The sequence below is a fragment of the Pan troglodytes genome, chromosome 1 (assembly GCF_028858775.2).
Source record: "Pan troglodytes isolate AG18354 chromosome 1, NHGRI_mPanTro3-v2.0_pri, whole genome shotgun sequence".
Taxonomy (NCBI): domain Eukaryota; kingdom Metazoa; phylum Chordata; class Mammalia; order Primates; family Hominidae; genus Pan; species Pan troglodytes.
Window position 1 is genome coordinate 151,471,087 of NC_072398.2, and position 72,089 is coordinate 151,543,175.

General features: G+C 36.2%; 1 pseudogene; it reads right to left on the minus strand.

Annotated features, from left to right (window-relative positions):
* Positions 1-33,992: 33,992 nt before the first annotated feature.
* On the minus strand, positions 33,993-35,122 carry LOC469229 (alcohol dehydrogenase class-3-like; annotated as a pseudogene).
* Positions 35,123-72,089: the final 36,967 nt, after the last annotated feature.

Below are 72,089 nucleotides of genomic sequence, written 5' to 3' on the forward strand. Positions count from 1 at the left end.
CGAACATTTATTGATTGTCAATTATGTACCAAACACAATGCAATAATTACATAAAATATAATACAAAAAATATGCCTTAGAGTTTTGATCACTTTCACCTTTGTTATAATTTTTGGAGTCAGATATGTCCATCTAAATTACTATGTGCTTTTGCGTATTTTATTTATATTACATTATTCTTCTCTATTAGCAAAATTAGGTATACATAAAATAGAAACTCCTTAAAGACAGAGTTCCTTGACTACTTCATGAATATTCCTTGAAGATCCTATAAAGTATAATATGTTGCAATAAAGTATATATTTACTTAATGAAATAATGGAATAAGCTAGAAAGAAAATAAAATTATAACTTTGAGTATTTTTAAAACTTTTTATTTTATAGGGAAGAGAAGTTGATATTGTAGCTTTCTGAAGCAGAGTTTGAATCATTGTACTATATTTTATAATATCACACAGATCAACATCCTTGCCTGCATCTCTCAATATATGTATCAGTTGCTTAAAGAGAAACTAACAGTAGCCTTGGACAATAGCAGTCTAAGAGATGATTAAGAATGGGAAAAATACATAAATATCTTTGTTGTTGTGGATTACCAAATACAATGTCATTCACTGAAATTAAGCCAAATTACTTTTTCTGAAAGGAAAATATACACATTTTATTTCAGGTCAATTAAAAAGGTATTATACCTAAGAAAGTAGAGCATTGCTACAGCCTTTTATGTTACCTTGGAAAAAGGTTATTTCAACACTATCATTAATTTATTAGTACAAAACTGGCTAATTTCCCCAAGGTTCTTAAAATTTGAGAGTATATCTTTGAGGCTTCAGAAATGCAATTATTGGAAAATGAAGAAAAAGCTTAAATTGGAAATAATGTAATAATCTTTGTTTGACTTCTAATATCACAATCAGTCCAAAGAGAGTAGTTTTACCACGTATAGAGTGTAAAGTGAAAATGCACTTCTCTCTCTGATTGGTGTTTTAATATGTTTGTGAGCCTGTATGTGTATATTTTCATTTCTTAAAAACAACACAAAGATATTTATGACATAGATTAGTCATAATTCAATAAAAAGAAGTAATTAGAACCGAAAATCTCCAAATAATTGATAAATCATACCAGGTTTTTAGGAAGTATACAAAGGCCAGGTACAATTTCAGACAAATTCTATATTTCTACCCATAGCTTTGGCCCAAAACCCCACATAATCTCCAAACCCGATATACTGGGCTAGATTATAAGGAAGCTTCGATGACTCTTTAGCCTTGGAAAGGCTATGACTCAGTAACCGTGTAAGATGCCTCAGAGAAACAGTGAATTTCTAAGAGCAAGTCCAGGCAGATGTTATAGCTGAGATTTTGTGTTCTTCTCAAGAGCCTCAGTGGAAGGGGAGGATTTGGAGATTGGGGAATAAGCAGTCTGGATGGAGAATTAGCTGACTGTGCAAATTCCAAATGCCCCTTTTCTGGCAGAATGACTGGAAATTGTGAGCCCAACACTTTAATACATTTTGTCTTATACAACATCTCTCCTTAACTCACATGCTTAGCAACCTGGTTGCTTTTGTTGGTTTATAAAACCTCATAAAAGTCCATCTACAAGTGAAATATCTAAAATATAAGTTCCTAAGCATTATTCACTTATTTCAGGATTAGTCCTCTTTGGAGGCTTGAGAATAAATATTTTGTGCTGTAATGTTGACAGTGTACCTCTGATAAACTATATCTCAATGAAAAGCAAGGACCAAGTGAAAGAAAATGACTTAGGTGTACTTAGATATATTTGAAAATTTTATTATTTTATTTCCTTATTATGAATATAGAATTGAACTATTGTATTATGTTATCTGTATCTCATTGTACAAAATGTAATTATTTATTATTGCTTTACTAGGAAGCTTTGAGAAACTTTCTGGGCTCATTCTCTTCACACTTAAGATGTGATATTCTTGACATTATAGAAGATATCATCATATAACTTTCATTTAATTGCATTTATATTCAGCAAAGTTAATCTAATTCAAATGTCTGTATTTATAACTTGAATATATAAATTTATTTTCAATAAAAAAGGAAATCAAGTTTTGTATCATAAACCAAAACATTTACTTTGAGAAATTATGGGAGATTTTATAAGGAAAGACATTTTATTGTTAATATTTCTTAGCTAAGGAAAAATATAGCTATGCTCTTTTACCGTTCATTTTAGATATTCAATTTTCTTGAATTTGGCATCTGCAAAAATGACCTGAACTATAAGAGGTTATACACAATAAAATTACCAAAATGTTTGGAAATTAAGGACTTCAAAATCAAGCTAATGTCTTCTGCTCAGTGTTCCTACAAATGTTTGAGCTACAACATTAAAGAATACTAAGCATCATACATATTCTTCTGTAAATCTAGATTAAGATGACTCTCTTAAAGTTATACTTTTCTATTGATGCATTGTAGTTATATTACATTTGAAAATAAACATCTAAAATTCCACAAAAGGAAAAACAGATTCATAGCTAAATTACCCATTTTAAGTGAAAAATGGTTCAGCTAAACAATAAACCTGACTAATATCAGGCTTTATTGCAATTTAGAGCCAATTGACAAAATCATTATCAATGAATGGCTGTTTTACAGAATGCCTTTTACCCTCCAAAAATTGTTATGCTTTCCCCAAAACATTTTTCACATGCTGAACTCAATATATCACTTATTTTCCCTCTCAGTATTGTAAATGATATGCACGAACTTCCTATTCCTCAATCCCATATTATTTTCTTTGTATGATCTCCATTTTCAAGTCTATTTCCAGGAAACTCATCTAGACAGTTTTAAATTCCATAATAAATAAATGTTTGATTTGGTCTCATTTACTATGAGCAAACAAATTATAGTAGTTCTCTAACTGTTGGTAGTTGACCTCAAAACAGTAATTATTATCTATTGAAGCTTTTCTGAATAGACAATGAAAAACAAACTCTCTGAATCATTCATTCATACTCATTTTGATACACCTTGCTAAATGAATCTAAAAGTGAATAAATGCATAAGACTTTCAAATTTTTAACCTACTTTATTATATTCAGCATTTGCTCATTTACTCATAATGAGCACTATAGTCTTGATAAATCCAAGAAAAAGAAAACTCTTCTTGTTCTCATAAAGTTCACATCTATTTGTAAATTGCATTTAACTATAGGCCCTATAAAACAAAACAAAAATATTTTCAAATTTACTCTCTGAATACTGAACATAATGAAATAAATGCCTAGGAGTATTCATTATTTTTCCTTTTTGTATAAAACAATTCTCTCTTCAAAAATCTTATTGTATATCTGCTGTGCTAAATTCTTTCACTATGAAAGAAAAAAAATCCTGCATCTAAGTGATTAAAGTCTAAGGTGCACATGCAAATATATTATTACCACCTATCAACCTTTTAATTCTTTCTTTCATCAAATGCTTATAGAAGTCTTTCTGTAAGCCAGTCTCTATGCCAGAAACCTGGAATATAATAGTGTGAAAATTATGGTCCTGCCTTCAAAGATTTGGATAATTTTGGGAGAAGACATCAGGTAATAAATATAATACAAATAAACATCAGTTTTTAAACTGTCGTAAGTATTATGAGGAAAAAACAAGTAGTATATATGAATAGGACATGACCTAGTTTGGGCTGAAAAAGAAGTGACGTTATCCACACACAAGTGACTTCAATTGACAGCTGTTTTCCCAAGTTGTAAAACAAGTTAGGAGAAGGAAGAAAAGATGAAAAACAGCTTTGATGGAGACTTGGCTAAAACTATATTCTTGATAATGCCGATAAGTGAAAATAAATAATTTATGGGGGAAAATCTATATATGTAACCTTTACTCACTTTACCCAGCGAGTTTCACTTTAAAGTCTTCTGGTATTTTAAGTGAGCTGGTCTTTATTTTCACTTAACACACACTCACTTAGAAGATTGAATATTGAGTGACCATTTTAATAATCAGTTTAGATAAAGGAAATCAATTAGCAAAATGTTTCTAGAATTTCTTTGACAGTCTCCTAAATGTTAGACAAACTTATCCAAATGCATATTCCAAATAAAAAAAATAAACTGTACATCCTTCATGAAGGGTTATAAACTATTCACAAAAGTGTTACTAAATTTTTGCAGATTGCCCATAAATTTATTATTTAAAACTCATGGTTACATTTTACAAATTAAATGTGAAAACAGAACCACAAAAGAAAAGGAAGACAGAACAAGAAAATCACTATGCAGAAAGACCTAAATTCTCATACTCCATTCACAGAGAATGTGCTCTCACGGAGAACATTGAATATGATTGAACAGCGATTCATGTAAAAAGTGGCAATAGCTGTATTAGTCGGGATTCTTCAGAGAGACAGCTTTGGGCTTACTACAAAGCGGCAAAAATTTTGCGAATGGGTTACTAGGGGGTAATTTTAAGTAGTATTATTTCCATTTCCACCCTTTATTCCTGACCTCAAAAATCTTGGCTATGGGAGAAATAGCACTGTATATTGGATGCTGATTCAGAGCATATTTAGCCTAGGAAAACCTTTCCCAGCCCTGAAAAGTATTGCCACCTAGGTGGTGCTGTAACTGAGCTCTCAAAAGGCCATTCCACTGCTCTGTCAAACCAGCTGTTCAGTATGGTGGAAAATATGATTAAGACCCATGTGCATGGGCTTATTGCCCCATGCTTTTGCTGTGAGTTATGTTCCCTGATCAGAAGCAATGCTGTGTGGAATACCATAAAGGTGAATAAGGCATTCTGTAAGTCCATGAATGGTAGTTTTGGCAGAAGCATTGTATGCAAGGAAGGCAAACTGTATTTAAATAGAGTAAGGATCTGTTTCCATAAGAACAAAGCGCTGCCCCTTCCCTGATGGAGGTGGACCAATAGGATCAACTTGCCTCTAGGTAATAGGCTGAACACCCAAATAAATGATGCCATGTTGGAAAAATTGTTGATCTCTGCTACTAGTAGATTAAACACTCAGCAGGAACCACAGTCAGGTCTGCCTTGGTGAGTAGAAATCCATGTTGCTGAGCCATGCATGACCTCTGTCTCTCCATCTCTGACACCATGGCCACTTCTTTCATTAGCCCATTCGATGATGACAGTGGTGTCTCAGGAAAGAGGCTGACTGGTAACCACTGGACAGGTCATCCTATCCACCTGATTTGTAAAACTCTTCTCTGCTGAGGTCACTCTTTACTGAACATTCACATGGCACACATATATTTATATTTTCTGCCCACAGAGGTCTATCCTGATACTCCCTCAAATTTCCTTGTCATGAATTTTTCAGTCATGTTTCTTCCAAGCTCCTAACCATCCAGCCAAGCCATTGGCCACAGCTAATAAATTGGTATATTATTACACATCTGGACATTTCTTCTTCCAGAAAAGTTAACAACTAGGTGTACTGCTCAATGTTCTGCCCACTGGGAATATTTCCCTTCACCACTGTTCTTCAGGGATGCCCCAGAATAAGGCTATTATGCTGCCGCTTTCCACTTTTGAGTAATGCCTGCATATCACGCGCGAGCATCTATAAACCAAGCCCCAGTCTCCTCTTCCTTTGTTGACTGATGGTAGGGAACTCCCCCATGAGACCACAAGGGCAGGTTGAGAGACAGAAGGAAGTGAAGCAGGAGTGGGTACCATGGACAGTTGGGCCACTTTTGCATATAACTTACTTGTTTCTTCAGGGCCTTCTTAGGATCAATCACATATATACCATTTCTATTTGATGAAGTGCTGCTTAGCTCGTCCAATTTTATGGCTTGGTGCATCAGATAACTCTCAGTGAATGACGAGCAGCTCAGGTTGCATGGTAACCTGATAGCCTGTAGTTAAGTATTCAGTCTCTACTAAGTCTCAGCAGGCCAAGAGCTGTTTATCAAAAGGAGAGAAGTTGTCTATTTATCTTCAGAGAATGGCAGAGCTTTGCTCCGAAATCTTGAGGAACTGTGCTGTGAGTCACCTATACTGGCCTATCAAATGCTCCAAACAGCATCTTTATCTACCACTGACACTTCAAGTACTATTGGATCTGCTGGATCATATGTTCTAGTAGCAGAGGAGCTTGCTCAGCAGCCTGGATCTGTTGCAGACCTTTCTCCTTTTCTGAGCACCAGTCAAAACTGTCAACTCTCCGAGTCCCTCAGTAAATTTGATAAATGAATTCAATAAAGTTTCAGGATACCAAATAAATGCACAAAAATCAATTCTACAGATCATTTTTACCATTTGAAATTCCTTTAAAGCATAAATTTTGATTTAGATTTAAATTCTATCTCTCATTTAAGAAGTAACACACCCAAATGAGAATTATATTGCCTCCAAAATCCAAGGTCACTAGGCATGGTGCCCTTTTGGTTGTAGAAGTGGCAGATGTAACAACTTATCCTCCACCTTAGAAGAAAAATCTCAACATATCCCCACCAACGGACCACTAGAAATTTTAACGAGATAATAGATTCCAGAATTTGTCATATTGATTTCCTATTCTTTGGCATGTTAATGCCTTACCAGTAAGTCTGAAGTTGTTGTTATTTCTTGCTCCCTGGGTCCAATTAGCATAATATCATCAATGTAATTGATAATGTAGAATCTAGTGGAAGCGAAGGGTGATCAAAAGCACTACAAACTAAATTATGTATAGGGTTAGAGACTTGATATACCCCTGAGCTACGACATGGAAGGTGCATTGCTGGCCTTGCCCACTGAAAGCAAACTGCTTCTAATGGTCTTTATTGGCAAGGATGGAGAAAAAAGGCATGTACCAGATAAATAGCTGCATACTAGGTACAGGGGAATGTGTTAATTTGCTCAAGCAGTAAAACCACATCTGGTACAGCAGCTGCAGTTGGAGTCACCACGTGGTTAAGCTTATGATAATCCATTGTCATTATCCAAGATCCATCTGTGGTCTGCACAAGCCAAATAGGAGAGTTGAATCGAGATGTGGTGGGAATCACCACCTCTGCATCCTACAAGTCTTTAATGCGGCACTAGTTGCTGTAGTCTTTCCAGGAATATTATATTGCTTTTGGCTTACTATTTTCCTAGGTACAGGAAATTCTAGTGGCTTCCACTTGGTCTTTCCCATCATAATACCCCTCACTGTATGGGTCAGGAAACCAATGTGGGAATTCTGCCAGCTACTGAGTATGTCTAGTCCAATCATGCACCCTGGAACTGGGGAAATAGTCACAGGATGGGTTCAGGGACACATTGAATCTGCTGTGAGGTGAACCAGAACCGAGATTCCAATGGTCACCTGACTTTCATAAGCCCCTACTCTAACCTATGGGTCACAGTGACATTTTGCGTCTCCTAGAATTAGTGTCAGTTCAGAGCCAGTGTCCAGCAGTCTCTAAAAGTCCTGATTATTTCCTTTCCTCCATGCACAGTTACTCTGGTAAAAGACTGTAGGTCACTTTGGGGAAGGCTGGAAAAAGGATTAGTCGAATACATCTTTGATAGTGTACCAGAGTCCTTCCCCCAAGGGACGTGGCTGATCCCTTAATTTAAGGTGTTCTGGGTTGATAAACAAGCTCAAGTATAGGAATTGACTTAGGAAGGGTGACTCTCTCTTCTTTTCATTCAAGTTAGAGTTTCCTTCACTTGACCTAGAACTTTTCTGCTTATAAAGATTAAAGAAGATTTCAGTAGGCTTCTCATTTATCTCACTTCTAGGAACACTGGAAGATTTGGTCCCTCCTCCTAATTAACTATATGACTCTAAGTTATATGACTCCCCCTAAGAATTCACTTTCAAATATAGAAAGAGGAAAAAATAATATCTAGCTTTTATTTGTATCTTCTAGACGAAATAAAACAATAGATAGGTCTATAAGCATAATACTCATAGTAATGAATGCTAAATATACAGAATTATTTTCATGGCAATAACTTGATAGTATTAGGAATATTCAGAAGTAGAATATATGTTCAAAATAAATCAGAAGATTTGGTTCTTTTAAGTTATATTGCATTCTATCTTATGTGGTTTTTTGTAGATTTTAGTTCCCCTGCTCACATTTAAAGAACTATTATCTAATATATGTAGCAGTAAAATAAAAGTTTAATATGTACTTGTCTAAATTATTTTAACAGAAATCTATTACAATTTGTAGAAATTTAATTTTGACTCATTGTGTTTATTATCAGGAAAACATTTCTTTTCTTACTTTGCTTACACAGTTTTATTTATTTATATATTTTTATTTTTTTTTGATACAGAGTATTGCTCTTTCACCCAGGCTGGAGTGCAGTGCCACAATCACCGCTCGCTGCAACCTTGCCTCTCAGGCTCAAGCTGTCCTCCCACCTCAGCCTCCCAAGTAACAGCACCACAGGCACTCCATCACGACGGGATAATTTATGTATTTTTTGTAGAAACGGGGTCTCACATTGTTGCCCAGGTTGGTCTCGATCTCCTAGGCTGAAGCGATCTTCTGCCTCAGACTCCCAAATTGTTGGGATTATAGTCATAAGCCACTGCACCCAGCCTACTTATACAATTGTATACAGAAAACATTACATCATTTTTAAAAGATCGTGTCATTTTATGAAGAGAGCAGAATGACTTTATTTTACAGAATAGTTTATCATCAATGGCAAGAACTTATCAGAATTATTAGTCAGAATTTCCCAGAGAAACGGAATCACTAGAACCAATAGGATATATATATATACATATAGTGAGATTTATTTTAGAGAATTTATTCACACAATTGTGGGGACTGGCAAGTCCAAAATCTGCAGTAACCCTGGAGAGGCAGGGAAGAGCTGATGCTGCAGCTGAGATTGAAGGCTGGCTAGAGGCAGAATTGCTTTTTCCTTGAGATACTCTCTTTCTCTTAAAGCCATCAATTAATTTCATAAAGCCCATCCACATTACTGAAGTTATTCTGCTTTGCTCAAAAATCTGCTAATTTAAATGTTAATCACATCTGAAAAACACCTCCACAGTAACATATAGAACAGTATTTTGCCACCTGAGTACCATAGTCTAACCACATTGACTTATAAAATTTACCACCATAAGCACAATGATAACATATGATTCTGTGTGCGTAAGGCAAGCCCATTCTCTAGTAATAAATTTATTTTCAACAAATTACAGTGCATCTAAGACCTCATATTTGAAGACCAGATTGAGCATACTCTGATTACTTAAGCTCAAGAGTTCAAAAATTGTTTACACTTTAAGAATTGAAAGTAGCAAAATTTTTTTTAACCAACTGAATATGGGCCATTATCTAGAACTCATGAATGTGTTGCATAAAATAATTTTATACCCAAATATATTTTTACAGTTTTAGAGTGGAAAAAAAGGAATTTTCTGTTGTGTTGAAAAATCTAATGATTCTCTTCAATGAGTGCTAAAAATACAAGATAATATACAACTACAGAAGCTAAACTTTCTCATTTATCCTGTCACTGTTCCTGACATGACACCTCTTACGAGAAATTTGACATACAGTGCCTTTGATTTATTTGTTTATATACTAGTCTCTTCTGATAAAATATTAGTTTTTGGAGACCAGGGATGATATCTTACCTTTCTTTATATCCCTGGCACATATCAGTGTGTTCAGGGTGAGACTTTAACAAATGTTTATAAAACTGAATTATACTTTGAAGCTTGAACAATGTTTTCACAAACAGTTAATATTTATTTGCTTCAACCATATTGCATTAGTTGTTATTGTTGTCATTAACAAATAAACACAATTGTGGTGGTAAAAACCACACAAGTTTATTATCTCAGCTTTGCGAGGTGTCATCAGGCTGTCTTCCTTTCTGGAAGTTCTACGGGAGAATCTGTTGTCTTGCTCATTCAGTCGCTGGCAGAATTCAGTTCCTTTTGGTTCTAGAACCGAGCTCCCCATTTTCTTACTGGCTGTCAGCTGAGAGCTATTCTCAGCTTCTAAGGACTATCTGAGTTGCTTAGCAAGTTGTTCCTCTTCTTTGTCTCTAAAGCAAGTAATGGTGTGTTGAGCCTCTTTCATGCTTTCATCTTCTGTCACTGGATCTCTCAGAACTTTCTACCTTCCTCTTTAACTTTAAGAATGCCATGTGATAACATTTTACCCACACAGATAATCCAGGATAGCCTTCCTATTTTAAGGTCTGAAGTCTTAACTCCATCTACAAAGTTCCTTTTGCATGTAAGATAACATAGGCACATGTTTCAGAGATTACAGTGTGAGCATCTCTATGTCATTATCCAGTCTGCCGTATAAAGTATCATCATAATTATCTTTATTTTATAGGTGCAGAAACTGAGGGAAGGAGGTGACATGGCATGCCACAGTCCATACATGTTAATCAGACAGCTTTACCCCAATCAAACTTTCATTAATGTTAAATCTTTCCATTATACCAAAATGTCATTTTATCAATGGTATGGTTGGAATATTTGTCTCCTCCAAAATTCTGGTTGAAATGTAATTGCCATTGTAACAGTATTAACTGGTGGGACCCGTAATAGATGATTAGGACATAAGGGCTCCACCTTCATGGTTTGAATTGGTGCCACATAAAAGGGCAAGTTTGGTCCTCTCTCACCCTCTCTTGCCCTTTTGTCTTCTGCTGGGAGACTGTATAGCAAGAAGGCCCTCACCAGAAGATGGTCCCTTAATCTTATACTTGCCAACCTCCAGAACCTTGAGAAAAAACTTTACATTATTTATAAATTTCCCAGTCTTGGGCATTCTGTTAATAGAGGCACAAAATGGACTAAGACAATCCCCTAATGTAATAGGAGATTCTCTGGATGTAGCATTGAAATTAGAGTCATCAAGTAAAAAGAAATGAACAAAGCCTACAGCAGCTTTTGAGATGTGGGTTAAAAATTGTCTGTATTTTATAATAATAAGTAAATAAATGTATACACACAAGGTATATATACATTCAAAATGAAGATAAATAATAACTGGAAATAAAAGCAAAGGAGGAAGGAGTACGTATACTAATGAGCCCTAGTCTTTGTTTATTTTCTTCTTCGTGGTTGAGAACAAGCCTTAAGAGCTAAAGCAAGATTGATTTAGAAAAGGAACTATTTGCAGAGTATAAACAGGAATAAAAATTCCTATCCAATGGGCTAACAATATAAGAGTAGGTAGAAAAATAAGCACTGCAGCTTATGGAACATACAGCAGATTTGTATAGATTGACAATTGCTACTGTATGTTTTCAATGGTCATTTTATAGAACTATCTACTCATGATGAGACTTGGCATAGCTACACACCTTAATAAATTTATATCAGACCCTAAGCTATGCTTTTTAAGAGAGAGACAAGTTCTTGACATTCTCTAAGGCTTCTGGATTACATTTTAGGTATAAAAATATAAAATTTAATATTTGTGTTTTGCAGTTAGTATGTAGTGTGCTGCGGTTGCCATTAAAAAAAAAGAAAAATAACATACGCACACTCACAATGTCCTGTCCAATAACATACTTTAGGAACTACACAAAACAAAAACTCATGAATTATTCATTTTAAATGTGGACATTTCAGGGTCTAGCTATAGCACAAATCCAAAATAATCACAAAAAGCAACATAAAAAAATCATATTTCTCTAAGTGAAAAGAAAATGTACCCTGAATTGAATGAAACTCATTGAAAACTATAATGATTAAAGGCTGCAAATGCTAATTTCATACTAAATAAAACTGTAAATATATTTTAATGATAAAGCACAAGTATCAGCCAATTCACTTTTACTACAAGTAAATGTATTGCAAAACCACTAAGAAAATTCCAAATTTTTATTGTTTTGATTTTCCATTTCTCTCTTAGATTAAAAAACAAAATTAATAGAAATGTAAATTTAAAACTATATACTCAACACTTGATTTTATATATATTAATGAGAGTCAAAGCATCAGCACTGAAAAATAAGAGATAATCCCTCAAACATTTTCATTTGTTATTAGAATGTGGTCATATGTACAATTGTGTAAACACTCAGGTTCCATCCGTGTGATAAGTCAACTAAACAGTGAACAATTTAGTTAGCTAATGCTTGCTTTTTTACATGATGTCAGGCATATGATTTTGTGTGTGTGTATAAAGGTAACCATTCTATTGCTTAATTAATTTAAGCCACTAAGTATTTTCATATATTCTAGACAAAGTCTCATCCATATGGGATGCTATATATTCCCGTATGCAGCTGCTCTGTTACTAGCCCCTGAAGCCATCAGAATCTGTCTTATATGACCATATAGCACAATGAAGGGGAAAAGTCTAGAAATATGCATGGAACAAATCTTTTCTCACCGAAGCAGATATGTGTTCATATCTTCATAGGCAAATCCAAAATAAGCAAAACTATTAACTGTGGTTGTAAATATTTTGTTGGTGGTGGCCGTTATAATAATTTTCGTTTAATTCGAGAGCTGTAATATGAACAACCATAGGAGGTAACATGGATAAGAGGAGTACAAAGTTTTTGGAATTTGGATATCTGGGCTTCTTACCATCTAAAGATAGCCTTTCATGCTATTGGACAAATCACTTAACCTCTTTAGATCTTGGACTCCTCATCCTTAAAAGGAGTCCTAAGTAAATCTATTATCTCAAATAAATTGACTCTGGCAGACGGTGTGTATACTTTCAGATAACGTCAGCTCTGTCTGGTTTCTTTGCCATAGCCAGCCTAAACTATGCTACGAATAGCAGTTCCAACCATATGGAAGCTAGGAAATAAACCTGCTTTTCATACATGATTTAAATCAGAGTATTCTTTTTAACTTTGATGTGCATAAGCATCACTAGAGGCTGTCTTTAAAGATGGCAACTTCCATGCCACAACTCAGTGACTCTGATGCAGTAGATATGTGGCAAAAGCCCTGCTTGTTATAACCATCCAAAAAGATTCTGATGCAGGTGATTCTCAGACTATGTTTTGAGATACACTTCTTCACACCTAATATAAACTGCATAGTGAGCATGGTTTGCATAGTGAGTCATTAAACTTTTTCTTTCGATTAAGGCTATAATTCTAACTGAGTTACTCATGTAGTCCTAATTGTTTAGCAGGTGGTTCAGTCTTGTTTCCCTAGAAGGGAATATTAAAAGTAGAATTCATGTACAAGGGCTCTGATGATAAACCAGTATGGGAGGGGGAAAGGCCAAAAAACCAAGGAAGGTACAATTGCAGGTGCAGAGAGCTCTCGGGTGTAAATTACATTGTAGTTTGTCCCGTGTCAAGGTAAAGGCAGTTGAACCTTTAAAACATGGCATTAGTCCATCACTACCTATTGCATGTCCTGTGAAAACCTAAACTCCCAGGCACTTTCCCCTCTGGGACAAGTGACTCCAGCACCACAAGGATGCTGAAGATGACTATAGATTCCAGCCCCTAGAAGAGAAGCATGCAGAGCTGGGAGTGGAATTTCCAGGAGTGTCTAATCAGGTAGGAATCCAACAGTTTCCACTTCAGCTGAATACTTAATATTCAGTTATGTCCTTGTTAACTTTGCTTAAATACTAAAGATTTGCAAGCTGCTTCCCAATTGGTCTGAGAACCTTGAAAATAGAAATTGAACAGTCAATTCACTTGGACGTTTTTCTGTTTATTGTTCTGCTTTGTCTTTCCTACTTCTGACCTGCATGTGCTATCTCCGAACTGCATCACAGTGGATCATCTACTTGCTGCCACAAAATATTCAAAGCTCAGAATCTAACGTTGCTTCCTGTCTTTAGTGAATCTTCATGGATACTGAACTCCAGTCCTCTGGCCACTGACTGCTGAGCACACTCTATCTTGCTGAACATTCCATTTGACATTTTTGTCTCAATCATTCTTAGACTGCCCTAGGACAACCGCCTGTTCAAATAAATCCAGTCGGTTCAATTCAAATTAGTGAAAACTGACTGAAGTCCCTGGACTAGCTAAACATTAAGAGAAATAATTTTTGTAACTACAAAATGATTAAAAAAATGTAAGCCTGCATTGCCAAGTCAATCCTAAGACAAAAGAACAAAGCTGGAGGTATCACGCTACCTGACTTCAAACAATGCTACAAGTCTACAGTAACCAAAACAGCATGGTACTGGTACCAAAACAGAGATATAGACCAATGGAACAGAACAGAGCCCTCAGAAATAATGCCACATATCTACAAACATCTGATCTTTGACAAAGCTGACAAAAACAAGAAATGGGGAAATGATTCCCTATTTTATAAATGGTGCTGGGAAAACTGGATAGCCATATGTAGAAAGCTGAAACTGGATCCCTTCCTTACACCTTATACAAAAATTAATTCAAGATGGATTAAAGACTTAAATGTTAGACCTAAAACCATAAAAACCCTAGAAGAAAACCTAGACAATACCATTCAGGACATAGGCATGGGCAAGGACTTCATGTCTAAAAGACCAAAAGCAATGGCAACAAAAGCCAAAATTGACAAATGGGATCTAATTAAACTAAAGAGCTTCTGCACAGCAAAAGAAACTACCATCAGAGTGAACAGGCAACCTACAGAATGGGAGAACATTTTTGCAACCTACTCATCTGACAAAGGGCTAATATCCATAATCTACAATGAACTCAAACAAATTTACAAGAAAAAAACAAACAACCCCATCAAAAAGTGGGTGAAGGATATGAACAGACACTTCTCAAAAGAAGACATTTATGCAGCCAAAAGACACATGAAAAAATGCTCACCATCACTGGCCATCAGAGAAATGCAAATCAAAACCACAATGAGATACCATCTCACACCTATTAGAATGGCAATCATTAAAAAGTCAGGAAACAACAGGTGCTGGAGAGGATGTGGAGAAATAGGAACACTTTTACACTGTTGGTGGGACTGTAAACTAGTTCAACCATTGTGGAAGTCAGCGTGGCGATTCCTCAGGGATCTAGAACTAGAAATACCATTTGACCCAGCCATCCCATTACTGGGTATATACCCAAAGGATTATAAATCATGCTGCTATAAAGACACATGCACATGTTTGTTTATTGCAGCACTATTCACAATAGCAAAGACTTGCAACCAAGCCAAATGTCCAACAATGATAGACTGGATTAAGAAAATGTGGCACATATACACCATGGAATACTATGCAGCCATAAAGAAAGATGAGTTCATGTCCTTTGTAGGGACACGGATGAAGCTGGAAACCATCATTCTCAGCAAACTATCGCAAGGACAAAAAACCAAACACCGCATCTTCTCACTCATAGGTGGGAATTGAACAATGAGAACACATGGACACAGGAAGGGGAACATCACATACCGGGGCCTGTTGGGGGTGGGTGGAGGGGGGAGGGATAGCATTAGGAGATATACCTAATGTTAAATGACGAGTTACTGGGTGCAGCACACCAACATGGCACATGTGTACATATGTAACTAACCTGCACATTGTGCACATGTACCCTAAAACTTAAAGTATAATAAAAAAAAAAGTAAGTAACATTTCAACAACAATGAAGTTAGAATAATATAAAATGTCTTATTTAATTACAATAATTTAATCCAATGCATGTGATAGTCTATTCTTTAAGTCCTATACAAATATAAAATGCTAGTTAGAGTGATATAATAAAGATAGTGCAAAATGATCGTATATTTAAAAAATTCTGGCTCAAGCCTGTAATCCCAGCACTTTGGGAGGCCAAGGCAGGCAGATTGCCTCAGCTCAGGAGTTCGCGATAAGCCTGGGCAACACGGTGAAACCCTGTCTCTACTAAAATACAAAAAATTAGCTGGGCGTGGCAGTGTGCGCCTGTAGTCCCAGCTACTTGGGAGGCTGAGGCAGAAGAATTGCTTGAACCCAGGAGGCGGAGGTTGCAGTGAGCCGAGATCACACCACTGCACTCCAGCCTGGGCGACAGAGCTAGACTCCGTCTCAAAAAAAAAAAAAAAAAAAAAAATTCAAGTTAGAAATTATCTCATATGCTTTTAATGTCTTATATCAGGGCTGTTGAATTGCACATGCATCTAGATGTAGCTGTATAACCGGTTTTTCAGTAGAAATGTGTGGACAGACAATTTACTATTTTTTTTATGTCAGTTTTGTCTGCCATGTGAGGTGGTGAAGATGTTGCTAAGTCTAAGTGCTAGAAATATACTTCTCACAGTTGTACTGCACTTCTAGTCATTAAAAATGAATAGTGCTGTCTCTGGATATATTGACCTAAAATATATATCTAAAGGAATATTAGAATTAAAGTATTATTGTTTTTTCCTACATGTTGATAAATTTATATAGTTGTGTATTTATATGATGTTTACCCTTTTATATGAAGTACTTATCAGTCTGACAGACAAAAGACAAATCCCTGAAAGCTGTGATTTGTGTGAGTATGTGTGTGTGTGTTTGTAGGTAGCTGAAAAATTCCTCAATATTTGAGAATACATGGAAGCAGGCAATTAGTTCCAGCTTCTCTAGACATAAAGTGACTTGGCTAATTATTGAAGTTATACATAACAGGGCTCTTTACAAGTAATTTAAAAAATCTTTTTACTAAAATTACTGATTTTAATATTTTCTTTTCACAAATTTAACTATATATTAGGTCACAGTCAACTGGTTGTTCATCTAGCACTCTAACAAATACTACCACTTACTAAACTAACTTTTTGGCAACTCCAAGCATTTTTTAAAGTAATAAGAGCTGGATAAAAATGAGAGTTTAAAATTGACAAATGAAGCATCTGGATTCTAAAACAACACAGGTTGAAAATTGAAAGTTTCTATGAACAGAATACAATCTAGGTACAGAATCTTCCCACGAAAGCAGAAGATGGGGAGAGAGTTGTTACAAGTATGCTGTAAAACAGACTATATGGCGAGAAGAATCTTATTTGTAAAAGAAAAGAATGGTGATATATACTGGCTACAAGGCATTTTGGTTTCATTGAAGTGTATTTAATAACTATTGTTATGCTTAGAATTCTAGACATCATTTACTGGACAATTATAAATAGGGCAATAGCATTCTTTCATACACTGTCATATGGCATGCCCTGTAACTGCCACATCCAGGTTAATTGCCTGAGATGTTTTGTCATATGTATAATTCAGGGTAAACCACAGGGGTTGCATTTTTGTAATACTAATTAAATTTATTTTTTCACTGCTCAAAGCTAGTCATAATAGTCATAAAATATAAGCTTTCCCTATTTTGGATTATACCAGTCTCTTGTGCCAAATGGCCCTGATATTTTAACATTAGAGATTCCAGTGAATGATTTATAACAACACATAGAGACTATACTGCTATTAAGCACTAAACTAGCTTACCAGACAGTGGAGGATACAAAAGGACAACACAATTTAAGGGATAAAGTATCTGTCTATCTACATAGCAATCCATAGAGCTACACACACACACGCGCACACACACAAAGGAAAAGTAATTAAATTGTCTTAAATCACAAAGGCATGTAAGAGCAGGTATATTTTGGGACTGTCATTAGTTCTGGTCAATTGGTTGGCTTTAAATAAGAAAAATATTCAAAACTACAATCAATCTAACATTATTTTATAAAGATTCCTTTATTCATTTGAGTTTACTAAGGTTGTTCTTTAACTAAAAGACTAATGTCTTAGGACTAAAAGTATTCAAGAAAATGTCTTTGAAAACTTTAGTTTCATTTTAATTTATGTCAGAAAATAGATCTTTATTACAAGTTCATATGCTGCTATTATATTAATAATATTATGGAAATCTAAAAATAACAACGAAAATTTGAGTCACTTAGAAATTGACATCCCTCCCAATTGAATAATCAATGGTGTTACAAAAATTAACTCAGCTCTAATACTCATTTAAGTCTAGACATACAAGAAACATTTAGGTATGGCTATGATGAGAACACACACACAAAAAAGGAGGCAGAAGCTGCCTTTCCTTCTCAGACAACTTCATGGAAAGAATAATTCTCCTCAATCCATTATACAAGGAAATAGTCAATTAAAGCAGTCTTTTCATAGCTTGAAGACTGTCCTCTTGATTTCAATTTCCTCATTAATTCGAAGATTCATAAATGAGAAACAGAATTTAAATCTAAATCAAAATTTATGCTTTAAAGGAATTTCAAATGGTAAAAATGATCTGTAGAATTGATTTTTGTACATTTATTTGGCATCCTAAAACTTTACTGAATTCATTTATCAAATCTAGGAGTATTTCGGAGAAGTCTCTAAGGTTTTCTAGGTATAAGATTATATCATCAGCAAACAGAGATTGTTCGATTTCATCTTTTCCTATTTGAATGCCTTTCATTTCTTCCCCTTGCCTGATTTCCCTGGCTAGGATTTCTAGTATTCAGTTGAATAGAAGTGATGACACTGGGCATTCTTGTCTTGTTCCAGTTCTTAGGGAAATGTTTTCAATTTTCCCCATTCAGTGTGATGTTGGCTATGGGTTCATCATATATGGCTTTTATTATTTTAAGGTACATCATTCTATGCCTAGTTTGTTGATCAGTAACATTTCTAAATACCAATAACAATCCAGTTGAGAACCAAATCAAGATGTCAATCCCATTTACATAGTTACCAAAACAAAAAAAATCCCAGGAATGTATTTAACTAAAGAGGTGAAAGATCTCTACAAGGAAAACCAGAAAACAGTGATGAAAAAAATTACAGATGCCACAAACAAATGAAAAAAATCCCATGCTTATTAATCCAGACAAACAATATTGCTAAAATTACCATACTACCCAAAACAATCTACAGATTCAATTCGGTTCCTATCAAAATACCAACTACATTTTTCACAAAATAAGTAAAAATAATGCTAAACTTCAAATGGAAGGAAAAAAGAGCCTAAGTAACCAAAAGAAATCCTAAATAAAAAGAACAAAGCTGGAGACATTACATTACCTGACTTTAAATTATACTAAAAGGCTTGTGTAATCAAAAAAGCATGCCACTGGTATAAAAATATACACACAGATCAATGAAACAGAATAGAGAACCAAGAAATAAAGCCACACACCTACAGCCACTTGATCTTTAACAAAGTTGGCAAAAACATGCACTGGGGAAAGGACATTCTATTCAATAAATGGTGCTGACACAATTGGATTGCCATATGCAGAAGAATGAAACTGAACCCCTACATCTCACCATATGCAGGATTAACTCAAGGTGCTCTCAATGAAGAGGTTGAAAATGTTGGGGAAAAAATTAACTCACAATGGATTACAGATTTAAATATAAGACCTGAAACTATAAAAACAATGGCAGAAAACCTAGTAAAAACTCTTCTGGACATTTTTCTAGGCAAATAATTCACAACTAAGAGCTCCAAAGCAAATGCAACAAAAACAAAAAGAGGCAAATGGCATTTAATTAAACTAAAAAGCTTCTGTACAGCAAAATAAACAATACATCAAGTGAACAGACAACCTGCAGAATGAGAGAAAGTAGCGCGAACTATGCATCTGACAAAAGATTAATATACAGAATCTACAAAGAACTCAAAGAACTCAAAAATAAATCAAAATAATCCCTCTAAAAAGTAAAAAAGGACATGAACAGACGTTTTTCAAAAGAAGACATACAAATGGCTAACAGGCATAATAAAAAATGCTCAACATTAATTTTCATCAGAGAAATGATAATTAAAACTACAATACAATACCATCTTACACCATCAGAATGGCTATTGCTAAAAAGTCAAAAGCTAACAGATGGTGGTGAGGATGTAGAGAAAAGGTAATGCTTATACACTGTTGGTGGGGATGTAAATTAGTAATACTCTATGGGAAACAGGAAAGCTAGTTCTCAAAGGACTAAAAATAGACCTACCATTTGATCCAGCAACGCTGCTACTGTATATCTAACCTAAAGAAAATAAATCATATTAAAAAGAAATCTGCAATGGTATCTTTAATAGCAGCACTATTCACAGTAGCAAAGATATGAAATCAACCTAAGTATCCAACAACAGATGATTGGATAAAGAAAATGTCTATATCTATATCTATATCTATCTATTACTTCATTGTATGTGATATATGTACACATCACATACAATGGAATAGTATTCAGCCATAAAAAATTATGTGTTCTGCAGCAACATAGGTGGAACTGCAAGGCATTATCTTAAGTGAAATAACTCGGAAACAGGAAGTCAAATACTACATGTTCTCATTTATAAGTGGGAGTTAAATAATGTGTAAGCTTGGACATAGAGTGCAGAATAATAGGCATTGGAGACTCATAAGGGTGCAAGGGTGGGAGGGGGCTGAGGAATGAGAAACTACCTAATGGATACAATTTACACTATTTGGCTGATGGTGCCACTAAAAGCCCAGACTTCACCACTAAGCAATATATCCATGTAACAAAACTGCCCTTGTACTCCCTAAATGTATACAAATATTTAAAAAGAGCTTTTAAAAACAAGAAAATCATCTGTGGAAATGTAAACTTCTTCCTTATCTTTTAAGAATTTGCGTACTTTCCATAGAAATGTATTTTACATGTTATTTAAAATTTATATATCCTTTAATGTCTAAAATGACTAATTAAATAATTACATTAGGCATGAAGCAGGAAGAAATGATAGTAATATAATAATGATAACAAAAGATGTCATAGTCTTAAAAATTTTAAAATATAAACTTCATTTTTGTTTTGCATTATCTTTTTAGATATCTTTGAAAAACTTACTCATATTTCAATGTTCTGAGAATTATAGCTATTAGGATAGAAAATGCATTTTACAAGATAGCTAATAAATTTGATTTATATTATATATTATAGTTAATGCATATATATTCAGGCTTGTCCCTGTGAATTTACATTATTCATAACATTTACTTGATAATGTCAGCTCAGTGATAATTAGCTTTGCCAAAAATTCAGCACAAATGATTTTTGGAAAGAAGCACAACCTATTGATCCAACATACATTCAAAAATAAAAAAGAAAGTGTAGCATACTTATAACAAGTAGCAGATGTACGTACACACACACACACACACACACACACATATATTAAAGCAACATGATTTTAATTTACAATAATTCAGCAGTGTCATGTGGCTCCCCCTAAAATGTTTTTATTATATAATGTAGTCCAATCTGAAAATATAAAAATAAAATGTTTAGATGATAGTCCCAGAATATTGAATTCTCTGCTATGTATATATAGTGGATTAAAGGTGATTATAAATTTCTTATCACTTCTTCCATTGAGAAATGAAGTCTGAGAATGAAGCAAAAAAAATTACATTTTGTAACTTTGAGCTTGCATCTGAAGAGATCTACAGATTCTGCATTGGCACCCTTAAAACACTTTCTCTTGAAAACCAGCTGCCATGCTGATTTGACTTCATTAAGTCACAATATGAACAATATGACTTAACAATATGTTAAGTCACAAGGTGACTTAACAACATACCCGGTAACAAAAGAACTGTTTCATGCAATGGTTGTTTTGAGGGTGATATTACCTGTTATCCTGAACACAGTCCTGTTATTTATTGCCAATGATAAAATTATAAAAGGCTAAACATGATTAATAATGAAGTCAAATTAGAAGGCCTCACTCCATCAAAGAACATGTGGAAGGGAACCGTCACACTCTTGTTAGACCCAGCTGAGCTACTCACAGAGTGCCAGCACCAGCTACTAGTCACAAGAGTGAGTCTTTGATATCCCAGTCCAGTCGGGCCTCCCGATGATTGTAGTGCCAGCTGAAATCACATAGAGAAGAATAACCACCCAGCTGATTCAAGTCAAACCACAGGAAAATGAGAGATTAAAAATAGCTATTTTGTTTTATCACTAAGAGTTAGTGGTTTGTTACATGGTAATAGATAACTAAAGCAATCTTGAAAGGTTATAGACAAAATGGAGTTTGCAGAAGTCTAAGCTTTTATATCATCCTGACCCTATGTTATTATATTTTCAGCCAGCAAACTCAACCCTGCTTAAATTTTGCATTAGGCTTGAGTATGGTTGGCAGCCTGTAATAATCTCATATGTATTAGCATGGGATCTGAGATTAGTGTTAATGCTGTCAGCTTGGTGTCAAATATGGCATGTGTCCTTAACTTTCCTCTGTGCCACATTGCTTTAGTCAGGTCTTTGTAGCAGAGTCTCTGGATTAGCTTCTGATGAGCACTATAATGCTCTATTGAGACTTCTGAGTCCAAATAGAACTTCTCAGTTCTATTCTGAGTCCAGAAATATGGCTGGGGCCTGGAACCTGCCTAACACTTTTCAGGCTTGTCCCTGTGAATGTACATTATTTCCTACATTTGTTTTGATTAAATGATGGTCTAGTCTAAATGGAATCAGAGCATGACAAAAAAAGAAAGTGGAATAAAACCTCTGAGAATCTCTGCGATTCAGAAGAATATGAACAAAGAAATGCCAGTAAGGTAAAATAAGAAAATCGAGAGAAAGTATTGTTATTGAGGTCAAGGGACGATCCACAGGGCCAAATTTTTAGAAAGGTTAAAGATGATAAAGAACAAAAACCAAAAATTGGAGCGATTAATGAGAAGAGAGTAGTAAGAAAGTCAAGAAAGCAAGAATAAACCAATATTTCAAGACAATTAGCAGAGAAAAAAAAGTTATAAAAATAGAATAAAATAAAATAAACCACCTAAGTGCATGGTTTATCAAATACATAAGAGCTTATCAGAAGAGATCAGTTATAAATGATGTAAAAATATATCTGAGTGTGGAATAATGAATTTTAGATGCACAATTTACAACATGAAGTATTTAACTTAAGGAATATGCTATTATAAATTCCTAAAAGATATTGGCATTGCCACAACAGAGAACACATGGACTATTTAGAAGCCACATCTGGGTAGTTTTCATTTATTTTCATCTGAAGGTACAGCCAAATTCATCTTAAGCATTTTGTTGTATAATTTTATATGATTTGAGTATGTATTGGGTACAGTCAAGGGAAATATATAATTAAAAGTTGGTTATGGTCTCACTTGAAACCGTGTATTTCTTAAAAAAAAAAACTGAGAAACTAATTTATCATGTCAATACCATACACAATTGTTAGTGATCTTAAAATGTAATGTTCAAGATTCTCATTCTACCTGAGTAGTGTTAGAATGCAGAGCACACAGAATATTTTGTTTATCTCAATACTTGATACTATTCATTGATCAAGAATTGCTTTGCATCCACTGAAGGATCATGAAGTTCAGAGCTTGCAAGCAATAGAGCAATGCCATAGTATTCATTTAGATTTTTTTTCTTGGAAGAAAGAACTATAGAATCCCCATGTTTATGAAGATGGGAAAACATACAAAATTGAGCAATACAAAGCAATTTACCCTCAGAAATAGTTTGTGAACATCTTTGTAGATTGCTTTCAGTCTCTAATTAGAAGTGCTTCTTCTGCAGATTAACTTCTGCTAACAGTATTATAGCTAAGTTCAATGTGAGCAGCAGTTTCCTTTCACGTAATAAATGTTTAGATGTGAAACCCTCTGTTTTTACAGTCAGGTACTTCCTGGTAAATGGTGACTAGAAATTTCAGGAAGTATTTCAAGAGGCCAAGTCCAAGAAAGAGTGGGCCAAGGCTTCGACTATCTGTTTTGTTTAAATATAATCGGAAAACTTAGAAAAATACCTCGAAGGAATTTAGACATTTTTCACTTGTTTGTGATTAAAAACAAATTTTAAAAGACTTCTTTAACTGAAGACACTTAATTAAAGCTAAAGAAGAAAGCTAACCACTTAACAGCAGGGGTACCATGGATACAAATGCTTCATTAATTGGATAAAAGAGGAGAAGAAAAACCTTTCCAAAAATATTACTATGTGCTTCTGAACATATTTTATTAAGTGTATTTTTAAATCAACGCTCAGCATAGACTAGGGTGTGACCTCCCATAACCATGGCTTCAAAATACTTTTAGATAACACATCAAATTAAGAAGTGGATGGAAATGAGAATGTATTTTGTTATAATGATAGAGCGAAAGGACATTATCTGCTCACGTGTGTAGCACTATAGTACACTACAAAGCAAAGACTATTCATTCATTCAATCAACGATTCTTTCCCATCTTATTTACAATGTCTGTGGCCCTGTGCTAGGTGCTAAGTATAGAGGGGCCAACTATAAAGACACATGGGCAGTTCCAATTTAATGAGATTAGTACCATAACCCAAGTGAGTACAAAAGGGGCCTGAAAGACCAAGGTGACTCAATTAACCCGGACTTGAGAGGACAAAGAACACTCTTCTAAGGAAGCTACTTCCATGCTTACAGCTAAGAATGAAGAGGAATTAAACTGCCAAAGAAGGAGGAAAAGGCATGTTACATTCAGAAAGAATGGTGTATACACAGGCCAGAATGCAGGGAGAGCCTGAAGACTTGGGGAAGTGCAAGTGAGTCCATGTGACTGGAAAACACAGAATAGGGGGTGGGGAGTGAAGGTGGGAGCAGAGACTGAAGGCAGAGGCAGGAGTCAGTTAATGATAGGCCTCATAAGCTATGTTAATGAGAGTTATTTTACTTGAAAAATAGAAATGTATGTAATCCAAGTCAACAACCGTAGGTTTTTAGACAGTGGGTTCTATTTTTTAAATATTGCTACACGTGTTTATAAACTATATGAGAAACACAACTAAATGTACAAAATCCACTTTTTACATCTATCCAAAGAAGAAATGGACTGGAAATATTAGCAAGGATATCCTCATACAAGGTGACTTAACAACATACCAGGTGACAAAACAACCATTTCATGCAATGGTCATTTTGAGGGTGATATTCCCTGTTATCCTGAACACAGTCCTGTTATTTATTGCCAATAATAAAATTATAAAAGGCTAAACATGATTAATAATGAAGTCAAATACTCCAGAATAAGAATTTTCAAGGAAGATGGAAAGCCAATTTTGTCTAAAGAATACAGTCTCACTGTAGATGTGTGAGAAGTCTTGAGGCACATCATGGCAGAGACAACTTTTTTATAGGAAAGGGAGCAGAAAAGTCTGTACCATGCCCCTTCCAAAAAAAAAGTTTTTGTAATAGTGATATTATATGCATTATTGGCAAAGCATAACTTTGCCTACTTAGCAAAATAATAATAATAATAATAATAAACAAATGGTGCAAATCTTCATTCACCTATTCTTGAAGAAAGAAATAGTCAGAAAATGAGAGAAACTTTCTTTTTGACTCACTTGCCAAGATGTTTAAGGAAAAACTCTACACAATAATGGGGGAAAATATCGCACTAGCATCTAGTGCATTAACTTGATGAAATGAAAGCAGTCAGTGTCCTGATAATACTAAAGGAAGAGGATGAAATAATAATAAGCTAATGATAACAGAATGAATTCTTTAAGGCATAAAAGGTTTAACTTTTGGTACACTAATCACTAATGGAAGCAATGATAATTTCCCCCTCCAACAAGATATGCCATAAATATCACCTGATAAGCCTCAAACTATATTTTAACTGTAAGAGCTGGATTTTTCCCAAAGATACTCAGCCACATAATGCTATGTATCTTTTAAGATCAGCTATTGCACATGTGCCGAAGAAGATATTATAAGATTTGCAGAAAAAGCAGTTATGCTTTGGAGATAAGAATCCTGCTTTCAAAGGAAGCAGGCTTGCTTCAATGTTCTTCAGTTTATTCTTTTTTAAAAAAAGTTGTAAATATTATTCTCTTGTGGACTAGACTGATACTGATTTTATATATTTTATAACCATTACTTAAGACATAATCCAAATTTTAGAGATGTATTACAAATTTTCTCCACTTTCCAATGCTAGTTATTTTTATCGAAATTGAGCATAATCTTTGAATGGCTTCTTTCTATAGATGTTCCTATTATGGTGTAAGGCCTGAAGACATTCCCTTCTGGGTTTTGCCATTTATAGTTCTCTCTTTTTTAAAAATCTTTTTATTCACTGCATCATGATCATGCAAAGACAAGGGAAATAACAGTTTTCTGTTGTGACACCAAGACAAACTACTTTCAGTTTAAATATACTCCTGGCTAGAAAAATGCAATAAGCCATGGTATCTATGGAAATTCACTAAACAGTTCTTGAAGTTAAATTGAGGAATTATACATGGACACAAGCAGAGAGCGTTTGAGTGAGTGATTGCATTTTTTCCTTTGAGAACAATAAGAATATTTCAAAATTTTCTAGACCAACTCTGTGATGTTGGGAAACATAGTTAATTTCAGTAAATCTATTAAAGCATGGAGAAAAAGAGAATCAATAAAAAATACAAATCAGTCTACATATGAAGCTTTTCCTGAGAATATATTTTGGTAAGCAAAGTTCTCTGGCTTTCAAATATTTATAAGAAAGTATCTAAAGCCCAAAATATGACTATAAAGAATGCCAATTAGTTGTTGGCTTTAATTATCTTATGTACCCAAAATTATTCTCACGTTCATAATATCAGAGTACCTCTTATCTGTTTCTTATACAGATTATTCATCATTTGATCATTATACATATCTACCATTATTACCAACACTTGCTGTGATGTTAATGAAATAAGGAAGTTAAACAGTAACTTGTCTTTTCTTTACAATATTTGAAATGAATGATATACTATTTATGGCAGAAAAAGCAAGGCATCATTGACCATAGTGAAAAAAATAGTTGCTAAGACAGACAACTAATTATTTTGAAAAATATACATATCTGTTGCTAAGAAAAAGTATCCCGATTGGCAAAAGCCAAGTTACCAAAATCAATATCTTAACTTCTGTAAAAGGATGTTAAAAATGAAAAACTAAAAAATGTTAAAACAGAAAAAAAACCCTGATAATCATAATATTAAGAAAAACAAAATAAAAATAAAGAAAAGGAAGGGAGGAAGGAAGGAAGGAAGGAGAGAGAGAAAGAAGAAAGGAAGGAAGGAAGAAAGAAAGAAGAAAGAAAGGAAAAGAGAGAGAGAGAAGAGAGAGAGAAGAGAGAAAGAGAGAAAGAAGAAAGAAAAGGAAAGAAAAGAAAAGAAAAGAAAAGAAAAGAAAAGAAAAGAAAAAAGAAAAGAAGCGACTTCTATTCCAACCAGATATACTGCCATTTCAGGTGTGATGGTTAGTTTTATCTGTCTACTTACCTAGGCTACAGTGCCCAGTTATTCATTACACAGTAACCTAGATGTTGCTGTTTAGATATATTATAGATATGGCAAAAATCTACAATCCAGTTCACCTTAAGTAAAGATTACCCTTCGATGGTATATGTGGGCCTTATCCAATCATTTGAAGGCCTTAAGAAAAAAACCCTGAGATTTTCCTGAGAAGAAATTCTCCTTCAACCCTGAAGTGTCAACTTCTGCCTGCTAGCCTACCATACAAATTTCACAACCACATGAGATAATTCCTAAAAAAAAAAAGTATCTGTAAATATGCATACATGTTTATGTATGTGTTCACGTATACATGTTATGCGTTTTTGTGTTATGTTATTTGTATGTGTGTATATATGTGTGTGTGTATGTATGTGTATACATAAAATTGTTTTTGAACTCTGACTGATAGACTACAGAAGGTAAGCCTCTCTCAATGCTCTCCTTATGCTATTCAGGAAACCCTTCCCTGGTATCAGGATCTGATGGAGAAAATTTGCTCACAAGTTTTATTAAGAAGAGAAATTTCATCTGATATATATAACCAGCTGTTTCTGCATAAAAATGTTTTAGTGGCTGGATGCGGTGGCTCACACCTGTAATCCCAGCACTTTGGGAAGCCGAGGCAGGTGGATCACCAGGTCAAGTGTTCGAGACCAGCCTGGACAACATGGAGAAACCCCGTCTCTACTAATACAAAAAAAAAAGAAAAAAAATTAGCCAGGCGTGGTGGCACATGCCTGTAATCTCAGCTACTCAGGAAGCTGAGACAGATGAATCTCTTGAACTTCAGAAGTGGAGGTTGCAGTGAGCCGAGGTCGTGCCATTGCACTCCAGGCTGGGTGACAGAGCGAGACTCTGTCTCAAAAAAAAAAAAAGTTTTAGCTTCCATAGTTGTTTAATTAATAGTTTCGAATTATTTTATTTAATTCATTTTTCAAAAGATCTGCACAATTCTTGTGTAACTACCTGACAACATGACTTATTACATATTTTCACAAAAGATACTGAGGTTCAGATATACTTTTGATCCTCACAGTTTTCTGTCTGAAGATCAGAAGGGTGGAGCTTAAATTGATTCTCATTCTCCCCATTCCCACAAGACAGTCTCACAGATAAATGACAAGAACAGAAATAACTATCAATATTTTCTACCACCTTTGGGAACTCATCTGAATGTGCCTATATAAGTACAAATTGTTTAACAATTGCCATAAAAGTAAACCATGTTATGTAAAAACACCTATTGTTGAAAACATTTATGTGTGATATATTTATATAAGTATATATTAAAATGAGAACATCATCTTAGGGTATCATATCCTAAACCTCAAATGATGTGCTAGTGTTCTAGCACTTATAAAGTACTATGCAGTAACTAAGTTTAACTGGGTGGTTTAAAAAGGTGTCAAATGGGTGACTGAACGTGACAGACCTTAAGGAACAGGTAGATCTTAGGCAACCACACATAGGATTCAGGGGCACACTGAATCTGGGAAAAGTTACAGGCAATGATTCAGAACTTGTTAAAAAAACATTGGGATGTTTAGGGAGCATAAGTAGGCCATCACTAAGGAGGTCAGAGCAAAAGAAAGTTTCATATTTTGCCATTTTAAATGCAACAAACAACACACAACACAACACAAAACTGTGTGCCCATCGTTCAGGCTCCCTGGATGATTACACAGTTTGCACTGGATGCCATCACTAAAGGAAGGTTTACTCAAAAAAGAAGTTGGTATAAATTGCAATAAACAGCAACACTTTAAAATAATTGTCTAATCAATATTAATTCCTCTAGTATCTATTTAACAGCATTAATCACAGTGGACTCATTTAGTATTAATATGAATGTCACAAATAATTCAATTGGCTTTCCACTGTAATTCAACATTAATTACCTTAACAGGGCCGTTATTTTACGACGTTACCCAGTAAACATGAAAATAAAAGTAATAAAATCATGCATGAAGGATTTATAATGTAGTGCTATATGTTATATCTATGTATAATAAACTGTTTTATTCATTTGAAATAGCTCATCGAAGGATTGAATTTATTAGTGGAATATACACACTCCTACATGCCCACAAAACTATGACATCTCACTTATCTATATTGGTCAAAAAAAGTTGTCTTGTGAAGATATTGTCAAATATTGAGATTTCCCATTTAAATTCTAACAGTTAGTAAAACATGTTATTTTAACTATTAACTCCCTATCTGCAAAGAGAGATGTGAACACATTTTCCTGTATATTGTGATGGTCATTGGTCAAGGTTTTTTTTTTTCCAGCTCTCTCATTACCAGGTTATCAGCTCTTATATTCCACTCATGTGTAGGAACTTAATTTAGCTGTCTTCTCCCCACTTTTAATTGTATTCTTCCATTATGCTGAAATCTTAGAAAAAGGAAAAGGAAGAAAGGAAAGAATGGAGGAAGAAAAGATAGAAACATGTTTCAAGTGTGTGTGAGGTGTGAATCAGCAGCCCCTAACAGACACAATGAGGGCCTCTTCCAGGTATAAATATGAACTCTCATGCACTGATTATATATCAGATATTTTAGTTCTGAAAATCTTAAATTTCCTTGACTTTCAGATTGTGCTCTAGGAAGTTAAGATTTCCATATCCTGATTTCAAGTTAAATTCTTCTGAGATATATCACAAAATGTAAATGATATATCTAACAATTTATTTTACATTTCTAGTTTGTATATAAGTACTCAAGAGAGCATGTTTTATTCAACTCTGCATATTCCATAGCACCAAGTGCAGTGTTTTACACAATTCACATTCACTAGAGGGGAAGAAAAACAAAGAAGAAAAAGTTTACTCTTTTCCTCATTGGGGGTGCAAAATAAACATGCCTATTACCTAGTAAATCACTCATTTATATATATTTTTATACCACACACTATATAATGCCATATACTACATGACCTCTTTCTATAGGTCTTGGAAACAATACTTTAAAAAAGTATTTTAAATGAAATCTTACATGAAGCTTCATATCTTAAAGAAGAATCAGACACTTGATTGAAATGGCGGCAATGGAACCTGAAACCCCACAGCTAGCCCTTCCCTTAAGGATGACAGCAGCCCATAGGGAACCTCCAAGGAACCTCAGGGCTTAAAGAAATGTCTTGAAAACAGGGGGCAGTGCTATCAGGTTCAAATCTGAGTAAAAATTGAGCTATAGAGCTCTGAGCTTTTGGGTGTACAACCTAACTTTTCTGAGCCTGAATTTGTTTGGCTGTAAAAATGAGATTAAATATTTCTACTGATGAGTGTTGTTGTGAGAAGCAGAATAAGAGATATAATTACTATTATTTTGTATTTTTATTATTGTTTGTCACTCATTCATTTAAGAAAAATTTATTTAACGCCATTTTGTTTCAAGAATAATTTTAAGCTTTGAGGATAAAGCAGTGAACAAAAGAGACCAAAGGCCTGCCCACATGGAGCTTATTTCTAGCAGTGGAGACTGACACGGATAAGATACAGATAAATGATAGTTTCAGATAGTTCTACGTCATATAAATAAAACAAACTAAAGAATTGTGTTTGTCTTTCTAGTGTTTAGATAGGGGGCTCAGGGAAAGCATTTCAGATAAAGTGAGGTAGAGAACCACGTGGATATGAGGGGAAGGGTATCCTTGGTAGAGGGAATGGTGACAAGGTACAGAGGTGGGAACATTCAGGATATATTGGAGGATCATAATTGGAGGTTGGAGAGGACTGAGGGATAGGAGCGGAGGTCACAACATTATTAGAGATCCATACGGTATAAAACTTTAGGTCATCTTAAGAACTTTGGATTTGACTCTGAGTTAGATAGAAAGATATTGGATGATATCGAACAGAGATGTGCATTCATTTAACTTACAAGTTGAACATCACTCTGCCTGCTACATGGGAAAGAGACTGAAATGGGAGGCAGCAAGAATGAAGGAAAGAGATTAACAAGGCTCTGCTTTAGGAGACGATGCTGCTTCGACTTGGGAGCTCGTGATGGAATTGGAGAAATATATATGTATATGTTGGAATATATATATATATATAATAGTTGGAATTGTGATACATATGTATTTATTATTAAACAATAAATTATATTTCATGATATAATAAACATAAACACACACACACACACACACACACACCTTGAACCAGACAAGATTCTATCTGTATTGATGCAGAATTAAAGCTCGAAGAAAATCCTTCATCTTTCCGTTTTCCTCATATGGCATTGCATTTCCCACTGGCATCATTCCTCATACACGGGTACTCCTACTCGAGTATCAGAAGCATAATTGAACTCTCTAAGCCTTCTTTGCGTTATTTGTAAAATGCTCAGCTTTGCTTTTTAGGCAAGAGTGAATCTAATGAAGGAGTTGGAAGCGCTTTGAAAACTATAAAAATGTCCACAGTTGTCAGGTACAATCAATATATTATAACCGATTACATTATATTATGCTTTATGATTACATAAATGTTAATTTGTGATTTTTGGGGTCCTCATCACCTACTAACATCTCCATTTCCACTCACTTCAATCTGTTGTTTCTTTTCCAGTGTATGGCTGTATATGAAAAATAATGTCATTTGAGCTCTAATGTACTTCTTCTACCTCAGGAGAATGTGTTGTGGGACAGGTTGTAGGTACATCTGTTGAGGGAGCCCTCTCCAAACCCAGAATAACTACGACATTGCAATATGACATAACAGACCACAGATGGGATAGTGTTATTGTCTTTCATGCATATGAGTATGTTGGAAAATATGTTTCTTCATTGTGTTTCATAGCTTGCCAGTAGCAGCTAGACTTTTTTTTTTTTGGTCTAGTGGGTGGTGCTATACAACTTTTATAATTATCCCCTCTGTGTTTCTTATGGCCTTATCCAATTTATATAATTTTTTCTGTTCTTATTGTTATGCTCTTCTAACTTGTTTTTTTTTGTTTTGTTTTGACACCTAAGTTCCACCAAGTTTCCCAATATGATGCATATTGCATGTTAAAATGATTTCTATGATCCAGTCAGAAGACCATTACATTTGAACTTTTTCTACAAGTGGTGATAGATGCTTTTCTGCATCTTCTGAACAATTTGGCCGGCCCTATTTATAGTTAATGAAAAATTTGTGAAACCCTAGCTAAGACAGATTAATGTCATGAAACATTTTTTTTGCCTTTGTTTATATTATAAACCTATTTGATAAGGAGAATAAATTAACATGTTAGATGATGTTACTTTTTGAAAAAATTGCAAACTTTTCCTAAAGCAATTCAGTTGTCATGACATTTCTATTTTTAGGTTGGTATCTTTTGATAATCTCTTCATACTTTGCATCTAGTTTTTCTTTCCTCATGGAAAAGACTATTCAGACTGTCATTGAAATATCTGAAACACATTTACATTGTTTTATTTTGGAACAGCACAGTTGAGACATAATTCATATACCATACAGTTCACACATTTAAAATATTCAATTCAATGGTTTTTAGTATATTTACAGAGTTGTATCAACATCACCATAGTCAATTTAGAATATTTGGGGGGATTGTCATGACCCCCAAAAGAAACTTCATATCCTTTAACAGTTACTCTCCGTTTCGCCCCAGTATCAGGCAAACACTAATCTACTTTCTGTTTCTATAGATTTGGTTCTTCTGGACATTTCTTACAAATGCAATAATATATGGTCTTTTGTGATAGCTTCTTTCACTTAGTACAAAGTTTTGAGATTCATCCATGTTGTAGCAAGTAGCAATACTTCCTTTTTATTGCCAGATACTATTCCATTGTGTGGATATGTGTCACTGTATTTATTCATTCATAAATTGATGGATAGCTGAGAATTTATCTCTATATTGCTATTATGAATAATGGCACCACACGCATTTATGTCCAAGTTTTCATGTGGACATATATTTTCATTCCTTTTAGGTATATACCTAGGCGTACAATTGCTGAGTCAAATGTTAACTCTATTTTAACTCAAATGTTAACCTTAGGAAGAATTTCTGGATAGTTTTGCAAAGTGGCTGCACCATTTTACATTCCCACCAGCAATATGAGGAATAGACTTTCTCCCCATCTTAACCAACACTTGTTATTATCTGTCTTTTTAATTTTAGTCAATCTAATGAATGTGAGATAGTATCTCATTGTGGTTTTGATTTGCATTTCCCTAATGGCTAATAACATTGGACACATTTTTTAAATTGTATTTATTTATTTATTTATTTATTTATTTGAGACAGGATTTCGCTCTTGTTGCCCAGGCTGGAGTGCAATGGCACAATCTCAGCTCACCACAATCTCTGTCTCCCAAGTTCAAGCAATTCTCCTGCCTCAGCCCCCCAAGTATCTGGGATTACAGGCATGCGCCACCACGCCTGGCTAATTTTGTATTTTCAGTAGAGACAGTGTTATTCCATGTTGGTCAGGCTGGTCTCGAATTCCTGAACTCAGGTGATCCACCCACCTAGGCCTCCCAAAGTGCTGGGAGCACAGGCATAAGCCACTGCACCCAGCCTGGACACATTTTTTGTGCTTATTGGCCATTTGTATGTCTTTTTTTTTTTTTGGTAGAAATTACTTTTATTATGTTAAAATATTCCTTAATGAGCTAGCAATTATTTATGTGGAGGATGGTCCAGAAAACAGGTTCATGACTAAATTGTCCTTGTCCTTGATTACAGAAATTCATGAATTACACACATCACACTATTCTCTGGAGTTGCTGCTGAAGGTCTGCGAGGCTGTGAGCTTGGAGGAGCTTCTCCCTGCCTGTTAGGCTGCTCCCATCAGATCACGACAAGATGGATGTTATTTTTCTCTTTGGAATTAAATCTTGACAACAGTTCGAATGCTCTTTCCAGAATGCATGAGTTCAAAGGCTTTGTTAATTTCATCAAAAGACAGATTGTGAGTCATAAACTCATCAGCTTTTATCTTTTTGGACATATATTCAGACACCAACTTTGGGACACTTTCTATACTCTTCCATCCTCCAAAGGCAATGCCTTTCCATGTGCGACCTGTTGCCAGCTGGAATGGATGAGCAGCAATTTCTTCACCTGAAGCAGCTACTCCAACCACCACATTGGTGCCCTAGCCCTGGTGACATGCCTCAAGTGCTGCTCTCATGACCTTCACATTACCCGTACATTCAAAGGAATAGTCCACTCCTCCATCAGTGCTCATTATCTCAATGAGCACTTCCTGGGTGGGTTTACTAAAATCCTGAGGACTAATGCATTCAGCGGCTCCAAGTTCTTTGGCCCTTGCAAATTTATCTTTATTGATGTCCACACCAATGATCTGGGATGCACCAGTCACTTTACAGCCCATGGTAACCCCCGATCCAACTCCTCCCAGGCCAAAGACGGCACAAACAGAGTCAGGCTCCAGCTTGGCAGTGTTCACAGCAGGATCATAACCAGTTGAAATTCCACAACCTAGAAGGCCAACTTTATCCAAAGGTGCTAAAGGATCTATTTTGGCAACAGAGATATCAGCCACAACTGTGTATTCAGAAAATGAGCTGATTCCCATGTAATGTAAAATTATCTTTCCTTTGCAAGTAAATCTGCTGGTACCATCTGGCATTAATCCTTTCCCTTGTGTGACTTTATCTTCTGGCAAAGGTTAGTTTTAGGATTTAGACAAAATTTGCATTCTCCACACTGTGGGATGTAAAGTGAGATGACAGTGTCACCCGCCTTCAGCTTAGTAACTCCCTCACCAACACTTTTCACAATTCCAGCACCTTCATGTCCCAAGATCACCGGACAACAACCCTCAGGACCAGCTCTGCTCAGGGTATAGGCGTCAGTGTGGCAAACCACAGTGGCAACAATCTCAATTTGAACTTCATGAGCCTTTGGGGGTGCCACCTCTACCTACTCTGTGGAGAGAGGCTTTCCAGCCTCCCAGGCAACTGCAGCCTTGTACTTGATAACCTGGTTTGCCATGTCCACGGGTTCTATCCATTTGTTTATATTTTTGGAGAAATGTCTATTCAGATGCTTTGTACATTTAAAAATTATATTATCTGTCTTTTTAAAATAATTGAGTTATAAATATTCTTCATATATTCTAGGTAAAAGTACCTTATCAAATATTTTACTAGCAAAATTTTTCTCCCATTCTGTAGGTTGCCTTTTCACCTCCTTTATGATATCTTATAAACACAAAAGATTTGAATTTTGATGAAGTCTAATTTATCTATTTTATTTACTATATTACTTCTGCTCTTGGTGTCACATTTAAGAAACCATTGCCTAATCCAAGGTGATGAAGAACACCTGTTTCCTTCTAAGAGTTTTATAGTTTTCACTCTTACAGTTAGATCTTTGATTGATTTTTAATTTTTGTATATAGTGTGAGGTAAGTGTACAACTTCATTCTCTTGAATGCAGATGTCCAGTTGTGCAAGCACCATTTGTTGAAAATATTCTTTACCATGAAACTTTAATCTTAATCTAAAGATAACTAGATTTGCAGGGATTTAAGCAGCAAATTATTATCCCCATGTTATTTGACAAGCATTAGGTAATCACTAATTTTACCTATTTTGTGATGGACTTTATGCTGGTAGATCACTAGGGCCCCTCTCCTCAGTGTGATTATAGTCTAATTAGTTATTTTATAAATTATCAGGCTTAAATAACATTTTATATACTAAATATTATTGTCCTGTTTCCATCTCCTATAAGGTAAATTAATGTAAAATTTCTCTTTCTAATTCTTACTGATATCAATTCTTTATTTCCATAATTTTCTGTGCTCTTCCTCCTTCCTCCTTTTCCTCTTCTTCTTCCCCTCCTCCTCCCCTTCCTCCTCTTTCTCCTCCTCCTCTTCCTTCCTTCTTCTTTTTCTTCTACCTCTTCTTCCTCTTCTTCTGTGCTCTTCCTCCTTCCTTCTCTTCCTCTTCTTCTTCCTCTCCTCCTCCCCTTCCTCCTCTTTCTCCTCCTCATCCTCTTCCTTCCTTATTTTTCTTCTTCTACCTCTTCTTCTTCTTTTTCCCCTTCTTCTCTTCCCCCCTCCCCCTCTCTCTCATAAGTATAGAGCATTCTATGTATTAGAATTGAATATTCCAACACCTAAGATCCTCCACATTTATGCTTTTTTCCTATCAATGTGAGAGAATTGCTTCATCCAAATGTGAATATCAAGCTATTTGTTTATTCTATCTTTATCTAAGTGTCTTTTTTCCTTATTGTTTGTTAAGTAAGTTTTACTAAGAAATATTTAGAAAGCCTCTTCTAATTTTCATGTTCTCCTAAAAATATTCAATGTTCACAAAAGCTACTCAAACTGTCAAGTACAGTTATTTTTAGTGAGACTGAGAATAATGTAACTAACTCCTATGATATTTTATTACATAAGGCTCCATATCTGCTTATGAGCTAATTAGAACAGATGTGATACTTGAAATCATAACCACAAGGTTGAATTTGCAAGAGGTGTTTTGTTTCATTGTGTTTCACATCACTTTTGAGGTACTCTGGACACCTGGGGCTCTATAAAAATAGTAGCAATAACAATGAAAAGAATAGATGAGGACAGTTCCAAGATACCTGTGCAAACTGCTCTCTACACTAATAACCATGTATTTAAATTCCCATCCTCAACTCTCACAGATTGGGGCGGTCAATTCCTGCAGTTCTTACGGAAGCATCTTTGTGACTTCCTGGAAACTATAAAAATCTTTGCCTGTATCAGCACATATTGGTCATATGGTATGCCTGCCTCTAACAACATCTTTCATGAATGCAGAAGTAATCCCCAGTAGAGATCTAAAATGCTAAATCAATTTCTGTTTTAAAATCTAAACCAAAGTAACTGAAGTTTGATGTTGCTATTAAGAATTTTTAATTCTTGTAAAGCCTCTAGAGATTATCTGAGAAAGCCACTCAGAATAGAAGTGCAATTTCTTGTCTGCATTGTATCGTCAACCTCTCTACCTTTATTTGCCATAAAGAGAAAGATACCCTTATAATGACATATTTTTTCTTGGTTTCCGACCAATTATGTGGTTTGAAACATATTTTGCCCGTATCACAGAGCAGTTTCTATTCAACTCAAAGAAAGAGATAATCTACATGAACATTACTGAAAATATTACTACCCTACCTGGGAATTTGACTGGATTTTTCAAATCTATTGAGCAAGTGGGGAATGAATTTTTCTCAAAATAAAGAAATTCATGCTTTTTCCTTCTGTAGCCTTTCATTGCAGGATCAAAAGAACCACACATAGAAAATGAAAGTTTTAAGCACAGCTGCAGCTTTCTTGCATACTTTTCACACTTGAACCCATGAAAATGGAAGAAAATATAGTAAGGACATTCTGCTAGATACATGTAAAAAGTCATTTTGATGCTTAAGGGAAATAAAATATCTTAGCAAATTAACCAATACTAGTTTTATTGAACTGACTTTAATGTGGTATGAGAAACACTTCTTTCTTCTTCTATAGCTACAGTTGAAAATTAAGCTCTCCTCCCATTTATCCATGCACTAGAAGAGACCAAGATATGTGTGGATGGGTGCACAGGAAAGAGTACTGAGACCCCATGATGGATGATTATGAGAAGGAGCTTTGAGATCTGTAAAAGTTTTGGATTTGATGTCTAACAATACTTATAAGATAGGAGGCATTAGAAAATTATATTGACAGTTTCTCCATAGCTGTAAAATAAGTATCATAAGAATACATACTTCTTAGGATTTCTGTGAATATTAAATAAGATGATGCATGTACGGTACACAGAATCATGCCTTGCATAATTTTAAGCTCACATTAAAACAATATATTTATTTATAACTGTTGTTGGTGTCTAAAAAATCTCACAGCAAAATCATCACAGTCTTAGGGCAAAACAAAGAAGAATCAAATACAGCTGTTTTACAGACAGAAGAGCAAGAAAAACCACAAACTTCCTTCTCACATCCTCTGTGAGTTCATGCAGGATCTGTAAGAACTCTCTGTGACTATGTAAAAGGAAAATGCCTGTCATACTACAATACTGTTTGAAAAGTTCAAAAGAAAAAGGTCATATAATGTGCCCAATGCAAATGTAATGTTTTCCTTTCTAGTTAGTTAATTAGTTATACACTAGACTGTTGTACCTTTCAAGCGCTTTCAAATGCAAAAGGTATGATTGCATGCTTTCAGAATTTTGCAGAATGGATGATTGACTTCTTGTAACCAGATTTAAACTGTACCTAGCTTCTGCAAGTCAGGCACATGTACTGATTTAATAATTAAATGCCATAGTCTCATTCTCTGTTCTACCCATGTGTTTTTCCTCAGGCAGTGAATTTGAATGTTGAAGAATTTTAGAGTCCAGACTTCAGTGGATAGTCAACATTGGTAAAAGAAATCTACGGTACGTCACGCCAAAACAAATCTGAAAGTATTTGCACTTCTTGTAATTGCAAGCTTCACAAGACACACAATCCTTACTGGACTTCTCAAATGTCACAAAGATTTCCAAAGGACAAATATATGTTTATGTTTGCTCTATTGTATTAGTAATTGTTGAGATTTTCTCATAAAGTAATAGAATTTCAAACAAGGATACTTAGATCTTATAGCCCTACTCTCTCATTTTAAATATAAGAACACTGAAACTCTGAGAAACTAAATAAGTCACTTTTGTTACATATTCGTTTGATCCAAATACCATCTTTTAGGTGAAAAAATGCCCAGTATTATTAAAATATGAAAATTCATTCAAGAGTGGGAGGAGCCAAGATGGCCGAATAGGAACAGCTCTGGTCTACAGCTCCCAGCGTGAGCGACGCAGAAGAGGGGTGATTTCTGCATTTCCATCGAGGTACCGGGTTCATCTCAATAGGGAGTGCCAGACAGTGGGCGCAGGTCACTGGGTGTGCGCACCGTGTGCGAGCCGAAGCAGGGCGAGGCATTGCCTCACTCGGGAAGTGCAAGGGGTCAGGGAGTTCCCTTTCCTAGTCAAAGAAAGGGGTGACAGACGGCACCTGGAAAATCGGGTCACTCCCACCCAAATACTGCGCTTTTCCGACGGGCTTAAAAAACAGCACACCAGGAGATTATATCCCGCACATGGCTTGGAGGGTCCTACGCCCACAGAGTCTCGCTGATTGCTAGCACAGCAGTCTGAGATCAAACTGCAAGGCGGCAGCGAGGCTGGGGGAGGGGCGCCTGCCATTGCTCAGGCTTGCTTAGGTAAACAAAGCAGCCGGGAAGTTTCAACTGGGTGGAGCCCACCACAGCTCAAGGAGGCCTGCCTGCCTCTGTAGGCTCCACCTCTGGGGGCAGGACACAGACAAACAAAAAGACAGCAGTAACCTCTGCAGACTTAAATGTCCCTGTCTGACAGCTTTGAAGAGAGCAGTGGTTCTCCCAGCACGCAGCTGGAGATCTGAGAACCGGCAGACTGCCTCCTCAAGTGGGTCCCTGACCCCTGACCCCCGAGCAGCCTAACTGGGAGGCACCCCCCAGCAGGGGCACACTGACACCTCACACGGCCGGGTATTCCAACAGACCTGCAGCTGAGGGTCCTGTCTGTTAGAAGGAAAACTAACAAACAGAAAAGACATCCACACCAAAAACCCATCTGTACATTACCATCATCAAAGACCAAAAGCAGATAAAACCACAAAGACGAGGAAAAAACAGAGCAGAAAAACTGGAAACTCTAAAAAGCAGAGCGCCTCTCCTCCTCCAAAGGAACACAGTTCCTCACCAGCAACAGAACAAAGCTGAACAGAGAATGACTTTGACGAGCTGAGAGAAGAAGGCTTCAGACGATCAAATTACTCTGAGCTACGGGAGGAAATTCAAACCAAAGGCAAAGAAGTTGAAAACTTTGAAAAAAGTTTAGAAGAATGTATAACTAGAATAACCAATACAGAGAAGTGCTTAAAGGAGCTGATGGAGCTGAAAACCAAGGCTTGAGAACTACGTGAAGAATGCAGAAGCCTCAGGAGCCCATGCGATCAACTGGAAGAAAGGGTATCAGTGACGAAAGATGAAGTGAATGAAATGAAGCGAGAAGGGAAGTTTAGAGAAAAAAGAATAAAAAGAAACGAGCAAACCCTCCAAGAAATATGGGACTATGTGAAAAGACCAAATCTACGTCTGATTGGTGTACCTGAAAGTGACGGGGAGAATGGAACCAAGTTGGAAAGCACTCTGCAGGATATTATCCAGGAGAACTTCCCCAATCTAGCAAGGCAGGCCAACATTCAGATTCAGGAAATACAGAGAACGCCACAAAGATACCCCTCAAGAAGACCAACTCCAAGACACATAATTGTCAGATTCACCAAAGTTGAAATGAAGGAAAAAATGTTAAGGGCAGCCAGAGAGAAAGATTGGGTTACCCACAAAAGGAAGCCCATCAGAATAACAGCAGATCTCTTGGCAGAAACTCTACAAGCCAGAAGAGAGTGGGGGCCAATATTCAACATTCTTAAAGAAAAGAATTTTCAACCCAGAATTTCATATCCAGCCAAATTAAGCTTCATAAGTGAAGGAGAAATAAAATACTTTACAGACAAGCAAATGCTGAGAGATTTTGTCACCACCAGGCCTGCCCTAAAAGAGCTCCTGAAGGAAGCGCTAAACATGGAAAGGAACAACTGGTACCAGCTGCTGCAAAATCATGCCAAAATGTAAAGACCATCGAGACTAGGAAGAAACTGCATGAACTAACGAGCAAAATAACTAGCTAACATCATAATGACAGGATCAAATTCACACATAACAATATTAACTTTAAATGTAAATGGACTAAATGCTTCAATTAAAAGACACGGACTGGCAAGTTGGATAAAGAGTCAAGACCCATCAGTGTGCTGTATTCAGGAAACCCATCTCATGTGCAGAGACACACATAGGCTCAAAATAAAAGGATGGAGGAAGATCTACCAAGCAAATGGAAAACAAAAAAAGGCAGGGGTTGCAATCATAGTCTCTGATAAAACAGACTTTAAACCAACAAAGATCAAAGAGACAAAGAAGGCATTTACATAATGGTAAAGGGATCAATTCAACAAGAAGAGCTAACTATCCTAAATATATATGCACCCAATACAGGAGCACCCAGATTCATAAAGCAAGTCCTGAGTGACCTACAAAGAGACTTAGACTCCCACACATTAATAATGGGAGACTTTAACAACCCACTGTCAACATTAGACAGATCAACAAGACAGAAAGTTAACAAAGATACCCAGGAATTGAACTCAGCTCTGCACCAAGCAGACCTAATAGATATCTACAGAACTCTCCACCCCAAATCAACAGAATATACATTTTTTTCAGCACCACACCACACCTATTCCAAAATTGACCACATACTTGGAAGTAAAGCTCTCTTCAGCAAATGTAAAAGAACAGAAATTATAACAAACTATCTTTCAGACCACAGTGCAATCAAACTAGAACTCAGGATTAAGAATCTCACTCAAAACCGCTCAACTACATGGAAACTGAACAACCTGCTCCTGAATGACTACTGGGTACATAACAAAATGAAGGCAGAAATAAAGATGTTCTTTGAAACCAGTGAGAACAAAGACACAACATACTAGAATCTCTGGGATGCATTCAAAGCAGTGTGTAGAGGGAAATTTATAGCACTAAATGCCCACAAGAGAAAGCAGGAAAGATCCAAAATTGACACCCTAACATCACAATTAAAAGAACTAGAAAAGCAAGAGCAAACACATTCAAAAGCTAGCAGAAGGCAAGAAATAACTAAGATCGGAGCAGAACTGAAGGAAATAGAGACACAAAAAACCCTTCAAAAAATTAATGGATCCAGGAGCTGGTTTTTTGAAAGGATCAACAAAATTGATAGACCACTAGCAAGACTGATAAAGAAAAAAAGAGAGAAGAATCAAATAGATGCAATAAAAAATGATAAAGGGGATATCACCACCGATCCCACAGAAATACAAACTACCATCAGAGAATACTACAAACACCTCTACGCAAATAAACTAGAAAATCTAGAAGAAATGGATAAATTCCTCAACACATACACTCTCCCAAGACTAAACCAGGAAGAAGTTGAATCTCTGAATAGACCAATAACAGGAGCTGAAATTGTGGCAATAATCAATAGCTTACCAACCAAAAAGAGTCCAGGACCAGATGGATTCACAGCCGAATTCTACTAGAGGTAGAAGGAGGAACTGGTACCATTCCTTCTGAAACTATTCCAATCAATAGAAAAAGAGGGAATCCTCCCTAACTCATTTTATGAGGCCAGCATCATCCTGATACCAAAGCCAGGCAGAGACACAACCAAAAAAGAGAATTTTAGACCAATATCCTTGATGAACATTGATGCAAAAATCCTCAATAAAATACTGGCAAACCGAATCCAGCAGCACATCAAAAAGCTTATCCACCATGATCAAGTGGGCTTCATCCCTGGGATGCAAGGCTGATTCAATATACGCAAATCAATACATGTAATCCAGCATATAAACAGAACCAAAGACAAAAACCACATGATTATCTCAATAGATGCAGAAAAGGCCTTTGACAAAATTCAACAACCCTTCATGCTAAAAACTCTCAATAAATTAGGTATTGATGGGATGTATCTCAAAATAATAAGAGCTATCTATGACAAACCCACAGCCAATATCATACTGAATGGGCAAAAACTGGAAGCATTTCCTTTGAAAACTGGCACAACACAGGGATGCCCTCTCTCACCACTCCTATTCAACATAGTGTTGGAAGTTCTGGCCAGGGCAATTAGGCAGGAGAAGGAAATAAAGGGTATTCAATTAGGAAAAGAGGAAGTCAAATTGTCCCTGTTTGCGGACGACATGATTGTATATCTAGAAAACCCCATTGTCTCAGCCCAAAATCTCCTTAAACTGATAAGCACCTTCAGCAAAGTCTCAGGATACAAAATCAATGTACAAAAATCACAAGCATTCTTACACAACAACAACAGGCAAACAGAGAGTCAAATCATGAGTGAACTCCCATTCACAATTGCTTCAAAGAGAATAAAATACCTAGGAATCCAACTTACAAGGGATGTGAAGGACCTCTTCAAGGAGAACTACAAACCACTGCTCAAGGAAATAAAAGAGGATACAAACAAATGGAAGAACATTCCATGCTCATGGATAGGAAGAATCAATATCATGAAAATGGCCATACTGCCCAAGGTAATTTACAGATTCCATGCCATCCCCATCAAGCTACCAATGACTTTCTTCACAGAATTGGAAAAAACTACTTTAAAGTTCATATGGAACCAAAAAAGAGCCCGCATCGCCAAGTCAATCCTAAGCCAAAAGAACAAAGCTGGAGGCATCACACTACCTGACTTCAAACTATACTACAAGTCTACAGTAACCAAAACAGCATGGTACTGGTACCAAAACAGAGATATAGATCAATGGAACAGAACAGAGCCCTCAGAAATAACGCCGCATATCTACAACTGTCTGATCTTTGACAAACCTGAGAGAAACAGGCAATGGGGAAAGGATTCCTTATTTAATAAATGGTGCTGGGAAAACTGGATAGCCATATGTAGAAAGCTGAAACTGGATCCCTTCCTTACACCTTATACAAAAATCAATTCAAGATGGATTAAAGACTTAAACGTTAGACCTAAAACCATAAAAACCCTAGAAGAAAACCTAGGCATTACCATTCAGGACATAGGCATGGGCAAGGTCTTCATGTCTAAAACACCAAAAGCAATGGCAACAAAAGCCAAAATTGACAAATCGGATCTAATTAAACTAAAGAGCTTCTGCACAGCAAAAGAAACTACCATCAGAGTGAACAGGCAACCTACAAAATGGGAGAAAATTTTTGCAACCTACTCATCTGACAAAGGGCTAATATCCAGAATCTACAATGAACTCAAACAAATTTACAAGAAAAAAACAAACCCCATCAAAAAGTGGGTGAAGGACATGAACAGACACTTCTCAAAAGAAGACATTTATGCAGCCAAAAAACACATGAAAAAATGCTCACCATCACTGCCATCAGAGAAATGCAAATCAAAACCACAACGAGATACCATCTCACACCAGTTAGAATGGCAATCATTAAAAAGTCAGGAAACAACGGGTGCTGGAGAGGATGTGGAGAAATAGGAACACTTTTACACTGTTGGTGGGACTGTAAACTAGTTCAACCATTGTGGAAGTCAGTGTGGCGATTCCTCAGGGATCTAGAACTAGAAATACCATTTGACCCAGCCATCCCATTACTGGGTATATACCCAAAGGACTATAAATCATGCTGCTATAAAGACACATGCACACGTATGTTTATTGCAGCATTATTCACAATAGCAAAGACTTGGAACCAACCCAAATGTCCAACAATGATAGACTGGATTAAGAAAATGTGGCACATATACACCATGGAATACTATGCAGCCATAAAAAATGATGAGTTCATGTCCTTTGTAGGGACATGGATGAAATTGGAAATCATCATTCTCACTAAACTATTGCAAGAACAGAAAACCAAACACCACATATTCTCACTCATAGGTGGGAATTGAACAATGAGAACACATGGACACAGGAAGGGGAACATCATACTCTGGGGACTGTTGTGGGGTGGGGGGAAGGGGGGAGGGAAAGCATTGGGAGATATACCTAATGCTAGATGATGAGTTAGTGGGTGCAGCGCACCAGCATGGCACATGTATACATATGTAACTAACCTGCACATTGTGCACATGTACCTAAAACTTAAAGTATAATAATAATAATAATAATAATAAAGAAAATTAATTCACTATATCTTCATATACCTATCTGTATATGTTGTATGTCTTTGTAAGGTGTTTGTATTCTGTACTGCTGTCACACACTTTTGAGCCTGGGAGAGGTCAGTATGTCTCAGGCACTGTGTAGCTCCCCAGTTGCTATAGATTTCTTCTGTGGGCCCAGACAATATTTCTCTCTGTGTATAAAGGCATATATGGCTAAAACCTACTCTACCTCAAAACTGCTTGGTAATGATAGGACATAATATAGGTAAATTTCACTCAAATATTTCCTAACCTGTGATAGTTATAACATATTCTATAGGTATAAATAAGTCTACATTTAAAAACCAAACCAAAATTTTCACCATATTCTAATCTTTATCCAATATTACTCAAACTCAGTTAAAGAGACCAGATAAAGTATAGGCATCAGGCTACTCTCCCTTCATTTTTATCCCTTTCACTCATCCCTAAGTGTTTCTTCTTCAGCTGCTAGCAATCCCAACATTTCCCAGTTCCTAAATGAAAGCATTCAGTCACATATCATGGATGAAAATACGTACACAGGAGAAGAAATTTGTCTGCACCTTGCAGACTTGTCAAAATGACCCATTATACAGATAAAGAAAGTGCATAAAATATCTATTCACATGCATTGTAACCACAAATAAACGGTGTGAATTATATCTGGATGCTTACATATGAATGATTTAAATTATTGTGACATCTTTCCTTTTCCAAAATATCACAATGGCAATGAAACCACTGAGTATAATCCTGATAAATTAGAATCCAAGTTTGTTTTGATAAAGTAGCAAGCACAGCCAGAGTGAAAAATACCGGGTAACTAAGAATACAGGCCCAAAAGGAAAAAAGAACCCCGAGACGGGGTGGCAATCCATTTTAATGGGAATGGGTCTGGATATTGACTTAGAAGACTGGGAGTCAAATCTCAGCTTAGTTACTTATGAACAGTGAAACTCCAGAGAACCATTAAGTGCTAGGCAATGGAAGATGTAAACACGACTACAACACTTTCTAATGGATAAGATGCTTGTGAATAGATCATTATAATACTATGATGAAAATGCTTCAAAAGAGAAAATAATAACATAGAATAAAAGGAGAAGGAAACAACACACTCTCTTGAGTTTAATATGTTTTCACAAAGTGGACAAGTTAAAGAGTAAGTAGGCATTTGCCAGATGGGAAACGGAAAGAACATTCAAGGCCAATAGAGCTACAGGTAAAAAGCATGTAACAGTGAATGAGCATGATAAGAAAAGGAGTTTAAGAAGGTCAGTGGATCTGGAGGCCACTGGTTATAGGGTAATGGAGAATTTGGGCTCAGTGAGCTTGGAAAGCCTGGATTTTAGAGGATTTTGCCTGATACGCATCAGAGCCTTTGAACTCTATCTCGTGGACACACCAAGTCATATGAAAGGTCTTTTAGTAGAGAAATCACAGGGTTCAATGTGTGCTCTACCTAAAGTAACCTTTGCTAAAGTCTGGAGAAACAGTTGTCACTGTAAAAGTATGTGGGAGGCCATTTTTAAAAGGCTAGGCAAGACATATGGGGGCATATGAGAGACTTGCCTAGGACAGGAATTATGTAATTAGATAGTAAAAGCCAAATTCCAGAAACGTGTCAGCTGGAATCATTACTTGGGATACAAACTGAATGGTAATGGTTTGTAAGAAATGTTGGAAGTATAATTTTTGAATTTAAAAGAATAGGGTTTGGTTTAAAGTTTTAGAAGCCATCAGTTTATAAATGGTAGCTGCAGCTATGACAGAGGCTAAGATCTACCAAGAAGAATGTATAGAACACAAAAGTTGAAAGGGTGCCTTCAGGGGAATACCAACATCGAAAGGATAGGCAGAGGTAGAGGAAAGCCAAGTAGGGTTAAATAGTAAGATAATCAGAGAGGTAGAAAGATTTCAGGAGCTAGTTGTAGATGACAGGCTAAACTGAAGGGATGATTTTAGTAATAGAAAGTAATCAAAGAAACAAGTGTCACAGAGATCATGTGAGCTGAAGACTCTATAAAGATATTGTGTGAGAAAAACATCCAGAACAATAATACTGGGGCAAGGCAGAATATTCATTATACTCGAAATGCATCCTTTTATTTGAAGTCAGCTTAATGGTTCTATACATGTTACAACAAGTCATTGAATGTGGTGAGCTCAGTAATGATCGCAGTGTTAAGCCTGCAATACTAAACACTGTGTCAATTTTCTAGAAACATCTGTGGTGTCTTTATATGTGGCAGAGTTATCATATTGACAATAAATTAATATGATCTTTCTCAGTTTTATGCACCATTTTTTCTGTTTATTTGAAATAAATCATTACTGTATCAATATATTAATGCGATTTTTAGCATTATTATTGGGATAGTCGGCACAAAAGACTGGTATCACAAAACAGTGATAAAGTGTTAGCCATAATGTTAATCACTTCCATTTGAAGTGATCCTTCTTTGAAGGTCTCAAATATTAGCACTTGGTTTTTCTGTGCAAGTACATTTGCTATTGCGGCAGAGCTGAGATTTAAAAATCAATAGTAAAAAAACAAATATTCCAAATATTTTTGCCATGAAAGAACTTAGAGATGTGCTCATGCATGAGAAAAGGAAGATCTGAACTTCACAACTGAAGAAAAAGTTCACATTTCTCTTAATCTACTGTTAAATGGTGGAACATATCTCTTCACATGCATATTCACTGCTACATATTTAGTGAAAACATACTGAAAATAATTCCTTGCATCTAAATCTAATTTTGGCATTATCTAAAATTTAAGTTGCTTAAATTTTATCTCACTTTAAAGATATTAAATTTTATGTATGAATTGGATCAAAGTACAAAAATACAACTATGTATAGTATCTATTGAACCTACCTAAATATATAATGCTTTTTTATCTCATGGCTTTGTTTCCCCCTTATTATATTATATAAATATATAAATATTATAAGTAATATAATTTAAAATAATTGTTATTTTCTAATAAATATTCACAAAATACCCTCAATTTCTGTGTTGCCTCTGGAAATGCACATTCAGGGTGCATTAGAAACATGCTACTTTGTCTGTGGTTTTCTGGGAAGCTTTGAGGTTTTAACTTTGATCTCTCCTCTTACACACTGAGATTTTCTCCCGACTCCACTAGCCAAGACAGAATTTCTACCCTTGATCTCTAAGGTAATTTCAAATATTCTCTTGACACCAGCATCACTCAGTGGCAAAAGTTTCCCTCTTAACCATGGTGTGTTTACTCTTCAGTTTCTCTGTTGGCCTTTGCTCCCTAGACTCAAAAGTGACTTTTTTAAACTTTCCACCCCCAGGAATAGTTTTTCAGTCATTTAGTTCACATGTTTTCTGCTTTGACTAAAGTATTTTGAGGTCCCATTTTTGTTTCCTCAACTGTTTCAGCTCCTTTATCTGAGGAAACTAGATTTTCTCTTTGATCTGCCAAAGAATCTGCTACATCGTTTGACCACAGGGTGAACTCTACTTAAAGTGACTCCATATTTTTGTGGCACTCTCATTCATCCCTTTTTAAATGCTGCATCTCTGTCAAGGTACTCTGCACCTTGGATATCAAAGTTGTAGGGCTTTTTTGACTAGTTAACCCATTGCTATCAAATCTTATCTCAGAGATTAATCTGTCATCAGTCACTTTTACCTTCATGTGCCATTAGTGCGTTACTTCAATTGGGGATATTTGCAAATGAACTCTGTCTTTCAAAGGTGGGAAGAAAAGTAGGAGTTTGTTTGACATAAAACATAACAAGTTAACAAACTACTGGCACTTTTGCAAAGAAGGCCTTTCTAAAGCCTATCAGCCTATAGAATACTTTTCCTTTTGCCATTCATTAAGAAGAAACAGATTGTCCGGGCGCGGTGGCTCATGCCTGTAATCCCAGCACTTTGCGAAGCGGAGAAGGGCGGATCACCTGAGGCTGGAAGTTTGAGACCAGCCTAACCAACATGGAGAAACCCCATTTCTACTAAAAATACAAAATTAACCTGGCATGGTGGTGCATGCCTGTAATCCCAGCTGCTCGGGAGGTTGAGGAATGAGAATCGCTTGAACCCGGGAGGCAGAGGTTGCAGTAAGCCAGGATCGCACCACTGCACTGCAGTCTGGGCAACAGAGTGAGACTCCGTCCAAAGGAAAAAAAACAAACAAACAGATCATGTACAAGGGAAGAAGATATCTATTAATCTGCATCTGTGTCATTCTTTCACATAAATTGACGAAGTATACTAATAATTCTGTGTACTTTAACCACTACATAGAACTTTCACAGATATTTTCTGACAAATAGTTTCACAGCCTGAGTTAGGTGTTAACATTTTCATCCCAATTTAATAAAGTCAAATTTATAAAGGATCAAGACTTTCAAAGGACCTCAATTAGTAGTGATTGGATTTGGAACTCTATTCCAGGTCTTCTGTTGCACATCTTGCTTACTTTTCCCAAAATCAAAGCTACTATAGTTATGATTCCAATGCTTCTCCAAACCTACCATTTTCCCAGTCACTTCTTTTCAACCAGTGCTTAGCTTCCAGAATATGAATCTAACACAGCATTAAATGAGTTTAATACCAGTTGCAGATGGATTTCAGATCAATGTTATAAATGCAACTTACAAATAAGTTGAAATAGTTTACTTGGCATTTATCCTAACCAAGATCATTCTGAATTCGAGGGGTAGTGCCAGACCACAATTATACAAATGTCATTGTTAATATCCTTAAATTATTATTATTCTAGCACTGCCATTTGACTATTAATACACTATTAATACTGCCTTTCTTGCAACATTTGCCTGCCTTCTGCAGTTCTTTTTGAACCCATTTCTTTCATTAGCTGCAAAATTCTCACTTAGATCATCTGAATATTCCTATAGTTGATAGGAGTTCCTCTGGCAACAAGGGCTCTTTTACAGAATCACTCATTACTACGGCTCCAAACAGGAAGGCATCAATTTCTAGATTGAATTAAATTAAATTTAACAGATCTTTAAAAGTTGTCATGGCCTCTAAGGTATTAAGTATAGAATTTCTATTACTAAAGTCTAACCTAGTTATATTCAATTATTCATTTATTCTAAAAACATTTATTGTACTAAGCTATTCCAGTTTCCAAAATTACCTCCTAGAAATGTATGCTTGTATATCTCATTTGTTTCTATCAAGGCTCTATTACAAAAATAAACATGAAATATTGCAATGTGAAATTTTAAGTATGCTTGTTTTTAGAGAGATAAAGAGGAGATATTATGAATGTATAATTCCCTGGTGAAATCATATTTCTGACATTGGCTTAATGTTGTACACCACTAATCTATTTTTTACATTTCTCTTTTGTCTGAATACAACATGGGCAGGTTAAAAGATGCCGAGGTAAATCCAGTGCTGAAGTTTGAATGTACTCCTTGCTCAGACAGATTCACTATCGTGAAATCTCTAACTTTAACTATTGCCTTGAATACTGAGCTTAGGAATTGTTTCCACTGACAATAAACAATTACAGCAGATGAGTAATGATTCTTTATGCCTACTACACTAGGAATCTGCTTGATGTATGTACTACTGCTTAGACCAAGGGGATCTTGAGGATCCACTATCATCCTCCCAAGTACCATCTAGATGTTCAATATCAAACAGGCCTCTTTTTTTGCCCCTCTCTTAGATAGAGGCATATATTTATGAGTATACATATATCCTCACATAAAAGAAACATTTCTCTGACATTGTACATTTTAACAGGATAAGGTCTAGGGAAGAGAAAAAATTTTTATAACTTGAAACAATGCCATTTACTGTTTTATCAATACATAGATTAAGAAATTTAGGCTTTGCAAAATATTATGGGGGTTAGAAAAAGTCAGAACTCTTCATTTTAAGAAGCATACGATTTAGAGGAGGAGGCAGTCACAGAATAAGGAAATGTTACACGACTACAGTTGCCAGTTAATTATACAGGCAATTTTGTTTAGGAGTTTGGAAATTACTTGAGATTTAGTAGAGAAGGCTTATAAAGGAGATAGAATTTTATCTGGCTTGAAGGCAACTGTGAAATAAAAAAGAAAAAAAAACTGAACTTGTATTTTAAATCTAGTCTCTGTCATTTTGTAGCTCTGTGCCTCAGGAAAGGAATTTAGTATGTGCAAGCCATAGTTTCTTAATCTTTAAAATAAACCACTGTTTCAGAGATTTATTTGGAGATTCCACGTAAAATCACAAGCATAGGGCCTTGCAGATAGTAGGCTCCCAATAATGTTACATGAAGATAGTTGGAATTTGCATAAAAGAGAAAGGGAATTCCAATCAAGGAAAGTGAGCAAAATAATAAAGGTGAAAGAAAACAAAATAAATTCAGTCTATTAAGTGTGCCAGTTTGATTGACATGGGGAACAGATATAAATGAAAACTAAGGGTCCAGATTGTGAAACCCTCTGCAGAGGAAGTCTAGACTTGACCTTTGGGCAATGGAGAGTAAAAAAAGTATTTCAGCGTGAACATATACTCTCAAAGCAGCATTTTGAAAGTTCAATTCAGAAGCAGCAAACAGTTTTATTTTTCCCTAAGAATTGCATATTTGTAGCCTGAAATATTTTTATGACTATAATAATTTAACCTCAGTCTTCAAATATACCCCTCACAGTGGTCTAAGGATACAGTGATGAAGAATTGCTTAAGGTAGTACAAATTTATCATTCAGCTAAGAAAATTAAGTACATTAGGGAGAAATATTTTTTTCTGAGTATTTAAGGAGGCATTTCAGCATCCTGTAGAAATCAGTTGCTGTTTTTTAAGAGATCTATGTGGTTAAAATGTACACTCTGACAATACAATAATCACAATAGAAGAGGCCCCACAAAATACATTTGAAAATCAAACAGGATACTGTTTTCAAAAGCAGATGTCCGGACTGAGCGCTACACTCACCTAAAATATCCAGGAGGTAAGTCTGGGTAAACTTTGTAACCTGCACTTAGAAGGGTAATGTTGTCAAGACATCTAAGATCTTGAAAACAACTATCACAAAGACTGTCTAGGGATTTTATTTAGTAGCTCTCTGATATGCCAAGTGCTTATTCTTAACAATTGACTATGGCTTTATGGCTTTAATCAAGAAGTGTGTGTGTGTGTGTGTGTGTGTGTGTGCACGTGGAGGATAAAGAGACAGGATGATTATACATGGTTATTCTTTAGAGTTCTATGCCAGTGACATTACTGGTATTTCTGAGATGAAGCATCATGTATTATAATTAAATATCAACACTGATTGCTGATGTCTACCTTGGTTCTTGAAAGAGTTCAAGTCTTTGGCGCAGTCACATTCTTAGTTACTCTGCAAAAACTCTAATGAAGAAAGTGAGAAAGATGTGTTAATATTTAATAAGCCTACTGATCGATTGCTGTGCCTCCTAAAATGTTCATCTCTTTGACTGGTGGGAAATGAACTTCATTAGGCTTTCTCTGCCACCTTATAGCTCCTTGTTAACATTTCCCCTTTGGGGTCTCTGAGAAAAAACGCCCAGCTTGTATTCATGAATCTCTGCCAACCATACTCTCCTGCACTATTTTCTATATTCATTTGCTGAGAAAAGAGGATGTAAATCTCATTTTGCAAGGAAAACATTACCAGTCCTTTGAGATTGAAAGTAAAATTTGTGAAATGGTATTTCTATGATTCATAGAAATAACCAGTAGATTGATTTAATATACGGAAGCTAGTACTATATTTAGTTTCAAGCTATGAATATAAAAAATATTAAGCACTTTTTCATATTTTAGCTTCCTCTTACATGTTTTATTTGAAAAAGCAAAAGAAAAAATGTGGAGCTCTGAAAAAAGAGAAACTACTAGAAAAGGTTTATGTAAAATAGTTACTATAAAATTTCATTTATTTAAAAGACTTCAAATAAAGGAGGAAGAGGCAACAGAGAAGCAACATTTACATAGTGCTGGTAGCAAAACAGAAATAATTCTTATTGATAAAATAATTATCAATGTAATACTTCAAGATATTGTGGCATATAATTTTAGATAATATGATATATGCATAAAGGACTGACATTAAAGCTGAACTTAACAGTAGAAAGAAATGGTTAAATATACTGATAATTTAGTATGTGCCAGGAACTTGTTAAATATTTAATGCACATTATCTCATTTAAGTCTAATAAAAAGAAACGAGATATATACTATATACTATTGGTATTCCTATTTTACCAATGAGAAATCTCAGGAAGAGATTATTAAAAAGTTTTTCAAGTTTACACTCTATAGAAAAATTTTTAAGTACCCCAAAGGGGAGCCAAACCAAAGCATTTGGCTTCCAGAGTCCAAGCTTCTAAGGAATTCATAGATGCATTCACAGATGTAGTCATAGATGCAAGGCCAAAAAGGAATCAGGTGAATTTTCCACTTTTGTAAACTCACCTATTTCCAGAGAAAGCAGAAGAGAGAATACAAACAGAAAAGCTAAACAGCCAAGAGAAAGGTTGTTTCAGAATCTGTCAAAATGAAAAATATTTCTTCTTACCAGAGCTCCTTTTGGTTATTTCAACCTGAACATGAATGTTCAGAAAACCAAGAGACAGAGAATGAACAGAAGTATTTCTTGCCTCTTAATTCTCTAGCTAAAGCAATGGCAGTAATTCTCAGTTATTAAGGAATTGTTTCAAGTCTAGTCCTTTGCTGATGATGGAATTTTCTTGACTTCCAAGCATTCAAGAACCCAAACTGATGCAAATGTGCTTCCACCAGAATCCGTGGCCACATAATTTGCAGAGCCCAGTAAAAAACAAAAATATGAGGCTCAGTATTCATGAACTATTAAGAATTTCAAAATGTTTACAGGAGAACATTAAACCAAACTCAGACCCCTGTGTCTGCATTGTTTGTATAGCCATGAAGCTTGATTACTCACAGCCAAATTCTGAGTGCTATTCTGTGAGTTCTTCAAAGGGAGACGGCTTGTGACCATTTATAGTATGTGCCTTTGGCCGGAAATTTTGAATATTTGTAACATATAATCTTTTAGTTTTCTTCCCTCATTTGAGACAGATTTATTTGTGGCATTCAGTTATAACGTTCTTACTTTATTCAGGACACTAAAAGAAAAAGACTTTATATTTTCTGAGAGGAAATAAGGATTCCTGTGATTTCTGGATAATCTTTAAAGAGAGACTTTGAACAGAGCACATGTTGATGTTATTATTTTCTTCCTTTTTAATGTAGTCTATTTCTGGAAAAGGGGTACATAGATCTTTGTGTAACCACCCAAGAGCAATAAAAATAATTAGAGTTTATCCTATCTTTTAAACATGAAGAGAAAACATCATTACATGTTGGGTTCAGAAGGCATCCATCCTATATGGGGTTGGGGGAGAGAGTTGGAGGAGCAAACATGAAGAGTAATGACAGCAAACTTTTCCTTCTATACCTCACTCAAAGTTTCCCCTGCCTCTAATTTTATCATCTCACCATTTTCAAGTAGAATTGGCAGGATTGAAACTAGGTAATTTTGATGGGGAAAATATTGGCCATGTGAGAATGAAAGGGCGACCCACCAAACACATTAGCACCTATATAGAACAAGGTGCAAATAGAAGATAACCAATAAATACGTACAGAGGTAATAATTTTATTACTAATATGAAATTTACCAAATATAAACTTACATTATTGTAAGCTATAACATAGAGGAGGGGTCAGGGTAGGGAAAACTGGATTGTTGAGAGACACAATCATAAATTAGCCTTTATCTAGCAATTGCTAGGAGCTATGCCTTATCATCTATTACATCCATCAGAGCTTTATCATGTGACTCTGCTTGAATACCTCTGAGGAACACCATTCTCAGATTGCGTAATGTACTTGGCTCCACCTAGAGTTGTGCTTTTTGGAATTCCTGAAGAAAATATTACTGATGCAATACCACTGAATGACAATAAACACTTTATTAGCATTTAAAACAAAACTATTAGATGTTATAACTACGTGCTAGGAGGAAGGAGTGAAAAAGGGAGTGGTGGATAAAGGGATGACTAAACTGATAAATTTATGAAGAACCAACAAATACCATAAAATAGATTCTTTCATTTTGACTATTATTTGGAGATGAAATATTGAATAAACCACTGAAAGCATGTTTAAGTTTTGATATGTCATAATATATGTGAAAACAGGTACCATATTGCTACAACCCCTTCTTGAATTGTGTTTCTGAAGCTTAATTTGTAAGACTTAAGCATTTCTCCTCTCTTAACCTTCCCATTCCTCATGAATAATTTTTTGGTAGAATCCCATGTTTTCTGATTATATAGAGACTTAACTTAGTCATGTCCTTTGTTGAATGTTGAATATTTAAATACAGCTTTTATTTTAACTGCAAGCTTTTTCTTGTAGCTAGAGTTTTTGATTTTGAAAAGAATAAATCTCTTCCCAAATGGCTTCTGTTTATCTTTAGAAGCAATTTATAAGGAAAATAAATCTGTCATAATCAGGTCACCCCAGACATAGTGCTAAAAGCATTCTAATATCTGAGAAATCCTGCAAAATAAGAAGCAATGCTGATTCTGCTCTTAAATGTCACCTAATGGTCTTATATAAGGTTGTCAATTTTAGTGTTAGTTGATTGTTACATCTTAGAAAAAAATTTAACTGAACTGAAGTATATTCAGCATATACGTTGTTTTACAATAATTTTTTAACATAGTTTCTTTTGGGACACTTAACAATTTTCCCATTGATTAAATATGCCTACGTGAATTAGATGTAGTTGCTTTACTATACAACTATCTTAGAGGCATTTTGGGGGCTCTGAGCTAGATGTGGGGTTTTGGATTTCATTATTCAGGCTTTTAAAAAATAATAAAATAAAATGCAGCCAACAGCAGGATTGACGTGAGACAAATAATGAAACATCCAGTTATTTTTGAGGAATCAGTTAATTATATGCTAATGCTGAATGAGCTTGTGTTTTTGTATGTGCTTAATTTTTTTTAAAGAGTTTATGCATTACACATAGAGTTTGTATGTGTGCTCAGGAACAATGCAGTATACAAATTACAAGAATAATTTTTATTCTATGGCAATTGGCTTCATCTTCTCCAATAATTGTTCAGTGCTACAAATAAATTAGAGCCATTAGGTGAATTTGGTCAATTATTTTGGTAACAGTTGCAGTGGCAATTAATACTTTTTGGCTATAATATTAATATTATCTGAGTCAGATAGTAATTTTATGCCATGAGTGGCTATTTGGAATGCACATCATTTTCCTATTAGCTTATTATAAACTGAAAAGAAAGTTTTCATTACCTAAGGCAAGAATTACAAGCAATTTCAAGAATCTTTAAAATGAAAGGATAATGGGAATTCTTTAAGATACCCCTGACAAGGTCCATGTTCTCCCAGTGAGGGTCAGAGTTCAATTCCTGAACTCATCCATCACATTCTGACTGGCAAGGGCTGAATAGCTGTAACGACTGCACAGGAGAAAGGGCGCCCTTGCTGACCTCCTAAATCACTTTCACACACACAGTTCAATAAATACACACATCCACTCACAAACACCATGCACAAATAACAATGCATTTTAACTCATTATTAGGACAAGCAAGTTTTAAGATTCTTGGATCCCTAAGGGGTTTATATATTTGAGATTTTCTTTTAAATGCTTATTTTAATCATGTAACAGGAAAACAGCATTTCATATCATTATTTCAGTAACAAATAATCAGTAGAAAAACACTTCATTGATGTCTTTTATACACAACGATTTTGAGCGCCACAAGGGGTACACAAAAAAAACCTGTTTAAGTCAAAACCCCTACTTACAGTCAGTCAGTCAAAACATAACTACTCATCACTTAGAAACCTGTAATCTAATGGTATTTCTTAATAAAATCAGGAATTTAGTGTTAATTTAAAGTGGTTCCAACTGCTGCATCCCACACATTTATTGTCTCTTTTTCTTTGGCTGTGATTTTCATGTTAGAGAATATAGGTTAGGTAATTTTCCCTTGAAGTATTTTCACATCGTCTACTTAGCCTTTTTCACAGAGTAAAACATATTGTAAATTTTCTATGTAATTTTTCATTCCTCAACTACAATGTGGGCTCCAATATGACAGAAACCACCCCGTCCCCATAGTTGATAACCAGGACTGGTATATTGTAAGTTCTCATTCACTATTTGCCAAACTAATTAAATTTAATTGCCCTCTGACATCCTGGACCTAAGGAAGGCCTCCCCATAAGTGAAAATAATTGATGATGTAAAAAACAGCATTCCTCTCAGAAGTACTAAGTATGCTTTTCAGACAAAGATCAATCCACATCTTTCCTACATAGCAAAGGTGTTTCAAACTATGTAACTTATTTAAAGGCCAAGTAAAGTAACTAGGGGGAAGCTTTTCTCTACGTTCACGAAATCAAACCAATCTGGGGTCCATATTCCATCTTCATAATGAAGAAAAGATTGGACCAAGCTTCCCACTGACAGGCCCTGACTTTCATTCATCCCATATTTGTAGGGTCTATCATAGTGCTAGGCATTGTAGGATTTAACACATTTTTCTGAAATTAATTTAACCAAATTCACAAGTGCTTTATTCCTCACCAATCTCCTGTTTCAGGTTGTCTTCAAAAGTTAGAAGATAGGGAGGATTCAAACAACATGACATGATTGCATTATTTAAAATTTCCTTTAAAAAATAGCTTATCAAGAAACCAAATATGCCAAAAAGAAATCACTGTGATTCCAGCTTCTAAAGACAGTAAATCTGAGTCTTACAAAATACATTACATATAAAGACATTTTATATAAAGGTTCTTTTTGAAAATCTCTTCTGCCTGGTGTGGTGGCTCACGCATGTAATCCCAGCATTTTGGGAGGCCGAGGCAAGTGGATCACTTGAGGTCAGGAGTTCAAGACCAGCCTGGCTAACATGGTGAAACCCTTGTCTACTAAAAATACAAAAATTAGCCAGGTGTGGTGGTGGGTGCCTATAATCCCAGCTCCTCGGGAGGCTGAGGCAGGAGAATCGCTTGAGCCAGGGAGGTGGAGGTTGTGGTGAACCGAGATCAAACTACTGCACTCCAGCAGGGGCAGCAGAGTGAGACCCTGTCTCAAAAAAAAAAAAAAAAAAAAAAAAGAGAGAGAGAGAGAGTAGAAATCTCTTCTTTACTTAATTACTAATTAGTTAGGGGAAGTCTCATTTAAAAGAAAGTTGCAATAAAAATATAAAAAATTCCAAAATATCCTCAATACTTCTAAAGAAGGAAAAGCAATAATGATAGTGGCTCAATATTACTTACACTGTTTTCTAACTTAAGAAAATCTTGTTCTTTACCAAAAATATTTAATTTTCTAAAGTGTGAGAAAATTAGTAAATTAAATAATGGAATTGGCTTTTTTGCTACTTTCTAAAATACAATATTCTTAGGTTGACCTGAAACACAATTGGCTTAATAAAAAACATTATATAATAAAATTCTTAATTAGCATAACTGCCTATCCAGAATTTCAATTATCCTCTAGAATCTCTTTCTTAAAATTTGGAGAAAGATAAAAATATTTACTTAAGAAAAAATAATCTCAATAATTTAACTAAAATGCAAAATTCACGTTTTAAAACTTAGAATGATTTGAAGCACCAACATATTCTATGTAAAAATCAACAGTTGCAAATATTCTTACTCAAATTTCTTCTTTCTCATACCTTACCAAAGTGGATAGAAACCTATGTGTGCACGCATGTCCAAACACATGTACATCCCACCTTTTCTGATCTGAGGCTGATAAAATATCTTGTTTTCAATACTGGGGTGCAGATTTCATTCAGCTGTAAGGTTATAGCACCCCCTAGCCCTGCCTAACAGAATAGCAGTCAATTCTGGCAGGAATTGAAGTGTAGTAAAGGAATTTTAAAGAATATATGTAAAACCTGGGTACTTTAAAAAAGTGTTCTCCATTGAAGACGTATCTTATTTTATTTGGTAGCAACTGCTGTATCTATTATAGTTTAGAATTTCTGGTATACAACCTGTTCTAACCCTGAATAGTACCAATCACTGTTAAAATATAGGAAGCTGATTTATTCTAAAGATCATGTGGAGCATAAACACATCAAACAGATTTCCACTGGTCCTCTAATTTTTTCCCCCCAAATCATCAACAAGCCAGACACTTGGAGTACAAGTATCGAATATTGGACATGGCTGTGATGGTTATTGGCAAATCTTATACAAATAGACAACAGCTCTCTGGGGACAAAATGTAGGCTGTGGAAAAATATATCTGAATATGACACATGTGGCCACCACTCAGATAAGATCTTTGTTACTATTCTTTTATTCATATGTCATATTTTAAGAAAAAAGTTGAAAGATGAAGGATTTGGATGTGCTTGTAATAAATTCAGACTGTTTTGCTTGTCCCGTCTTTGAAACTTCAAGCTTTCCTTATTAAGCTACAATGCCTATTTCCAGCATATGGTAATAGTGCTGATTGCATAGTACCTGTCAGTAGGAATTCAGGAATATAAACCTTAAAGGCTTTGATGGGAATTTAAATGGAATTCAATGCAGCACTCAAGTCTGTAGTATCTGTGGGGTTCACAGGATTCCAATTAGTCTGACATTTTTTTGCAGACTTCAGAAAAAGAACTATTGTAAAACTTGGAAGCAAACAAAAGATAAGTTTTCTCACCTTACTTGGCCCATATTATAATTTATTCCTCCCTTCGTTCCTGGAATGCTTGAAAGTCATCATTCTTTATTCTGAGACACTGTAAATCTAGATACTGTAAATCACTTGGTCAATGTACATTAAATTTAATTTAGTCTGACCACTGCTACTATTCAAAGACCAGTAAATTGATTATGTTACTAAAAGGTGATCACACTGATACTGCTATTTAATGAACTCCATGCTTGTACATTGCTCCTAATGCACACTATTTTAGATCACTTAGTCAACTCCACTCTAATTGAATTTATCATTTGAAACCTTGACTTGATGCTAATGGTCCAAATATAGCAGAGTCTCTCCAGAGTAGTCCTGTCTACAAAATGCTGTATATTGATGTTTTCTTGCAACAAACACTTGTCTTTCTTGTCTTTTTGTCAGGGCCAGTTGTCAGTTATTGAGGTGCAATTATAAGAAAACTTGCATTTAGGAAAAGATATTATTGACCTCTGCAAATTGACTGGCAACATCAAAATTTGAAAGTGGAGCTCAGGCAGGCTTAATGGGATATATGCAAATTCTCTCCAAACACAGGCCTGAAACTGTCATATGGCTGTTGTTATTTTAAGATATGCATGATCTCCTCTTTCTGTTCTATCTCCTTTTATTTTCACTAAATGGAGTCAGTATGTTTGCAAGACTAGTCTGGCTTAAGAGAAATGACAACAGCATTTGCTGGGTTCCACCATGAAGAATTATTACCAGTGCCAGTGGGCTTCATAAACGAGCCCCAGAGAAAAAGTGAAACGGATGTGAAGTGATATTAAAACAGAAAATAGGGGGAGAAAAAGACATGATTTCTGTAGGTTTACAATCAAGGCACCATTGTAGAAATTAGAAATAAGGAGAGAATAGTAACTGATTATTCTTTAATTTTTTTAAAGAAAGAGGAACCTAATTTAGTGTTGCATTGTGGTTCAAAAATAACTCCGCATAATTCATAACGTGCTGTACATGAGGAGAATTAAATTTCCTAATTATGATCATGATTTTGATAACTTTTATTGAACATAAGCATGCCCATGATCAAATCTCTTAATAGGAAGCTATATTCCATTTGGTAGCCATAATTTCAAAGCTATGCTATATACATTTCTGTACAGAAACAAGATGAGGATAACTAACACTGCTTGCCAAAAATCAAATTAGAGAATAAACGTATGGAGAAATAATATAATTTACAATAAGGATTTTCAACTGAAAAATTACCATCTATACAACGTTTTGGGCAAAAATTAAGGGGTTTATCATCATGGCTTTTACTCAGGTAACACAAGTCAAACAGCAAATCAAACATAATTTTGAAATTACTCAACTTTTCCAACCCCTCTTTCTTTTACATATGTGTGTCCTGTTACATTCGCCCTCAACAAACAAATTTGTGAATTACACCTTTTACCTACACCACACTCCTTCATTTTTATTTGGGGTTTGATGGAGTTCTAAATTCTAGATAATTAAAAGTTGTCCATGACTAGGAATGTGCCAAAACCTGGGAAGAATTTATTTACACTTATATAATCAAAACGTTGAGATTCTTTCCTCCAAAACAAACCTCTGTAAGGAATTGTGAAAGGGCTGAAATTTTAGCCTACTTGCAAACTAGTAAGTCAGTCTGCCACAATTTCATATGTACTGGCAGAAAACAAAACACTCTTGGGTCAGAGACATAGGATTTTATTCCTCATGGCACAGAAAGCACTATGAGCTTCATGTTTGTGTCAGCTCCCTTCTTACTCAAATCCTACAGAATGACATAAAATGGTTCCTGTGGAAGCTTTGCACGCAGAGGGTTTGCATCAGAGCTAAGGAACCCTGAGTTTAGAAAACCTTGAGTTTCTATAATGAACTGGAAGCAAATCTGCCTAATCTTTTCCTAGAAGGAAACATTATCTTTATCACACTAGGCAGCCCACAAATCTACCCTTTACTCTGAGGGACACACCGTACCTTCTAAGCTGCTTGTTATACAAACATCCATAAGAGATAATCTGGAACAAAAGGAATCAGTGCCTCTGCTTGTGCAGTAATATGATAGACTCATGGAGAACTATCTCCTCAAACGCTCCTGCCTGTGAACTATCACAGAACACATTTTCTGTTCTGTATCATACATTATCTTAAATTCATTTTTTTATCAATATATCAAGCCTCCCCAAGTCAACCATAAGCTGCCATTAAAAATAACTCATTTTTACACCAATAGATTTACTTAATTTCTAAGGTAATGTCATAACATGATTTGTGCTCAATACCTATTTAAGAACAATTACTGATGATGATGATTGATTAACTGATTGGTGCTAATTGATTGATGAATCGATAGTGGAAATCATACTATGTCAGGCCTCTGAGCCCAAGCTAAGCCATCATATCCCCTGTGACCTGCACGTACACATCCAGACGGCTGGTTCCTGCCTTAACTGCTGACATTCCACCACAAAAGAAGTGAAAATGTCCTGTTCCTGCCTCAACTGATGACATTGTCTTGTGAAATTCCTTCTCCTGGCTCATCCTGGCTCAAAAGCTCCCCCACTGAGTAACCTGTAACCCCCACTCTGCCCGCCAGAGAACAACCCCCCCTTTGACTGGATTGGGTAGGATTTACCTACCCAAATCCTATAAAACGGCCCCACCCCTATCTCCCTTCCCTGACTCTCTTTTTGGACCCAGCACACCTGCACCCAGGTGAAATAAACAGCTTTATTGCTCACAGAAAGCCTGTTTGGTGGTCTCTTCACACAGACACGAGTGAAATTTGGTGCTGTGACTTGGATCGGGGGACCTCCCTTGGGACATCAATCCCCTGTCCTCCTGTTCTTTGCTCCATGAGAAAGATCCACCTACAACCTCAGGTCCTCAGACTGACCAGCCCAAGAAACGTCTCACCAATTTCAAGTATGGTAAGTGGCCTCTTTTTACTCTCTTCTCCAACCTCACTTACTATCCCTCAACCTCTTTCTCCTTTCAATCTTGGCGCCACACTTCAATCTCTCCCTTCTTTTCATTTCAATTCCTTTCATTTTCTGGTAGAGACAAAGGAGACACGTTTTATCCGTGGACCCAAAACTCCAGTGCTGGTCACGGACTGGGAAGGCAGGCTTCCCTTGGTGTTTAATCATTTCAGGGATGCCTCTCTGATTATTCACCCATGTTTCAGAGGTGTCAGACCACGCAGGGACGCCTGCCTTGGTCCTTCACCCTTAGAGGCAAGTCCCGCTTTTCTGGGGGAGGGGCAAGTACCCTAACCCCTTCTCTCCATGTCTCTACCCCTTCTCCGCCTTTCTGGGGGGCAAGAAACCCCCAACCCCTTCTACTTGACCCTTAGTGGCAAGTCCCGCTTTTCTAGGGGAGGGGCAAGTACCCCAACCTCATATCTCTGTGCCCTGATCCCTTATTTCCACACCCCAACCTCTTATATCTCTGTGCCCCGATCCCTTATTTCCATGCCCCAACCTCTTATATCTCTGTGCCCCGATCCCTTATTTCCGTGCCCCTACTTCTCCCGCTTCCCTCCAAACCCCTTCCCTCTGTGTCTCTACTCTCTCTTTTCTCTGGGCTTGCCTCCTTCACTATGGGCAATCTTCCACCCTCCATTCCTCCTTCTTCTCCCTTAGCCTGTGTTCTTAAGAACTTAAAACCTCTTCAACTCTCACCTGACCTAAAATCTAAGCATCTTATTTTCTTCTGCAATGCCACCTGACCCCAATACAAACTCGACAGTAGTTCCAAATAGCCAGAAAACGGCACTTTCAATTTTTCCATCCTGCAAGATCTAAATAATTCTTGTTGTAAGATGGGTAAATGGTCCGAGGTGCCTGACGCCCAGGCATTCTTTTACACATCGGTCCCTCTCTAGTCTCTGTTCCCAATGCAACTCATCCCAAATCTTCCTTCTTTCCCTCCCACCTGTCCCGTCAGTCCCAACCCCAAGGGTTGCTGAGTCTTTCTAATCTTCCTTTTCTACAGACCCATCTGACCTCTCCCCTCCTCCCCAGGCTGCTCCTCACCCTGCAGAGCTAGGTCCCAATTCTTCCTCAGCCTCTGCTCCTCCACCCTGCAATCCTTTTATCACCTCCCCTCCTCACACCTGGTCCGGCTTACAGTTTCATTCCGTGACTAGCCCTCCCCCACCTGCCCAGCAATTTACTCTTAAAAAGGTGGCTGGAGCTAAAGGCATAGTCAAGGTTAATGCTCCTTTTTCTTTAGCCCAAATCAGATAGCGTTTAGGCTCTTTTTCATCAAATATAAAAATCCAGCCCTGTTCATGACTCATTTGGCAGCAACCCTGAGACACTTTACAGCCCTAGACCCTAAAAGGTCAAAAGGCCATCTTATTCTCAAAATACATTTTATTACCCAATCTACTCCCGACATTAAATAAAACTCCAAAAATTAAATTCCGGCCCTTAAACCCCACAACAGGATTTAATTAACCTCACCTTCAAGGTGTACAATAATAGAAAAAAGTTGCAATTCCTTGCATCCACTGTGAGACAAACCCCAGCCACATCTCCAGCACACAAGAACTTCCAAACGCCTGAACCACAGCGGCCAGGCGTTCCTCCAGAACCTCCTCCCACAGGAGCTTGCTACAAGTGCCAAAAATCTGGCCTCCAGGCCAAGGAATGCCTGCAGCCCAGGATTCCTCCTAAGCCGCGTCCCATCTGTGCGGGACCCCACTGGAAATCGGACTGTCCAACTCACCTGGCAGCCACTACCAGAGCCCCTGGAACTCTGGCCCAAGGCTCTCTGACTGCTTCCCAGATCTTCTTGGCTTAGCGGCTGAAGACTGACACTGCCCGATCACCTCAGAAGCCCCCTAGGCCATCACGGACGCCGAGCTTCGGGTAACTCTCACAGTGGAAGCTAAGCCCGTCCCCTTCTTAATCAATACGGAGGCTACCCACTCCACATTACCTTCTTTTCAAGGGCCTGTTTCCCTTGCCTCCATAACTGTTGTGGATATTGACGGCCAGGCTTCTAAACCTCTTAAAACTCCCCAACTCTGGTGCCAACTTAGACAATACTCTTCTAAGCACTCCTTTTAGTTATCTCCACCTGCCCAGTTCCCTTATTAGGCCAAGACACTTTAACTAAATTATCTGCTTCCCTGACTAGTCCTGTATTACAGCTACATCTCATTGCTGCCCTTCTTCCCAATCTAAAGCCTCCTTTGCGTCCTCCTCTTGTATCCCCCCACCTTAACCCACAAGAATAAGATACCTCTACTCCCTCCTTGGCGACCGATCATGCACCCCTTACCATCTCATTAAAACCTAATCACCCTTACCCCGCTCAATGCCAATATCCCATCCCACACCATGCTTTGAAAGGATTAAAGCCTGTTATCACTCGCCTGCTACGGCATGGCCTTTTAAAGCCTATAAACTCTCCTTACAATTCCCCCATTATACCTGTCCTAAAACCAGACAAGCCTTCCAAGTTAGTTCAGGATCTATGCCTTATCAACCAAATTGTTTTGCCTATCCACCCCATGGTGCCAAACCCATATACTCTCCTATCCTCAATACCTCCCTCCACAATCCATTATTCTGTTCTGGATCTCAAACCTGCTTTCTTTACTATTCCTTTGCACCCATCATCCCAGCCTCTCTTCGCTTTCACTTGGACTGACCCTGACACCCATCAGGCTCAGCAAATTACTTAGGCTGTACTGCTGCAAAGTTTCACAGACAGCCCCCATTACTTCAGTCAAGCCCAAATTTCTTCCTTATCTGTTACCTATCTCAGCATAATTCTCATAAAAACACACATGCTCTCCCTGCTGATGTCCAATTAATCTCCCAAACCTCAATCCCCTACAAAACAACAACTCCTTTCCTTCCTAGGCATGGTTAGTGTGGTCAGAATTCTTACACAAGAGCCAGGAGCGCACCCTGTAGCCTTTCTGTCCAAACAACTTGACCTTACTGTTTTAGCCTAGCCCTCATGTCTGCGTGCAGTGGCTGCTGCTGCCCTAATACTTTTAGAGGCCCTAAAAATCACAAACTATGCTCAACTTACTCTCTACATTTCTCATAACTTCCAAAATCTATTTTCTTCCTCATACCTGACGCATATACTTTCGGCTCCCTGGCTCCTTCAGCTGTACTCACTCTTTGTTAACTCCCACAATTACCATTGTTCCTGGCCCGGATTTCAATCAGGCCTCCCACATTATTCCTGATACCACACCTGACCCCCATGACTGTATCTCTCTGATTCACCTGACATTCACCCCATTTCCCCATATTTCCTTCTTCCCTGTTCCTCACCCTGAGCACGCTTGATTTATTGATGGCAGTTCCACCAGGCCTAATCGCCACACACCAGCAAAGGCAGGCTATGCTATAGTACAAGCCACTAGCCCGCCTCTTAGAACCTCTCATTTTCTTTCCATCGTGGAAATCTATCCTCAAGGAAATAACTTCTCAGTGTTCCATCTGCTATTCTACTACTCCTCAGGGATTATTCAGGCCCCCTCCCTTCCTTACACATCAAGCTCGAGGATTTGCCCCCACCCAGGACTGGCAAATTAGCTTTACTCAACATGCCCCAAGTCAGATAACTAAAATACCTCTTAGTCTAGACAGGCACTTTCACTGGATAGGTACAGGCCTTTCCTACAGGGTCTGAGAAGGCCACCACAGTCATTTCTTCCCTTCTGTCAGACACAATTCCTCAGTTTAGCCTTCCCACCTCTATACAGTCTGATAACAGACCAGCCTTTATTAGTCAAATCAGCCAAGCAGTTTTTCAGGCTCTTAGTATTCAGTGAAACCTTTATATCCCTTACGGTCCTCCGTCTTCAGGAAAAGTAGAACAGACTAAAGGTCTTTTAAAAACACACCTCACCAAGCTCAGCAACCAACTTAAAAAGGACTGGACAGTACTTTTACCACTTTTACTTCTCAGAATTCAGGCCTGTCCTCAGAATGCTACAGGGTACAGCCCATTTGAGCTCCTTTTTTATTAGGCCCCAGTCTCATTCCAGACACCAGACCAACTTGGACTGTGCCCCAAAAAACTTGTCATCCCTACTATCTTCTGTCTAGTCATACTCCTATTCACCCTTCTCAACTACTCATACATGCCCTGCTCTTGTTTACACTGCCAGTTTACACTGTTTCTCCAAGCCAGCACAGCTGATATCTCCTGGTGCTATCCCCAAACCGCCACTCTTAACTCTTGAAGTAAATAAATAATCTTTACTGGCAAGGCCATGCTGAACCACCTTAGGCACTCTCTAATTAGATGTCGTAGGTCCTCCCAATTCTTAGTCCTTTAATACCTGTTTTTCTCCTTCTCTTATTCTGTTTAGTTTTTCAATTCATACAAAACTGTATCCAGGCCATCACCAATAATTCTAAATAACAAATGTTTCTTGTAACAACCCCACAATATCACCCCTTACCACAAAATTTTCCTTCAGCTTAATCTCTCCCACTCTAGGTTCCCATGCTGCCCCAATCCCGCTCGAAGCAGCCCTGAGAAACATTGCCCATTATCTCTCCACACCACCAAAAAATTTTCAGTGTCCCAACACTTTACCACTATTTCATTTTATTGTTCTTATTAATATAAGAAGACAGGAATGTCAGGCCTCTGAGCCCAAGCTAAGCCATCACGTACTCTGTGACCTGCAGGTACACATCCAGATGGCTGGTTCCTGCCTTAACTGCTGACATTCCACCACAAAAGAAGTGAAAATGTCCTGTTCCTGCCTTAACTGATGACATTGTCTTGTGAAATTCCTTCTCCTGGCTCATCCTGGCTCAAAAGCTCCCCCACTGAGTACCTTGTGACCCCCACTCTGCCCGCCAGAGAACAACCCCCTTTGACTGTAATTTTCCTTTATCTACCCAAATCCTATAAAACGGCCCCACCCCTATTTCCCTTCACTGACTCTCTTTTTGGACTCAGCCCACCTGCACCCAGGTGAAATAAACAGCTTTATTGCTCACACAAAGCCTGTTTGGTGGTCTCTTCACATGGATGAGAGTGAAATACTAAAACTGAAAGATACGGTCAATTTTCTACAGGTATTACCCTTATGATGTCAACATCTGGGTTTTTCAAACCCACAGAAAGTTGTATGGTTGATATTATGTAGTATCCAGAACTAATTGATTTACAGTCTTACCTTTTAATTCATTTTTTTTAATGTGATGAAGAAATAATCATTATTCATGAAGCTAACTGGGTAAAACACATGCAAGTTTAGATAGAAAAATTTTGTATAGAAAATGCCCTTGAGAAGAGAAGAAATACAAATTTGAAACAAAGGGGAAAATGAAGTTTAAATGAATTCCAAGCCAAAAGCCATATTCATTTTTTTGGCAGCCAAAAGGTAGAAAATGTGGTTTGCATGTGGAGTCAGAGACTTATTGCTCAAATTACTTCACTGGTAAAACTGCTTAGAGTACATTTTGTTGATAAATATATATAGTTTGAAAGTTTCATTGTCTTTAAAATACTGCTACTAGGGGCTCCTATAATGTTAAAAATTCCCATTAAAATCAAGATTTTTCAAAAGCAGTTTAAGGATAAACAGGCCAAGCATGGTGGCTCACATCTGTCATCACAGCACTTTGGGAGGCCAAGGTGGGAGGATCACTTGAAGCCAGGATTTCAAAACCAAGCCGGGTGTAGCAGGTTCCTGTAATCCCAGCTCTTGGGGAGGCTGAAATGGGAGGATTACTTGAGCCCAGGAATTTGAGGCTGCAGTGAGCTAGGATCAAGCCACTGTACCCCAGCCTGACCAACAGAAAGATAATCTGTCTCTAAAAAATAAAATAAATAAATAAATTTAAAAATCTTTAAAAATGGATAAATAATTAGATGTATGAAATTTTAAAAAGCTTTATCCTTAAAAATAAGATATTATTTACATTAATTGAATAACATTTATTTAGTGAAACATAGCAGGGTGCACTTTTTACAGATATCTTTAAATGAATCTTCATATTTAAGGTAAATATGAAAAGAATATCAATGTACTTTGCAAATGTGATGGATTTTATTTTGTACGATAAAATAAATGAAAGCTCTGCAAAGTCTAAACCAAGAAAGGCCCCGTTCTTTTAGAGAATAAAATAATCATTTGAGATATAAATATCTGACAAATAAGGTAGAGCAGCAAAGGGAATTAAGAAGAGGTTTGGGGAAGAAATGAACAGTTTCTAGTTGTGAAGGTAATTAACCTTTTTTCAGGATCATTAAAAAATGTTTTTCCTGCATACTACTAATTTTCTTTCAGGTTATAGAGGTCATTGTTTAGAAGAACAGGAGGGGAAAATATTGAGAGCTGATATTCATCTACCTATGCAAAAGGGACACACACACAAAATTAACAATCAGTACTAAATTATTTCTTTCTGGCATGTATCTTCCTACCCTGAAATTCTACCTTAGGCCAGTGAAATACACCTATATAAACATCATCCGTTGAGGCATTAATTTTGGTGAAAATTATCAGTGCAAAATTTGAATATGTCCCACTATCTTCACACTACTTCATATAAGTAGTATTCTTTATTATTCAATTTTGCATGAAACAAGTTGCTCCATTTGTACTGCAGATACATTTCTTTTTGATTCTGTGCCCCATAGAGCTGATTTCTAAAGCATAGCTACATTAAGGACACAAACTTTGTGCTTGAAGTACTGTCAAAAGACAGAAATGTTGAAAGGCTAAGATGATGAAATAAATGCCTATAATACTAATTCTGGCCCAATACATGGCCATGCTGACGTCCTTAATTGCTTTTTCTTTTTTTTAAATTTACAAATAGGGTCTCACTCTGTTGCCCAGGCTGGAGTGCAGTGGTATGATTATAGGTCACAACAGCCTTACCCTCCTGGACTCAAGCAATCCTCCTGCCTCAGCCTCTTGAGTAGCTGGGACTGCAAGTGAGGGCCACCACATCTGGCTAATTTTTTTATTTTTATTTTTTTGTCAAGATGGGATCTCATTATTCTGCCCAGGATGGTATCTAACTCCTGGCCTCAAGTAATCATCCTGCCTCAGCCTCCCGAAATGTTGGGGTTCCATGTATAAGCCACCTTAATTTCATACTTACTTTAGCTTTTCATGTGTGGAGGTTTATTTTCATAGCCAGAAAGTAAAATAAACTACCTCTGAATTATTTAAGAACGCTTTGATAGGCTCTATAATTACTGAGGTCCAAATACCACATCAAACAAAAGTATTTGATCACTGAAATGTAATGAAACTGTTTCTAGCAGGATTGTACCTGATTTTTATATTGTATTTATAATAGTTACCAATATTAATAATCAATTATAGGTTAATTACAATATATGGCATTGTTCAATCTACCTTCACAACATCCCCATGAAGGACATATTATCATACTAATATTGCAGCTAAAGAAATAGGTTGTGGTATGTTAGAAAACTTAGCAAAGTTGAGACAGCTAATAAAAGACAGAGCCAGAATTCAATCCCAAGTCCATCTAACTCTAGAACTCATTTGTTGTCCCACAGGACACCATTATTTCATCTCAATAATAATGGAGACTCTAAAGGCCACTTGTAGGAGAAACTAGGTTTATTTGATCTTGGCTACATCATGAAGAAACACCAAATCTGGGATTATACAGGGTTGGACATTTTTGACCCTACCTTCCACTAATCTTAGTTCTCCAGAATGAGATGTGAATAAAGCTCATACTGCTTGCTGTCCCTATTGTGCTTGTTCTTCTTGTTGTAGCTGAATGTCCATTTCTAAATCATGGAGGGGAAAAAGTTGTTTGCTTACAGTTATGGCCATGATAAGCAAAGAATCTGAGAGTGGGGTCAGGGAGTCAAAAAAATGTGTAAAAACAGGTAAGGCAATGGTTTATGAATACCTCCTCTAGGGAAAGAATAGGATTCATTATTCTTTTGCAAAAAATGCATCAAAATTCTAAGATATCCCATTTTCTTAATTCTTCACGTAATACTAGTATTTCCTTCACTTTGATTTCCTAGTCAATTCACTAGTTTTTTTAGTATTTTCTGGCTTTCAAACAAATAGGTAAATGTTCTCTTCTTGTTTTTCTACTTCTTGTTTTGCTTTCTAATCGTCTAAGTGAAAAAAAAGGCAGTATACTTTATAAAATGTAATTTATTTACCTCAGAAAGAAAAAATAACTCATATATCAATAAAGAGGTTCAGAGTAAAATCAGCATAGTAGCATGTTACAAATTTCTTCATTTTTAAGTTTCTGAAATGTACATTACTGGTTTATAAAAAACTGAATTTAATTCTCAAACATAAGTATAACATAATAAAATTGTTTTAAATGTAGATTATAATAAAACACTGTACGCTAATATTAAAATATATATTCAAGCATTTCATATGTTTAATAAGCCAATAATTTCAGTTCACTTCTACCAATCATGGCTATTTAGGATCCCCCTTAAATCTTTGTAGAGCACTTCTCATGTTGTTTCATAAATATTTGTTAACCTACCTTTTCCTCCTGAAACTCAGAGCTCTTATCAGTACACAAGGACTCTACAAGAAAGTCTTCCCACCTTGTGGAATTGCCTTGAATATTCAATGAGGTAGCATAAAAGACATTGGCAAGTTTAATACCAGGCACCTAAGAGGCACTTAGTAATTCCCTTCTGTGAAAAGATAATTTTCAAGATGGTAAAATCATGACTCTCATCAAATATAAAATGAATATCTATCAGAGATTTTATTTAGCTCATTAATTAGTGAGGAAACAAGAAAAATGTTAAAACTGATTCAAATGAAAATGTCTTACAGAGATTTTAATTCTCTACTGGACAAAATTCATTTGCATTTCTATGGACAATAAAGATTTTCATTATTATCAGTTTGCTACCACGCAGCTTCCGTCCCTATAGAGTTGTAAAATAGCCTAGTCAATAAAGACAATCAAAGGTGCACAAGCTTATAGTAACAGATAACCCCCAGAGAGTTTGGTAGACAATGTTCAGTGTTCCACTGAAAGGACACACAGGAAACTCATTTGCCATTTGCAAGTTGATTTTTTTTTTTTGGCAATCGTTTACCCATTTCCAAGACAACTTTTTTTCTGACACTTCCTTTTTCATAATATTTATTTATTCTAGAACTAAGAATTTATTAGTATTTGCATCTTCAGTACTTAGTACATGCTTGCTTAGTACTCGAAAAAGCCTGGTTTAATTACGTTTTTTAAAGCCACTTCCATTTATACAGGATCTTACTATATGCAAAATACCTTCCTTATGCTTTCTGTCATTGATTCAATTATCTCACACAGAGTACTGAAAAAACAATGGCAGTCACAATATTATTTTCAATTCAATTTAATAAATATTTAATGAGCACCTACCACATTCATACTCACTGTAA